The sequence below is a fragment of the Bidens hawaiensis genome, unplaced genomic scaffold, assembly GCF_021521415.1.
Source record: "Bidens hawaiensis isolate Kalapana, Puna unplaced genomic scaffold, B.hawaiensis_p1.1 tig00062735_1, whole genome shotgun sequence".
NCBI lineage: Eukaryota > Viridiplantae > Streptophyta > Magnoliopsida > Asterales > Asteraceae > Bidens > Bidens hawaiensis.
The window spans coordinates 1-64,208 of NW_027506521.1; the positions used below are offsets into that span (position 1 = coordinate 1).

At 37.4% G+C, this 64,208-nt stretch overlaps 1 protein-coding gene across 1 annotated transcript; it reads right to left on the reverse strand.

The window, feature by feature from the left end:
* Nucleotides 1-23,362: 23,362 nt before the first annotated feature.
* LOC143618064 (uncharacterized) lies at nucleotides 23,363-28,711 on the reverse strand. Its single transcript, XM_077090402.1, has 3 exons — nucleotides 28,656-28,711; nucleotides 27,146-27,338; nucleotides 23,363-23,603 (listed from the first exon to the last, which is right to left on the reverse strand). Exons 1-3 carry the CDS (start codon nucleotides 28,707-28,709, stop codon nucleotides 23,470-23,472), a joined length of 381 nt encoding a protein of 126 aa, XP_076946517.1. The 5' UTR covers nucleotides 28,710-28,711; the 3' UTR covers nucleotides 23,363-23,469.
* Between the last annotated feature and the right edge of the window lie 35,497 nt (nucleotides 28,712-64,208).

The following is a 64,208-nucleotide window of genomic DNA, read 5'->3' on the forward strand; positions in this document are numbered from 1 at the left end:
GAGCATGTTTTTTGGACAGCAGCAAACACTATATAAAGCATCATTAAACTCATACCAATCATCTTAACAAACATCCAATGATCAACAGTAGTTAATAACAAATCAATCTTTCAAGTAATTGCAAAACTGGTTAACAATTAAACAAGAAAATCAAAGTTGATGAACAATGAAAGTATTGAAAGGATATTGGGTATTCCGGCTGCTGTTTGCTGCTGTAAACTGACGGTAAACGATCACCGAGGCTTGCACTTGCTTCCTTCTTCCTTCCCTAGCCGCCACAAGCTCCAAACCCTAGCACACAAAACCTTTTTTCTTTTTCTTTTTCCTGCTGGAACTGCCGATCGGAACTTAGGCCAGCAGCTAGGGTTTTTATTTTTTTTTATATAATATAATATAATATGGTCTTGGCCTCCATGATGCATACGGGTCGGCCTTGAACTTTGTCTTGAAGTTGTATGCGTAAAAGGCTCGTAAAATGCTCGAAAAGTCCCGGTTTCTTTCTTTCTTTTACCCAAAACCTACAAGATTAATAAATGTACGTAAAACCTATCTAAAACGAGTTAAAACATATAAAATATAATATAATACGTAGATAAAACGTGCGGAAAATACGTGTGTTTTACAACAGATCAAATATCCCCACACTTAAGACTTTTTCGTCCCTGAAAAAGATTACTACACAGGATCATATCCGAGTTCAAACCGACAACTCTCGGTTTTATTTATTTATTATTATTATTAATATTTTTTCTTTTTAAAGTATTAGAACAAATGACCCTTACCCCTTCCAACTTTCACCTAATAAGCCAGATCAGGTCGATTGCCAGTATTGCTGTCCACTTTAAACCCATGCCCCTAATACTTATCGAGGGAAATAAGGCGTGACAATTCTATTAATTTGTATGACTAAGTGGAACCCACACCTAAAAGCCCTGCTAGCCACTTCACCAATTCCATCATGGTTTTACCGGGCCGAGCCACCCCAACTTGACTTAAACCTTTTGCCCCATGATTAAACATTTTGACTCATATACAAACTATAAACTCTAGCTCTCTTTCAAGTGCACGCAATTACAAATGCATCTCTTTTATTTTTATTTTTTCTGCCTTTTGGATTTTTGTAATTTTTTTTTTTGATCACTCATATTACATGGCTTTGCATGAACAGAAACAAATACAAAAGATAAAACAACTAATATATACAGACGATCATGTGACTCGAGGCTTGAGTATGACCCGGCTTTTCATTCCAGTCCTGTCACGAGCTTAGTTAAACAAGCAATGGCTCAGAATCTGCCATCCCTCCTTAAAGTCAACACACCTCCTGATCAACTGGTCAGCACCTATACGAAAAAGATACGGGTCGTCCCACATGTAAAACTTGACATCAGCAAAGAATTTCTTCTTTTGCTAGAAAGACATCTTCAGGTAGTACCCGTCAGCAAGATAGTTCGCAAAGTCGGCGAACCATGGGAAACCCTCATCCTGAGCCGAAACAAACATAAAACTCTCTGTCGAAAAGTGGTCATTAATCCTGACCCCCGGCTCTCCTAACTCAGCTCCCTCAAGACGCGAAAGATGATCGGCCCGCCACATTCTCGGCCCCCTTCTTATCACGAATTTCGATATCAAACTCTTGAAGCAAAAGGATCCATCGGATAAGACGTGGCTTAGCATCCTGTTTGCTAAAGAGATAACGAATGGCAAAATGATCTGTGTACACAATCGTCTTGGACAGAACAAGATAGGACCTGAATTTATCAAATGCAAACACCACAGCTAAAAGCTCTTTCTCGGTGGTGGTGTAACTCTCCTGTGCATCATTCAGGGTCCGGCTAGCATAGTAAATTGGATGGAAGTGTTTATCCTTCCGCTGTCCAAGAACCGCTCCGACCGCGAAGTCGCTCGCATCACACATCAACTCAAAAGGAAGCGACCAGTCGGGAGCAATCATGATCGGGGCGTTAACGAGTTTGTCTTTTAAAAGATCAAACGCCTCGACACACTGCTCAGAAAACACAAACGGGGCATCCTTCTCCAAGAGTTTGGTCATGGGTCTCGCAATCTTAGAAAAATCTTTAATGAACCGGCGATAGAACCCAGCATGACCCAGAAAGCTCCGGATGGATCTCACGGAAGTGGGCGGGGGAAGATTAGAGATGGTATCGACCTTCGCTCGGTCGACCTCTATCCCCGCATTTGAAATACGATGCCCCAAAGCGATGCCCTCGCGTACCATGAAGTGACACTTCTCCCAGTTAAGAACTAGGTTGGTGTCAACACATCGGGCCAACATCCTCTAAAGGTTGGATAGACACCGATCGAAAGAGATCCCAAATACAGAAAAATCGTCCATGAACACCTCCATGGAGTCCTCGATCATGTCATAAAATATAGCCACCATGCACCTCTGAAATGTGGCTGGAGCGTTACACAGTCCGAACGGCATACGTCGATAGGCAAACATACCGTATGGGCAGGTAAACGGGTTTTCTCCTGGTCATCGGGAGCAATAGGAATCTGAAAGTACCGGGAGAAACCATCTAAGAAGCAATAGTACTGCTGACCTGCCAAATGCTCCAACATCTGATCAATGAAAGGTAGAGGAAAGTGGTCTTTCCTCATGGCATCATTCAGTCTGCGGTAGTCGATGCAGACTCTCCAACCAGTCACAGTCCTAGTGGGAATGAGCTCGTTCCTCTCACTGGTGACGACAGTCATGCCACCCTTTTTGGGAACCACTTGGACTGGACTAACCCACGAACTGTCAGAAATGGGAAAAATGATCCCCGCATCAAGGAGTTTGATGATCTCCTTCTTCACGACCTCCTGCATCTTCGGATTAAGCCGCCGCTGTGGCTGAACGACAGTCCTATAATTATCCTCCATGAGGATTTTATGCGTGCAAAACGAAGGGTTGATACCCTTAATGTCGATAATCTTCCATGCAATGGCCTCCTTGTGCTCTCGAAGCACCCTCAACAATCTCTCTCTCTCGACCTCCGTCAAAGCAGATGCGACAATAACCGGCAACTTCCTCTCTTCATCCAAAAATGCGTACTCCAGATGGGCAGGTAACTCCTTAAGCTCTAAGGAAGGAGGGGGCTCTCGACAGAAGTTCGGTCCATCGGATCATCACGTACGATCTCAGCAGACACTTCAGACTAAGGGTGATGTGACTCGGCGTCATCTTCCGTTGACTGGTCGGTCATGGCAACCATCTCAATCTCCGGAATGTCCCTATCGAGAATCTGAGTGTTGGAGGAAGATCCTCCACAAATCTCGCTGAAAAACTCCCCAACATGCTCCATGATGGTATCAATAAAGTACAGGGACTCATCAGCAGACTTGGGGTGTTTCAGTGACTGTCGAACGTCAAAGGTGACGTTCTCATCCCCAACTCTCAAAATCAACTTACCCTCGCAGACGTCGATCAACACCTGTGCAGTGGCAAGGAATGGTTGGCCTAAAATCAGTGGTACGCTATCATCGTCGTTCATGTCCAGAATGACAAAGTCCACCGGGAAGATGAACTTGTCGACACGAACCAGCATGTTCTCGACCACCCCTCGAGGGTATTTCACAGAACGATCAGCAAGCTGGATACTCATCCTGGTAGGCCTCGGTTCGCCTAAACCCAGCTTGCGATACACGGAATACGGCATGAGATTAATACTGGCACCGAGATCGGCCAGCGCATGAATAACCGTATCATTACTCAAGATGCAGGGAATCGTGAAACTCCCTGGATCGGCCATCTTTTCTGGTAATTGTCGCTGTAAGACAGCAGAACATCTAGCACTCAATGGGATGGAAGCGACCTCAGCAAGCTTCTACTTATTCGAAAGGATATCCTTGAGGAATTTCGCGTGTTTAGGCATCTGAGTCAGTGCCTCAAGGAAAGGAATGTTAAGGTGAAGCTGCTTCAAAAGATCAAGAAATTTGGAACTCTGCTCCTCATCTCTGTCTCGGCGGAGTCTCCCGGGGTATGGTACTCTAGGCTTGTAGACTCTGGGTGGCTCGCTCGGTAGCTGCTGTCTCTCGGCCTGTGCTGAACTCCCTGGGCTGCTCCTCTGATGCACCTGGGCCGGTGGAGACTCCATCTGAATCTCCTCATCCACCTGCTCCTCTACAACTACTGCAGGCTCCTCGACAACTCCTCTCTGCCAAATCTCGGGCTCCTCTCGTGCCCCTACACTGCTCCTCGTTGTCACAGCTTTGGCGAATCCCTTTGGGTTCTGCTTAGTGTTACTTGGTAGTGAACCCTGCGGCCTCTCGTTCAACCTACTCGCTATCTCTCCCATCTGCCGCTCGAGACTCTGAATTGACGCTCCCTGATTCCTCATGAACTGCTCGTGCTCGCGAAACTTCTGCTGCGTCTCCTTGTGTCGGGAATCCTCTCGTGACATAAGCTGTGACAGCATCTGTGTTTGTTGCGCCATCATCTCCTCCAAAGTGGGCTTCTTCTCCCCACTGCTCGCTCCTTCACCGGCATCCTGAAATAAACTCTGGCGTTGCTAAAAACCGGACTGGACGCCGCTCCTCCAGTTGGAGTTCTGATTGCCTCTCCATCCCGAATTATAAGAATTGAAAGAATTTGGATTTCGGTTTGGGTTTGGGTTTCCTACGAAGTCTACGGCCTCCTGTTGGGAACTGACTGGGCACTGAACGGTATCATGCCCCCCCTCTGCAGATCTCACACAACTTGCTCTTCGTCTGCATATCCTTCACCATCTTCGCCAACGCCTCGACCTGTGCCGTCAGTGCGGTGGTGGTGTCCACCGAATGCATGCCTCGTGAGATGGAATCGACGGTCTTGCCTCCTCTGGCGGGTGGTCTCTGGTACCCACTCATAGCTAGCCCATTGAATAAAGCGATACACTCATCGGGGTCTTTGGTTGTTAACAGATTTCCTCCCGCCGCCGTGGCGAGCATACTCTGCGTCGCGTACGTCACTCCATTATAGAACTTTTCGACAGCCGCCCAATCTTGCAAGCCGTGGTTCGGGCACAATGCTAATAGATTCTTGAATTGCTCCCAGGTCTCGTAAAAAATCTCTGTGTCCTCCATCTGGAAAGAATGTATCTAGTTACGCAAAAGAGCGGCCTTTGCCGGAGGATCGTATTTTTCAAAAAATTGGGTCTCCATGGTAGCCCAAGTAGTTATTGAGCTCTGTGGGAGGGACTCGAGCCACAGACTCGCTTGATCAGCGAGTGAAAACGGAAAGACGCGGAGCTTAACGGCGTCTTCGGAAACGCCCGCAAGATGGAAAGTGTCGCAAATACGCACGATGCGAGTGAGATGAGAGTGCGGGTTCTCATGAAGCAACCCGTGAAACTGAGCAGAATGAGCAATGGTATTCAGAATGTTCGACGGGATCTGCCAGTTCGTCGCAACTCCAATGGCGGGTGGTGCGATGCTGGATCTCGCGCCAGCATTGGTCGGTCGGGCCCGGTCCGCAACAGTCCTCCTCGGTGGAATGTCGCCCATGATCCTATCCCTATCGTCGAGGTCAACGGATGAAGAAGTGGATGGGGGTGAAACGGGACGACGTCTCTCACGAAACTCTCTCTCTGGCTCGGGGAATGCTTCTGTGTCGGGTGGTCCACGAGATCGAGTCTGTCGCATAAAAACTATAATTAGGGAAAAAGATTATCTAAACTATTCTAACAAATAAGTAAAATAAAACAAAAAATAATTACAAGTAGCACAAAAGATAAGTCCTAACTCGGATTGCTCTCAAAACGCCAAAAACCGTGTCCCCGGCAACGGCGCCAAAAACATGATATGTGTGTAATAACCCTATAATAATGACCCTCACAACTAAGCTTTAATATTAAAACGAAAATCCTAAAACCACACACAACCGGCAAGTGTACCGATCGCAAGTAGTATAGACCTAGGAAGTCCGAGTATCGAACACGTTGACACGTAAGAACGCTAAAGATCACTAACCCTAGACGAGACCTACCTTAGAATAATAATTAATTGATTTTTGAATTCTTTTAACTTAACTGAACTAACTGGATTAACTAATAAAACTTACCAAAAATAGAAAACTTAACGGAAAACTAACTGAGTTGACTTCGGATGGAGAAAAACGTCTACCTAGGTCTAATCAAATTGTAGGCCTAACAAGCTAACGGATTGAATGATATCAAGACACCGGTCCCTAAAGATGACACGACTAAGGATCGCTCGGGCTCACTGGATTACTTCTCGGTCTCACACAACAAACCCTAACTACTCAAAATCGGCTAAAACGACCTAACCGGGAAACAATTGCTAACGTGTTCTAATGAAGGATCACCTCTCGGTCTCACCAACACTCGACCCTAATGGCAATGAATACTACACAACCAAGGATAGAGGAACAATTCAACTTAAACCAAAATAGATCAACTAGTCGCTCAAAACTCCTAAACCTGACAAGAAACGAACTCGCTCTCGCGCAATCCTTATTCTAGCATGCAAAGGCAATGAGACAACCCTAACTTCCTGTCACCTCTCGGTCTCAAGGAAGGTGTTTAACCGCTGTACTTAATCCAATTAATCCCGCAACAAAACCCTACGGTTGTTCCTACCGCAAACAAACCCTAAACACAAAGTCTAGAATTAAACAATGCACCGATCAATCAATACGAAACTAAACAACCAACACACGGGGTTTATGCAATGAATCACCAAAATTTCCAGCCCTTAAACACAACCTATTTCATGTCTAAATCAAACTTTACAATAACAATTCAAGTCCATCAATCAAACAATCCATAAAACCTATCAAACACTAACAATAATCATCATTCCTAGGTAGAACTAACAAGATTAGCCGAGCATGTTTTTTGGACAGCAGCAAACACTAAATAAAAGCATCATTAAACTCATACCAATCATCTTAACAAACATCCAATGATCAACAGTAGTCAATAACAAATCAATCTTTCAAGTAATTGCAAAACTGGTTAACAATTAAACAAGAAAATCAAAGTTGATGAACAATGAAAGTATTGAAAGGATATTGGGTATTCCGGCTGCTGTTTGCTGCTGTAAACTGACGGTAAACGATCACCGAGGCTTGCACTTGCTTCCTTCTTCCTTCCCTAGCCGCCACAAGCTCCAAACCCTAGCACACAAAACCTTTTTTCTTTTTCTTTTTCTTGCTGGAACTGCCGATCGGAACTTAGGCCAGCAGCTAGGGTTTTTATTTTTTTTATATAATATAATATAATATGGTCTTGGGCCTCCATGATGCATACGGGTCGGGCCTTGAACTTTGTCTTGAACTTGTATGCGTAAAAGGCTCGTAAAATGCTCGAAAAGTCCCGGTTTCTTCCTTTCTTTTACCCAAAACCTACAAGATTAATAAATGTACGTAAAACCTATCTAAAACGAGTTAAAACATATAAAATATAATATAATACGTAGATAAAACGTGCGGAAAATACGTGTGTTTTACAACACATCACGTCGCGTGACGGAAACTTAGCTAAAATTTCTCATCGTGCGAAGAAATGAAAATTCAGAATTTTTATTTTAAGTCCCTAAACTTCTGAATTTTGGCATTTTTGGCTTAAACTTATGTCGGAAATTTTCACGTTGTTACATATACATATGTGTATAATTTCGTTTAATCTCTAGTTACGTAATGTACACATATGTACATTATCATTTACCTTAAATTATATGTATATGTATAAAAAAAACATGTGTGTACATGTACATATATTGCATATATGTATAATTTAGCTAAACCGAGAATTTTTTTTTGTTTGAAACCGGGATGATAAATACGAATTTTGGTTTTTCTACTTTTCTTACTTTTGTGTGTTTTTTTGTTTTATGATTTTATTTTATTTTTCGGTTTTTTTTGGTCCAAAATGATTCTTATAGTTCTCAATTTCTAAAAAATTCTCACATGATTCTGATGTTATATATATATATATATATATATATATATATATATATATATATATATATATATATATATATATATATATATATCTGTGTGTGTGTGTGTTTTAGGTCCCAGTTTACATTCAAAAGTTGTTACTTGTGGTGGTGACGTCTTATTTTATTAAAATATTTATTTTACAAGAAAACATATTCGTAATAAAAACTTTATTATACAAGCCTTTAAACACGAAAGTATAGTTCCTTTGTCAGTCCAGTCGCGTCCATAAAGCTTCAATCTTCTAAGAGTGTTTTCCTAGAAACATTTTAAAAATATATTTTTGTTAGTTTTCGCTAAGTAAGCATACAACTTTATTTCAAAAATATATTTTAACACCTCTATTTTTTAAATTTAACACCAAAATTCCTTTGGATTTCTACACACGAAATCCTCATTACTTTTTGGGAATTCAACACCCGAATTCCTTGCGCGCTTATTTTTAACCCATAATGGTTTACTCCCATTTTATTTCAATTGGAGTTCAACAACCGAACACTTTGGGATTTCAATGCCCGAAATCCTTTTATATACAATATCAAAAGTTTGGAGTTTCAACTATCAAAACTCGCGAGACTCGTAACCTGTCTGATTTTTACTAGGGGCTTAATATCATATTTATTTCAAAATTTTATCTTCTTTTATAAGCCACTCATTTGCATACTTGGACCCGTAACCTCATAAATCATTTCTCAATTAACCATGTATTTTATACTAATAAAAAACGTATAACACGTTATAAAGAATACATGACTTATTTGAGGTGGGTATACTTACGAGTGTTGGCGACTCGAGTGTAGACGATAGCTCCATAATTATTATGATCGAAACGGTCTCCAAATATATACTACGACACCTGTGTTTTCTTTCAAGTATTAGATCCACATGTATTCATATAGCCACTTGAGTATTTTTTTTTTTTTTTTGTTTCTAAAACTTCCGTATGGGGGAGTCTATATATATTCAAAACTTTTCTTACTAGTTAAGACTAGAGATGTTCAAAACGGTTTGGGACTAGGAACCGGAACCGGTTCCTAACCGGTTCCTATATTCAAAACCCCATTTTAAACCGGTTCCAGGCTCGAACCGGTTAGGGAACCGAACCGGTTCTCCCACCCTCGGACCCCTAACCTATCTAACCGGTTCTTACCGGTTCCTAACCCGGTTCCTGTACAACCGGTTACAGTGTAAAAAATTTTTTTTTTTTTTCGTTTTTCGTTTGCGATTTGGATTCTAAACTACGATTCGTATTTGTATAACATGAAAAATAAAAAAAAAAGAATTAACATAAAATTCATTTTATTTACTTTAAGAAGTTCAAAAAAAAAGGTTACATGTTTTAAAATCTTCAAAAACAAACTAACAAAACATTAAACTTATAAATATAAAGTTGTGACATATTATTTCTAGAAAAGCCTTCTTGTTCGTCGTAATTATTGAGCGGCGACTTCTTCCTCGGAATTACTTGTAGAAATGCCTTCTTGTTCGTCGTGCACTCGAACATCAAGTGGTGTTTCATCTTCGAGAGTGGTTACGTGTTGAATACGATCGATTGAGTCCAAGTGATCCTTTAAGCAAATGCACATCTCCACCGACTCCGAATTTAGTCTTGTTCTTCTCACCGATATTACCCTGCCGCTAAGAGAAAACGCGGATTCCGAAGCTACCGTAGAAGCTTGGACGGTTAGTAAATCACGGGCCATGGTGGCAAGAATCGGAAACTCGGTTTCCTTTACCTTCCACCAAGCCAAAACATCAAAAGTGCCATATTCCTCTTCGGATAAACCGGTAGAGTAATCATTTGCACTATACCTTCCTAGTTCGCTTGAAGGGGTGTTACCCCTTTGTTTTTTAGCCGTTACGTTGCGAACGGTGTTCATAAGGCTAATCATGGGATCTCGTACTCTAGTAGCACTTGAACTTGATGAAGACCCCCCCGGCATAGGCATGTGTATGTTTGACCCATATTTATTTAAATAAAAGTCATACATAAATTTAAAATTCAAGTTAAAATAATTTTTTGCCTCTGTTGAAAAGTTTAGGTCAACTTCATGCATATCTAAGGCTGAAAAAATTTCGTCTATCACACATTCAACCCCCGTAACATTTAACATTGGGTTTAAAGCGGCGGCGCAAGTAAAAACCGGTGGCAATTCAAGAAAGTATTTTTTTAATTTAAACTTCATTGGTAATATGATGTTTGAAAACATTGGACTTTTATTTTCAAATTCTTTAAGATTGTTAACGATTAAAAATAACTCCGAAAGAACCAAGGGACTTGTCGGATAATACGTTCCCGATAGTTTCGTAGTTGATGTTTTAAAAACTTCAAGAAAAGTCGATAAGTCATTGATAATTTCCCATTTCTCATTTGAAAAGGGGATTGCCAAATCATTCTCGGCAAGACTAGAATGAAACATTTGTAAAGTTTCTCTTTGTTCCAAAGCACTTTGAAACATTATGCAAGTGGAATTCCATCGATGAGGTACATCCCAATTAGCTCCCAAAGCTTTTCTTCCCGTATCTTTACAAAATTTTCTATATTCCATTTGTCTTTTTTTACTTTTCTTAAAAACTTCATGTATCATTAGTCTAAAATCGTTTATAACCGATGTAACCTCATCCGAAGCAAGTCCGTCTTGCACGATTAAATTAATGATATGTGCAACACACCTTGAGTGAAAAAATACACCATTGCAAATCGGCGTATATTTTAAATTTAATTTATCAACCGCCGATGTATTATTCGACGCGTTATCAAATGCCATTGAAAATATTTTATTTTCTAGTTTATAAGTTTTTATAACATAATCTAAAATTTCAAACAAATTATCTCCCGTATGTGGATACTCAAAGAGTTCGAAAGCAATGGTGCGTTTCATCATTTCCCACGATGACGGGTCTACCCAATGAGCGGTGACACAAAGATAAGATTCGAGTAGACCATGTGGAGCCGACCAAACATCACTAGTTAAGTTTATTCCCGTATTTATATTTTCAAAATATGCAATTAGTACCTCTTTGGCCTTCTTCCACAATTTTAAACAATAACGTTTAAGAGTATGACGACTTACGTGAGTGTATTGTGGTTGAAGCGTATCTCGAATCATGGCGGTTAAGCGAGGGTTGTCGAAGTGGCTAAACGGCAAAGCTTTTTGAATCACAAACTTCGCCATACGATCTTGAACTCGATCTATTTGGTATGTAAATATTCCGCCTTCACTATCCATTTGCGTTTGTTGCGAATCGACGTTCTTTTTCAACGCCTTGCAATACGGTTTTTCGATGTGTTTCTTCAAATTTGAATTTGAAAGTGGGTTTAAATAAACCCCACAAAACTTGCACCGAGCCTTCAATGAATGGTCACTCAATTCAACCAAATCCCAATTGCACCAAATCTCTTGATTACGATTATGAGGTACAATACAAACGAAACTTGGTTCGGCGTTGGAACCTTGACCAACCGATGATTGTGAGGCAGCCATAACAACAAATATGAATATAGAAGAAGAGAAAACAAGAGATTAGAGAACTCAAAACGTTGTAATAGCGTTTTTTTGTATTTTTTTGCGTTCGGGTTTGCGTTTTGAGTGTTGTGATGAACCCATGACACCAAATACCTATTTATACTAGTAGTGGGGTGCTTGGGGGAGCCAAAAAACGGCTATTTTTGACCCCAGCGGTCAAAAAACGGCCAAAAAAAACGATTTCCAACGGCTATAATCGATCCAACGGCTAGAGCCGGTTCCTAACCGGTTCCGGATGGTTCGGTTCCAGAACCGGTTCCGGTTCTGTTCCGGTTCCTACCCGCCCCCACTCAGAAATGCAAGAACCGGTCACGGATCATCAGGTTGAATCAGATAGGGTCCGGTTCCTACAAAAAACGGGTAGGAACCGGTTCGGGTCCGGTTCGGTTCTAGGAACCGGTTTCGTTGATCAACCCTAGTTAAGACTTCTTCACACTTAAAATCTCCAATCTTATCAACATAAAACATGGCATCCACATATCTTTTCTTAGTTGTTAAGCCTACGTATGATCTTATCTTTCTTCGTATTTATCCTACTATTATCTATATAGATAAATATCAGATGGTCGGTGCCACAATATTCTTTTAATGATATTCTGTTTGACCATTTATATAATAAACATCGAAGTTTGAATAATCTGTTAATTTGGTCTAGTGGTTTATGGCTTCCTATTTTGTTCCTGATAGTTAATCTATGCGAGTTCGATCCCTCACGGCAACTGTTGGCTTTTTACTTACTCTCTATGTTTCTTTTAGTATTTGTTGCTTGATTTCTCTTTAGTTAATTTTTCCTTTCAATTTTTAAGCATGTTTTGTTTGTTTCAAATATAATGATTTCAAGGAATTATTTTAAATTTTAGTTTCAGTTTCCATACCCGTAATAAACCTAACTTATATTGAACGAATTTCCGTTGGCTTGTCGCCGCGAGGCACATGTTAACTTGACGGAAATTTTGTTGGCTAAGTTTTGGTACCATAATTCGCGTTGCCTTGTCACTGCGATGTAGATAAATATCAGATGGTTGGTGCCACAATGTTTTTTTAATGATATTCTGTTTGACCATTTATATAATAAAAATTGAACTTTGAATAATCTGTCAATTTGGTCTAGTGGTTTATGGCTTCTTATACTGTTCCTGATAGTTAATCTGTGCGAGTTCGATCCCTCACGGCAACTGTTGGCTTTTTACTTACTCTCTATGTTTCTTTTGTATTTGTTGCTTGATTTCTCTTTTAGTTATTTTTTCCTTTTCAGTTTTTAAGCATGTTTTGTTAGTTTCAAATATAATGATTTCAAGAAATTATTTTAAATTTTAGTTTTAGTTTCCATACCCGTAATAAACCTAACTTATACTGAACGAATTTCTGTTGGCTTGTCGCCGCGAGGCACATGTTAACTTGACGGAAATTTTGAAACTAACAGTTTTGGTACCATAATTCGCGTTGCCTTGTCGCTGCGATGTAGATAAATATCAGATGGTCGGTGCCACAATATTTTTTTAATGATATTCTGTTTGACCATTTATATAATAAACATCGAAGTTTGAATAATCTGTTAATTTGGTCTAGTGGTTTATGGCTTCCTATTTTGTTCCTGATAGTTAATCTATGCGAGTTCGATCCCTCACGGCAACTGTTGGCTTTTTACTTACTCTCTATGTTTCTTTTACTATTTGTTGCTTGATTTCTCTTTTAGTTATTTTTTCCTTTTTAGTTTTTAAGCATGTTTTGTTTGTTTCAAATATAATGATTTCAAGAAATTATTTTAAATTTTAGTTTTAGTTTCCATACCCGTAATAAACCTAACTTATACTGAACGAATTTCCGTTGGCTTGTCGCTACGAGGCACATGTTAACTTGACAGAAATTTTGTTGGCTTAGTTTTGGTTCCATAATTCGCGTTGGCTTGTCGCTGCGACGCCGATGTTTTAAACATGTCAAACTTGATGGAAATTTTGTTGGCTTAGTTCTGGTACCATAATTCGTGTTGGTTTATCACTGCGACACCCATGTTTTAAACATGTTAACTTGACGGAATTTTTGTTGGCTTAGTTCCGGTACCAAAACAAACATAGGCGGAATTTTTTGTTGAAAACATTTTGCTATTCTGTATCATTGGCTATTTGGCTATATGAGTGTTAATACTATTATGTGTGCTACTAATTTACTTTTTTGGGCTTAATGCGTTATGCATATACCGGTACAAACCTGAACGATAGCAATCACATTAATTGTGTAACTTTGATTTTAAGTTTTATCTTGTATGTATGCCGAAACTGTTTTGGATCTTTACAAAGTTATAGTTTTTGGTTTTGGTGACGTAATAAACTTAACCGACAGCAACTGAATCCGTTTCTCGCCGCCGCAACGCGACGGTTTTGGTACCTAGTTATTATTTAATATTCATTTAGTGTCTTTTAACCGATATTTGATTAGTACCGAATGCTCTCCTAAGCACCTCATATTTTAACAGGCCGTGTTACTCGTTTCTTACTCATATCTTAGTATTTGAAATACACATCTCAAATATTTTATTTTTATCCACAAAACGGGACGTTAAATCATTCACATTTATGAGTACGTAATCTCTATCATACAAGAAAGAAAATAAAGGCAACTTAAACCGATTACACATATGTCTGGATTCAAACAACTGACCAAGCAGGCAAGTTAAATGTAAGTCATAACCAGTGCTCCAACAGGCTACGTGGCTTTGAGAATCTTTGAATTGTGTGTATGGCAATGATACAATCCTAGGAATAAAAGGCGTTCCTGCTAAGCTGTTCAAGAAAACTATCTTGTCATTTAAAAGATTTATTAAATATTTTAAGAGTTAGTCAACATTTCACCAGCATATCGTTGACATATTTTTCCACATTTCAGGCAATTAAGTTAAGCAATAGTAGCAAGGAATTATAGTCACTTATGGAGTTAGACGCTCAGATTATGAAGATGGCTTGTTTTTATTAAATCCTTGTAAACATATGAAACAATGCTTTGTAAATTGAATACTTTGGAATTTAACTCCCGAGTAAAGTTTCCAATATAAAATAGTGTTTTAGTAAACCAAATACTTCCACTAAAACAAACTCGTAACTTTAATATATTTTCAAAACATGTGCCAATGGGTGTCACTAGAGGTGCACAAATTGAGTTTTTCTAATACCCGGGTTCGGGTATGAAACCAGGTTCGGGTATGACCGGGTATTGGAAAATCGGGTATTGGCAATACCCGGGTAGGGTTCAGGTCCGGGTATTCTCTCTAAAAACCATACCCTATGCATCTGTTCGGATCGGGTATCGAACCGGGTATTCTAAAACCGGGTATTTGAATGCCCTGTTTTCGAGTATTGAAAAAACCCTATTTTTGGGGCTTTTTTCGGGTATAAATTGGATTTTTTTAAGGGGTTACAATTTTTAGGGGTATTTTCGGGTATTTTTCAGGTATTTTTCGGGTAATTTCGGATATAGATCGGGTATTTGAAAAACCCGGTTTCGGTTATTGGAAAAACCCGGTTCCGAGTATGGAACCGGTTCCGGTTTTCAGGTATTACTGGGTATAAATCAGGTCCAATTCCGGGTAAGGATTTTGGTACTGAAATGCATACCCTATCCATACCCTACGAGTTCGGGTATTAAAAACCCGGGTATGATAAAAACCGGTTCCGGGTATTTTTTTTTGGTCCGGTTTCAAGTTCGGGTTTTTTGTGCACCTCTAGGTGTCACACTTCTAGGCCTGAAAGTCAGGGTGTAACAGTAGACACCAATTTTGCAAGTTGATTCAACCATAATGGAAAAACAGATGGTTTTTTTTTTTTTTTTTTTTTTGCACCGGGTTGCATACGTCTGTTGATGTTCGTTTTCGACCCGATTCAAGGTTGGCCGTAAAGGTAGATTGTGCGGGGTTTCAGGAGGCTTTTGAGTCAGGCGATGGTGTGAACGGGGTTGTTGAGGATATTTTTGTTGGTGATTCTAAAATAACAACTGTTTTGGGCCCAAATGATGATGAATATTCAGGATACATGGCCATAAAGTATAGATCAAGCTTTGGGGTAGGTACGACATCCGAACTGGGTGGAGGCGGTGTTGTCAACTATGGGTTTTCTAGGGTCGGTTTCGGTGTGTGGTTGAAGGTGCTCGTTTTGGGACAGAAGCTTGTGTAGGGGAAGAAGCGATCATGGTTCATGTGTTCGAGTTGCTGGGGGCATTGGTGGCGATAGTGTGTAAGAGAAAGAACTGAACTTTGAGAAATTATTCTCCTTGCTTTTTGTGATAGCTTCAAGCAATTTATTAGTTATATCCAATTGTTGTTTCATGGTAGCTAGAAGGGACTCAAACTAACTGGTGGCTTGGGTGACGACTGTGTTATTGGTGATCAACTGGTCGAGTCGTTTGGCCATGGCTATGATAAGGCCATCATAAGAAGGAGGCATGAGGCTCTCAATGACATCACCAAATTGATATCGACCAATTCGAGATGATCAATCTATCGATGGACCCCTATAGTGGGTTAGACTTTAAGAAAAAGAAAGAAGAAGAGAGATTTCAATCAAAACAATTCTTATGAATTATAAAAAACTAAAGACATTAAATAGGAAATAACTTATACAAGTTCTAAAAAAATTCAAAGAGCAAACAAATAGAACTAAAATAAACAAACCTAACCCCGAAGGAGTAAGATAAAGTTACACAACAATCCAAGCATTAAATTAATCAACTTCAATTTCAATTAACGTGCAGCTAGGTCTTCATACCGACCCGTTTTAGAAGCAAAGGCCCAGTATCTTGCAATGGGTTTGTGTTGCCTGGGTTGATCATATCAGTTTAGTGTATCAATACGACTAAAGATCTTTCGTATAGCTTTTTAGTGAAAGTAATATATTACACATATTAGATATGTGTAATTTGAGAATTATAGAATGTATATGTTTAGTTGTTTCTCTAGTGAAATGAAAAACTAGGTTTATAAGTTATTTTATAAAGAGAGACAAAAATGAAAAATATTAGAATGATTTGTGGCCTAAAACAACTCTAAAAAATTGTAAAAAACAAATCATAACTCAAAATATAAATCTAAAACAAAAAAAGTAAAAACAAAAAACTAAAAATTTTCTCTTGTCATCCTTGTTCTGAGAAAAAAAAAGACATAGTTTTAAGGAAAAAAAGATCATGGTGTCTTTTGTGTATCATTGTAGTTTTTGTTTATTTTCATCATTTGTTATGTCTTATTTCCTTAGTATTGTGTTATATTACTTAACATTGTGTTATATTTTGTTCGGCATTGTTCTATATTTTGAGATCTATTGTGCCTTTTTTTATTTATCATTGTGTTTTTTTTGTCTATTTTCGTCATTGTATCTTTTTTTAACTAGAAAGATAGAGAAACATTTTAGTTTTTTTTTTCGTTTTTTTCGTTTCTTATTTATATTTCAAGCTATGATTTTTTTTTATTATTTTTCTTGAATTTTTCTTTGATAAGTTTTTTTTTACACAAATTCTTCTCACACTTCTTATTTTTATCTTTCTTTATATTTTAACATTTTCCCCTATATCAAATCCCCTTGTTAGGAACTTGTTACCTTGAAACTATAGTGTTTTTGTCCTACATTGGCTTACGAGATAAACCCATTAAGCGATTAAATTACGGTTTCACGGGGAACATTATAATTACAAGGCTTTGGAAACACTCCAAAATACACCAATTCATAAGAGTGTTCGAAGTGTGTGAATTGCCCTAGGAGACTTCACATGGAATGGATGGACCCACATGGAATCCTGCATCTTACCTAGTGAATAAATCACATAATTCACATACTTTATGAAAAAAAATTTCCATATAATGTAAGCTCTGGTTAACCATACCTTTATAATAATCTACTGTCCTGTAGTCCTTGTGCCATTGAATACAGTGAAAGAGGCAGGAACATGTCCATGTTCAAGTAGTACTATTCATGTATGTGCTCGGCTCACAAACTTACGTTTGTGATTATGTAAATTTCAAGTAATTGTGGACTATGAAAACAAAGAGCATGAACAATCCTGAAAATAGTTTTTGAAAGGGAGAGTAAGTTACGAGAGTTACCTAGTCATGCCAAGTGTAAATGGTTTGGCAAAGCATAGCTCCTATTAGGATATAACAATCTTCTTATGCAATATGCATAGGGGTTTGATGACGTGTCGCAGACTTATATATTCAGGGGCGGATCTATGGTGTATCTAGGGGTAACCCGGGTTACCCCTCAACTTTCACGCGAAGTGTAAAATTAGAGCAAAATTTTTTTTTTCGTCTTCGTTTTATGTATTAGGATACCCCTGAGCAAATACTAGGATACCCCTAAAGAGAACTGAGATGAAAAAAATAGTGAAATCGACCAGCTGGATTTTTTCCTGGTCACCAACGGCTCTGCTAAAAGCAGCCACAATACCATGACTATGAGGAAGATGGCCTATAATATATTAATATATGATTGCCGAGCCTTTTTAAACGACTAAGTCATGGCCCATTTAATTATATAAAAATGATATGGGTTTTTTTAGATAGTGAGAGTTATTAACAAGGTCTAAACCACTTGCTTATTTCTTTTTATCAAACTTCGTATGCCGCTGATGTTTTTTATATACTTTTCAAGTTTGTTTACTTTAGTGTTTATTATTTCAGAATAATCATTTAGTTTTCTTTTTAATATTTGAATAATATTTTCTTATTGTTAGAAGTCTAATAGAATGTTAAACTAATATTTAGTAAGTAATATTTTTTTATTAGTATGCGATGCCTAAATTTATTTTTTTATAGTGTTTTTATATATTTTCATCCATACAACTAAATGGAATCAAGTTATTTAGTGTCAATGTGATATTAATTATTTTAAAAAAAGTTTTTCTATTAAGGTATTTATATATCAATTTAATACTAAGAGTGACACATTGATTATTAAAAGATAATAGTCATCATACGATCATGAATACAACAATAAAACTTAACCCGAACTCTCCAATTAAAATGTGTTGGTTCCGTCAGGGGCCATAAGTAGGGATAAGCAAATGGTGCTAGTACTGAAAGAAGCATTCGTTACTCCAAATTTTTAAGAAAACTAGGATCAGGAAAATAGGGATCAGTATTGGTATTTACTAAGTTTTTGCCTACGATACCAGTACAGATACCTAACCGAACTTTTTCGGTTCCGATACCTAGTTTTTTAGAAAATCAAGATCAGGAAATTCGGAATCATCCCTAGCCATAAGTTAAGAAATAATTTTTGGGTTACCCCTGAAAAGTTCTTCTAGATACGTCACTGTATATATTCATGCCCTAAGTACTAAGTCTAACTAAAGTCTTAATGCTTGGTTGCTTAAACACGAAAGTTTATATTTAAGGAAACTTTATTGTCACACAAATTGTAAACAAACCTACTTAGGCTGATGATTCACATGAACACATAAGGTATAATTATGCAAATAAGATAAAGTTAAATATGCTGAAAAACTTAGTTTGCTTGAAACTAAGCCTAGGGGCTAAAATTGTAATTGTTGGGCTATTGGGACGGGTTTACCCAATAAGTTTATCTGTTATAAAATGCCATTTTGGTCAGTATAAAACTTAGTTTAATATTAAAAAAATAGCATTTAGGAATGCAAATTTTTTTTGTTTGGCCAAAACAATTTGTAAATGGGTATTCAGTTGGTCGGAAGCACAATAAGCTTAATATGAATATATGATCTTCATAAATATGTTTGTTGGGTATGTTTGTTGGGTTTTTAGGGCTATTTGGTTTAATAGCCTCAAAATCCCAACAAACATATTTATGAAGATCATAGTGATATTGGGCCAGCTAGGTCTAGTAAGTTGTTTCAACTAACAAGGGTTAGTTTAAATGCTACGTTAAACTTGAAAATCATTTTAAATAACAAGGTATTTTGTCAAATAGAATGTTTGGGTTCTCGCTTCTTTGTATTAGACTCACTGGGCTTACCCAACCCTTTCTAAAAGCTTTGTGAAAATAGGTTTTCGGTTCCCTCCACTTTCGTAAGATATTTTGTCAAATAATTTCAAAACATATTTTGGAATAGGATTTGAAATAAAATTTAAAGGATTCTTTTGAAATCCAAAATATGTTTGGTTGGCATATTTAGAGGTGCACAAAAAACTCGAATCCGGAACCGGATTCGAAAAAAAATCCGGAACCGGATTTTTTAAACCCGGGTTTTTAATACCCGAATCCGACCCTACCCGTAGGGTACGGATAGCCGGATAGGGTATGACTTTCAATGCTGAAACCCGAACCCGTATCCGATATAAACCCGATCATACTCAAAACCCGATTCTAGTTATACCCGAAACCCGGGTTTTTTGCATACCCGAACATGATTATTTTGCATGCCTGGATATTAATGTTTGTGCACATGTGTCTGTGTGACACTTGACAGTGATTGTGTGGCTATGGCTACTCACAAATCTGTAGCTGTTCTCCAACAGATTTTTTTAAGCACATATTTGATATAAATACTTATTTAGAGCAGCGTCTTTTGATATACCAATCAACAATTTAAAACACATAAAATATATGTTTTTTATATCCTAGTTTAGTAGTTTGAATGAACTTTGAAGTTTGTATGCAAAAAAATATCGGAGTTAGAATAAAAAACGAAGCAGACCCGTTAACAAAAGAATGCTGCAGAAAAATGGTTTTTCAATACCCGGAAATTGTGTATTCAAATACCCGGAAAATGGGTTTTTTTAATACCCGAAAATAGGGTATTCAAATACCCGGGTATTGAAGACCCGGTTCAATGCCCGACCCCGGACCCGATATATAGGGTATGGTTTCTCAAGCCAATACCCGGACCAAAACCCAACCTGGGTATTACTAATACTAGATCTTTCAATACCCGATTATACCTGAACCTGATTCCATACCTGATCCCAGGCTTTTTTAATACCAAATTTGTACACCTCTAGTACATTTGTTTATAGAATTGGAATGTAAAGACAAAATAGTCCCTTTGCCCCTTCAGAAATGACAAAGTATAAAATAAAGGGAAATTTCATATAAAAAATAATTTTTAATATGAGAACATAGAAAAAAATATAAATCTATCACAAATGAGAACATAGGAAACAATATCAACTACAATTAATCTACATAAACGGCGTTTACAATAACAAAGAAAAAACATAGTAATATCAACAAAAGAATCAGAATCAACAACAAAGCAATAAAAATAAATAATTATAACAGTAAAAGAAAAAAACATAACCATAACAACAAACTATAAATCAACAAATACTTATAAAGTCTCATAATCGTAAATCAGCAAGTACGAACAAAAAATAACAACAAACACTTATAAAAACAAACTTCAGCAAATTTGTTACGCTGTTTTCATGTTAAAAAGTATTTGTTCCCAGAATTTCGTTGCTAAGGTGGTTTTTCTTCAAATTGAGTTTCAGGAGTTGTCGAGATTGGCCCCACTACTTTACAATCATAATAAATAATTTCATGATTTACTCCTGAAACCTTCAAGTGCGCTAGTATGAAAACGTTGTATCGGTTTTGCAAGGGATTAACATTTCTACTAATCGATATAATAATTCGATATTTATTATTTTATAGTTTCGAAAATTTTGTACACATTAATAAATGGTGCAACTCAAAAGTTTAGGCTCAAATGTGTAATGATTAATTAACAACAAAAAAACGAGGCCAAAGTTTCAAGCCTAAATTCTTCTTTTTGGGCTTAAAATTATTAAACCCAAATGGTAAACAAAATAACAAATCCGAACAATGCTCAATGTGAAAGCCATAAATCAAAAGAATCGAAACCACATCGTTTTGAAAAACCCAAAAACCGATAATGTAGCTAAGGTTCACCAAGATTCACGGATGCTGGTAAAGCAAGTCAATGGTTAACAATCTGCGTATACAATTTCTATAGCTCAAATTAGTCACATGAACTAAATTTCTCAACCATTAAGCAATTGCAATATCTAATTGAACAAAATCGTATAGAAATAATTGAATTATAACGTTCGAATGTTCTTCCACAACAACGAAAGAACTTTTTCACTCTTTCATATATTAGGGGATTTCACTTGGAAAAGAAAATGTTCCATACTAATGGATTCGGGTCCATAACCATGGGTTCCAATGCACGAGATCTTGTAGCACTTACCAATGAGGCCCTATCGATTAGTATTACACAGAAGAAATCAATTATAGATACTAATACAATTAGATCCGCTCTTCATAGACGAATTTGGGATTTGCAATCCCAGGTAAGATCGGTTCAGGATCATGGGATCCTTTTCTATCAGATAGGAAGGGCTGTAGCACAAAATGTACTTTTAAGTAATTGCTCCATAGATCCTATATCTATCTATATGAAAAAGAAATCATGTAACGAAGTGGACTCTTGTTTGTACAATTGATACTTCGAACTTGGAACGAGCATGAAAAAATTAAAAAACATTGACAAGGATCTGATCTATGGCGCCATTTAAAGTGAGAAATTATAACCAAACCACACATAATTCATATAAATTTGCGTAAAGTTAAAAGCATATTTACTAGTTGACTTTGAACATATGAATCTCACATTGTAAACAGATCTATCACCCTTGAAACAGTTTCTTAGTTATGATTAATATGTTATAGGGCATTGATATTTAATTAAAATTAAAATCTTTGAATTTAACTAACTTTGTAACTTCATGGTATAACTTGTTAACCTTTAAGCGTGGCACCACAGCCTAGGCATGTTCAAAACGGTTTGGGACTAGGAACCGGAACCGGTTCCTAACCGGTTCCTATATTCAAAACCCCCTTTTAAACCGGTTCCAGGCTCAAACCGGTTAGGGAACCGAACCGGTTCTCCCACCCTCGGACCCCTAACCTATCTAACCGGTTCTTACCGGTTCCTAACCCGGTTCCTGTTCGATCCAACGGCTATTTTTGACCCCAACAGTCAAAAAACGGCCAAAAAAACGATTTCCAACGGCTATATTCGATCCAACGGCTAGAACCGGTTAGGAACCGGTTCCGGTTCCTACCCGCCCCCACTCAGAAATGCAAGAACCGGTCACGGATCATCGGGTTGAATCAGATAGGGTCCGGTTCCTACAAAAAACGGGTAGGAACCGGTTCGGGTCCGGTTCGGGTCCACCGGTTCGGTTCCAGGAACCGGTTTCGTTGAACATCTCTACCACAGCCTATGCTGAATTCGGCTTCTTTAGTCTTACTAGTTAGCATTTATGAGTAAGGTATCATAAGTTTAGTAACAGATGCTACAAAATTTTAGTATATTCCTTAATGTAGTATTATTGATTGTCCCGAGCAAATCGCCAAACACCTCGTCATAGTGCAAACTCGATGCTTCTGCACCATTTGGGTTCCCCAGTTGTTCTTTATTAACAATGTAACAATATCAACAGAAGGCGAGCACTTATAAACCATCATGAGATTCCATCATATTATGTGACACAACTTGCACCAACACCTGTGCGGCATGCTTTGTTCACTACTGACTTCAAATGGTGCTACCAGACTATATGCCAAAACCCACATTTGTAAAAACACTTAAAATCACGATAACTTGAATACTCAAACCAGTAGCGTCATATCTAAACTGCGTTGCTTCTAATGGTTTATACAACGATCAGAAACCGCGACTAAAGTTATCTCAACCTAGAAAGTCGACACGCTAAGATGCCCAAAACCAAAGCAAATCCACACAAAATACAATACAATTCAAATATCCGTATTACCCTATAACAATTTTTCAACAAACTTTACACAAAAACTAAAACAAAAACAACACGTAACATACAATATAACACGGCTTTTGCCCCTACATTGAGACATCTTTGCTTGTTGAATTTCTAAACAAAACAAAACACACGGGCTGATTTTAAATAGGATGTATCCAACATCTTATGTCCTGATTAATAAAAGCATTCATCAGAATTAAAGATGTATAATACATCCTTCCACCGTTCATTCAAGGCTGCTCTAGTTTCATTGAAACAACCCGTGATTGTCTGTTACGCTTTGCCACCCTCACAAATACTATTGATAAGCAAGATGGGGCCCACCATGGTCGCCGCACCTTTTGTTCCCCCTTCAAGCAAGCAACTGTAAACACAAACAAATCGCTATAATATTAACTGAAATTGCACATTAACGTTTTAGTGCTTACTGAATTGGCTCATAAAACGAAGTGGTGTGCGTGAACCCAAAAAAAAACCCCCCAATATGTAACCTATATAATCGAGCCCAAACAAAAACCGATGGTTTGGTTTTATGCTTTCGTAAAAACAAATTTTCGGTTCGGTTTTGGATGTAACTAAAACACAACCAAATTTATGAGTTTTTTGAATAAGTCTGTAAACGAACAGACTTTCAGCGGGAAATTTGTTTATGTTCGTTTAGTTAATAATAAACGAACAAACATGAACACGTCTCTCGTTCGTTAATTTATGTTTATCAACGCTCGTTCATTTTATTTTGTTTAATTTTGTTTATGTGCGTTTCTTTACATTCCATTTATGTTTGCTAGTTTAAGTTTGTTTAAGTTCGTTAATATATTATGTAGAACTTTTTGGCCCATTGCAACTTTGTCTAGTTTCATTAACTTTTTATGCTCAACACGTTCTCTCCGTTACTTTCAACTAGCCTTAGCTCACTTATGTTCGTTCATCTATGTTCAGTTATGTTTATGCCCACTCATTTATGTTCGTGAAGCTTTTGCTATATGGTTCAAGAGTGAACACAAACGAACACGAACACGAACACGTTCACTTTCTTAACAAAAAGAAACCCTGTACTTTTAACTTTCATGTTCGTTTTGTTCGATTAAAGTTAAACGAGCAGCCATGCTCCGTTTGTGTTGTCCGGTTCGTTTACAAACCTAATTTTGAATGTTAAGTAACTTATAAGTCATCGCATGTTATCATCATCATCATCATCATCATCATCATCATCATCGTACTCAGTATATCCCACCAATAGCAATGCTATGGTAGGGTCTGAGGAGGGTAAGATGTAGACAGTCTTACCTCTATCCCATAGGGATAGAGAGGCTGCTTCCGGTGAGACCCCCGGCTCGATAGTAGTTTTGCATCAAGCCTTGGACATAAGGCACATAGCACTCAATCATCGGGACACCGGCTGATCGGTGCATGTGCCCTTGTCTTTCGGCTATCAACGCCACCACATGATGCCTGATTAACCTTCCGCCACTTTTAACGTTATTTTCACGAGATTAGTAAAATAACGTCAAAATTAGTGCAATTGCTTAGTAAAATAAGTCATCGCATGTTATGTCGAACTTAAAACCTAAAATCCCAATCTTTGTTCTATAACAATTGCAAAACAAACTACTTGTGCATGTGGATGAAGTACTTGTGTTTAGAACATTAGTTTGCTTATAAAAGAAAGAGAAATAAATAAACGCAAAAGACAAAGATTAAGTAGCTGTGTGTTTTTTCTCAAAAGCTCTTCCTGCCCTCTTTTGTCTGCGCCGCCGAGGAGCCGAGTGACGTGCCAGCGCTACTAATTGAGTGCCAGCACGTAGCTGTGCTGTCTTTTGTCTGCGCGGCGCTGACCACGCGCAGATGATGTGGTTTGCAATGTGTTTGTTTTTCGGAAGACCTTTCATTAAAAAAGGTCGCACGTCCTCTTTTCCTAGAAGACAAGGACCCGCGCCTTCAAACTTCTTCTCCTATTCTTTTTTTAATCAGACATAATGTATACGTTCTCTCCTCCTTCAACCCTAGATACAAGAAACTGCTAGGGATGGCAACGGGCCGGGTATTGCTAATCCCATACCCGTACCCGATTATAAATTCCAGTCCCATACCCAGCCCATTACCCGTGGGGTATCGGGTATACCCATTAGGTTGTTAAAAAAAAATTAATTAGGATTTTTAAGTAGATTTTTTACCATTATAGTTATCGTATATATTTTTATTTATATATAAACTTGATAACATATAAAACATAAATAATACTTTCCAATGCATATATTAAATACAAAATGTAAAGAAAAAATGGAATAAATAATAAAAAATTTCGGGTTTTCATTTCGGGTATATAGTTCAGGTAAACGGGTATGCCTTTTCGGGTAATCGGGCTGGGTATCACAAAATCCCATACCCGGCCCGTACCTGTGAAAATTTTTCAAAACTAATCCCATACCCGGCCCAATCCCGTCGGGCTTCGGGTATACCATCCCGAATGCTTCGGGTTTCGGGTATACCCGTCGGGTTCGGGTTATTTTGCCATCCCTAGAAACTGCCTTCTTCCCCTCCAACCCTACCGCCGCTACCTCTCCTCCTCCTGAAGCACCGCCGTCGCGCCAGCCTATACTCCCCCTCCAACCGCCGCCACCACGCCAGCCTCTCTACTTCCCCCACCCACCGCCGCTGCTCCGACGCCGACTGCTCCTTGCCGCTGCTGACTGCTCCGACGACTTCTCCAGATGCACTAATTGTTAATTAATTGTTCAATTGAGTTGTTAATTGATTAGTTTTTTTAGGTTTTTGTTAATTGATTTGTTCAATTAGGCTATTAGGTTTTTGTTAATTGAAGTCTTGTTAATTGATTGTTCATTGAGTTGTTAATTGATTAGTTTTTTTAGGTTTTGTTAATTGATTTGTTCAATTAGGTTATTAGGTTTTTGTTAATTGAATTATTTTTAATTGATTGTTCAATTGAGTTGTTAATTATTTAGTTTTTTTAGGTTTTTGTTACTTGATTTGTTTAATTATGTTATTAGGTTTTTGTTAATCGAATTCTTGTTAATTGATTTGTTCAGATAGATTGTTATTAGGTTTTTAGTTGAAAAAAGTTAGTAAATACTGATTTCTTGAATTCTTATTAGTTTTTAGTTCAATTATAATTTTGCATAATTGTTCAATTATTATTAGTATTTAGTTGAAAAAAGTTTGTGGAAAGTTTAGGTCTAATGAAGATCTTGTTGCTTGTTAGTTGGAATTGATTTATGTGTTTTAATAGAAATGTTGTTTAATGTTTTTGTCTAATGAAGATCTTGTAGATATTGAATATTGAATGTTTTGGGTTTGTTTTTGACTTTTTGTCATATACCATTAACGTGTTTATTGTTTGTTAGTTTTTTATATCAATGTAATATTATGTTCTATTAGGCGGTTACTAAAGTCCGGGTTGCAAGGATGAAGACGTCGATTCGGGTTGCAAAAATGAAGACGTCGGTTTGGGTTGCAAGTATGAAGACGTCGGTTCGGGTTGTAGTAGTGAAGACGTCAGTTCGGGTTGTAGTAGTGAAGATGTCGGTTCGGGTAGTTATTGTATATTCCTATTATTTTTAAAAATATATACATTTGTCGTACTTTGAAACTTCTTTTGTATACATGAAACGTGTTTTGTATATTGCTTGCATTGGAGTTTTAAGAAATTATTTGGTTCTATAACACTGGAATATTGGTTTCTTTAGTTTGGTTAAATTTCTGTTTATTTTAGCAGTTTTCAAACGTTAAAAAACAGTCTTTTTCTTGCAGACTGCAGAGATGTGGTCCACCTCTTCTACTACAGATGTCTGCCGATGTGGTCCGCAGACTGCAGACATTTTACCTCTAAAAAACAATCAGCACCTAATAATACATGCAACTAAAAAGAGAGAGTTTGGGAAATATAACCTTTGATCCTTCTAAGTTCCTTGCATAACGTTATGAAATCTCCCCATTTCATGTGACAACGTCGAATAAACCGAAGAATTTGCTCGGTTGTAAACATGGACATGCCTTCCAAATACTCCCCGTTAACTCCATTTTCTTTAAACGTCTGCCGATACCCGCCAAGATTTATTTCCTCCAACCAAAGGCCAACATCCTAGGAGACAATATTTAATCACACAGTGTCAACCACTCATTAACCACCTTCTATAAATATAATGTAGTGTAATTCAAAAAAGAACATTCCTTACTCCTTGTTATGATAATTCATCATTGTAGCTAACTAATGTTACAAGCATGCGGATGGATCGAGCAAACACAAACAACCAAATGGACAAAGTTTTCTTGTTCGTGTTCATTCGTTAAGAGAAAGTCAGAGAGTTCATGTTCGTTCGATAACAATACAATCGGTGAACGGACGTAAACGGACATACACAACTGAACAAAGAAGAATGAATATAAAGAACATGATTGGGCGAACACAAAATGAAAGTAAACATGAACAGCAACTTGTTGGGCCTAAATAAATAACAAACCTAGACAAAATTTTAACGAATGATAGTTTAATTTCATACGCCAATGGAACCACAAAACTATAATGAATACACAAACGAATGAATTTAGAAAATGTAAGTTGTAAACTAATGTATGTAAACAAACGAACATAAGCAAACTTTCACAAACATAAACGAAAGAACGAGACACCTGTTGATGTTCGTTCGTTACCTAAATGAACAAAAAATGGTGGTGTGGTTCATTTATTAAATAAACGAGCATAAACGAACTTCTTGCTAAACGGTTTACAAACAGTTCACTAAGCATTCGGTTCGTTTCAAGACTAAGCATGCCATATATCAGGTGCCAACTATTTAAAGGTTAAACTGCCTATTTGTGCTTGTACGCTTGGGTTTGTTGCCTAGTCCTCGACTTCATCAGGCACGGCCTCAACGGGATAAACGACGTGTACATGCCTAGCTTTGCTTGCACAATGAGCAAGCAAGTTGTTGCTTCTGAGTCCAAGGCAGTGGACTCAATTCATAAGCAGGATGGATTGGCGTGCCACAAAGGGCCTCCAAAGATGGTTTGGTGACACATGGTACACCAAATCAGCAAATATAACTTTGGTTTTGTGACGGACTACACTAGGGGTGGCAATTCCTGACCCGGCAAGTATGTATAGCCCATCGGTTTGATTTGTTAACACGTTTAAACATTTTCCATTCCAAAGATTAAAATAAGACATTTTTGGCTGAAACAGAAATAAAAACTTTAATGTACATTTTGGGTTTAGTAATTTACCTTGAGTTTGAATTAAAAACAAGTTGACCCAATTCGAGTTGGGGCTTAAAAAACAGAAACTAAATTTGGAAAAAGGTTGATCTATAAAATCAAGCTAACAAATAAAATCAAAATTTGATCAATTGCAATTATAATCCTTCAACTTCCGACACAAGATCTAAAGAAACTAACACACCTCAACCGTCCAAATGAAGAAATCAAGCGGCTCCGGCGGCCGTAATTTGCTCATCTCCCAAACCCTAGAATTGGAAAGAGAAAACAAAAACAAAAAGTGGGTGTTGATTCAATTGTTCTTCATATATGATAGCGATCGAACACAGGGCACTTTATTAAGTGTGTGTGAGAGAGAGCGTGTGTGAAGGCAAGTTGAATGAATGGTGAAAAGATGGGTGCTTGTAGTTTGTACTAGAGAGAGAGAGAGAGAGAGAGAGAGAGAGAGAGAGATTGTAGTGTGAGACTGTGACCCAAGTCTCTTTTGTTTCCAAATCTTGACATGTGGTGGACCTTTTGCTTTTTAGTAATTTTCATAGGGTTCTGCTAGGGACACCGCCCCACCACCACCCTACGCGTCGCATATAGGTTTATACATGGCGTTTTAGGGTACGATTTGACGTCCTAGCCGGGCCTGTCATAGAGTTGTCGGATCGTACGGGCTATACGCGGCGTATTGACTTTTGTATATTTTTGGAGCCCGGCTCCCTCCCCTCCCTCTCTACCATTTCTTTTTTCCTTTATTTTTTTTCTTAACCCTCACCCTCTTCATTCAACCAACACCAACAACCATATATGTTTCCGGAGTCGGACGAGGAGATGCCGGACGGGTAACGGTCAGTCGGAGTTAAACCATGTATGTTTCCAGAGTCGGACGAGGAGATGCCGGACGGCGCTAACGGTCAGTCGGAGTTAAACCATGTTTCGTTTTATCTTTATTTTTTACATGTTAGGACATAGTTGTAGATGTTAGGACAGAGATTTGGTGAATGGTTTACTTTAGAAATTTGTCTAGGCACCGACCGTTTGACGGTAACCCTAGTTCGCCGGGCCTTCTAAACTTAAAATAGATTTCCCGTATTACTGTTAGCGCTAAAAATTTTATTATATTATTACTATTAAAATATTAATATTATTATTAAGATATTGTTGTTATGAAAATATTATTATTAGTAAAATAAAATACTATTATTATATTTATTAAAATAGTATTATTATTATTATTAAAATAATAATATTTAAATACTATTTAAAAATAAATTATTATATTTTTATTATTATTAAGATAATTATAGTAAAATACTATTAAAATATTAATTATTATATTATTATTATTTTTATTCTAAACATATAATTATTAGTATTAAAGCATTTAGTTTTCTATTATTATTAGTACTAAAATATTATTATTATTAGGTACCTGATGTACGCCAGAGAGTCAAATGTCGGGGTTAGGCGGCGACGCAAGACTTTCGGAGGTACGTTTGTATAGCGTATTGTATAATATAATATAATAATATTATTATATTATTATATTATATTATTATATTATATTATGTTATATTGTATTATGTTATATTTATGTTAATGAGTTTTTCTAGAAAAGCCCACTAGTTTTATCTTATTATGGTTTTTTTTTCCTTTTTTTATTTCTTTTCTTTTGTTATTATTAATGTTATTTATGATTATTATTAATATTAATAATATTTAATTATCAATAACATATTATTATTGGAAATTTGATAAAGGGCGTTTAGTAGCAGGACTTATTTGGGAAAATTGACAGTGCGAAACGAACTTTTTAGTTATTGGCTGCTTTCGTTATGGGCATCTTCAATCAGTTACAGTGGCTTACTTGGGAAAACTAGCATTTCCAAACGAACTTTCAATATCTTGGCTGCTTACGTTATCGACATCTCAAATCTGGCTCTTCGATTTCTTCGAACTCCAACGGTCTTGACCGCCGGTCACCACTGACAACCGTAGTTGTGTTCACTCGAACACATATCAGTCGTTACTAAGCTTAAGCTTAGTCTTTTTATTAGTTTTATTTTTAGTTGGGGGTATTCTAAGTTGTTCATGTTGCGTGTATTAAAGAATTATCGGCTTTTATATATACGTATATATATATATAGTAGATGTGCGGTATAAGAATTCATTGCGTCGAGATAACCAACACCAGATCAAAACGCTAGTTTGATGAGTTTGAATCTCTAGGATCCGCGGTATCCGCTAACGGCAGCGAGAACAGGAGCCCCTACTTTGGACAGATAGGTGGAAATTCGGTCATTGCTCCAACATAACGAGCACCAGATTGAGATATTAGTTCGCACTTAGCTGAACCGGTTGACACGTACGCAGACGTGGGTTTAGGTTCGGTGCTGACCCCGATATTAACACGTATGTTTACAGCATTCGTTGACACGTTTGCATAATACACAATGAAAACACAAACTCAAACAACAATCCATACAATAGCAATTGTCTTCGTTATTTTTCTCTTCTTCTTGTTTGACTGGTCGTTGAAGAGAATTGCTATTGTATGGATTGTTGTTTGAGTTTGTGCTTTCATTGTGTATTATGCAAACGTGTTAATATCAGCGCCAGCACGGAGCCTAAATCCACGTCAGCATACGTGTAAACCGGTTCTGGTAGGTCCCGGCTAATATTTCAGTCTGGTGCTCGTTGAGCTGGAGCAATGACCGAATTTCCACTTATCTGTCCAAAGTATGGGCTCACGTTCTCGCTGCCGTTAACGTATACCGCGGATCCGAGAGATTGAACTCATCAAACTAGCGTCTCGATCTGGTGCTGGTTATCTAGACGCAATGAATTCTTATAACGCACATCTACTATATATATATACGTATATATAAAAGCTGATAATTTTTTAATATACGCAACATGAAAAACTTAGAATACCCCCAACTAAAAATAAAACTAATAACAAGCCTAAGCTTAAGCTTAGTGACGACTGATATGTGTTTGAGTGAACACAACTACGGTTGCCGGTGGTGGCCGGAGGTCAAGATCATTGGAGTTTGAAGATATCGAAGAGGCAGATTTGAGGTGCCGATACCGAGAGCATCCAATAAAGAGTTCGTTTGGTACTGTCAGTTTTTCCAAAGGTAATCACCGTAACTGATTCAAGATATCCATAACGATAGCAGCCAATAAATTGAAGGGTCGTTTTGCAATGTCAATTTTCCCATATAAGGCCTGCTACCGAACACGCTTTGCCGAATTGTGAATAATAATATATTATTCATAATTAAAATAATATTAATAATAATTATTATAAATAACAAAAAAAAAGAAAAGAGAAAAAAAGAAAAAAAAAACATAACAAGACAAGCGGGTGGGTTTTTCTAGAAAAGCTCCCCTATCGGCCACGTATAGACCTTTCTGCGGCGTCTTTTTATGACTAAGACGCCACGTATAGGCCTATACGTGGCGTCTTAGTTGGATTACAACCTTCCCTGCAAAGGCTGGGCTAGGTTGTCAACTCGTATCTTAGACGCCACGTATAGGTCTATACGTGGCGTCTTGATGTTGCTGAATTATTGGAGGCCGGCTCCCCTCCTTTCCCTCCTTTCCTTTATTATAAATGTTGTTGTTGGACACTATGTTTCATCGTTCAACGAAAAACAATACAACATTTGTACTATATATACCCAGAATGTCTTGGTTTAACCATTTATTTCCAGAGGAGGACCCGGGTTACGCTGCTAACGATCAGCCTGGCACGTCGTGGTTACCCGACTTAAACCAGGTTTCGTTATATATTTATTTAGTATGAATTTGGTAGTTTTTTTTACCAACACATGCTGCATTACGTTTTGTTAGGAGTATGTCGGGTATGATACCCAGCCCGAACAGTTTTATGGTAACATTGGCTCGCCGAGCTTGCCAAACTTGAACCAGGTTTTGTTATACAGTCTTTTTGTAAATATACGGTTATCTTAATATTATTTTAATATTCTTATTTATTATTAAAATATTATATTTTATATTATTATAGGTATTATTATTATTAATTATTACCACTGGCACTGTTGTTTGAATTTCTAATTTATGTATGGTAGGAGTACTTCGTGTCGGATTACGATAGACAGCTTTCGTACCCGTCATCTGTCGCCTGTTCGGATTACGGAGGTCAGGCTACATCATCGTACCAGCCACCAGTAGCAAATGATCCGTTTTATGGAACCGAGTCTTCATCGCACCACGGGCAAAATGATTATGCCGGGCCAAACCCAAATAACAAAGATGGGTACGATGACGACTACATACGCGAGGTGAAGGTTTCGTATAAAACAGATGATGTAAGACACCGTGTGTTTTGTTTAAGTTAATATTATTTGTTTGTATGTTATTTAATAAATAGCTTAAGAAACTATTTCAGATTTTTTAGAGCTGCGAGGAGCTGGAGAAATGGGTAAAAGTTAGAGGACGAGAGCATGGGTTTGTTGTTGTGGTCCAGCGGTCAAGGAAAAACGCCGTGGACCTTTCATGCAATCGTGGAGGCGAACCCAAAATAAAGGCGACGGTGAGACGTACCGGCAGCATCAAAAAATGCTGTCCGTTTAAGATCCTGGGCAGGTACGACTCGGGGGGTGCATGTTGGAGGGTTCAAGTGGTAAACGAGACTCACAACCATGATCCCGTTGAATTCGAGGAAGGGTGTGCGTCTTTTAGAAAAATGAACACTTACCAGCTGGATATGGTTGAGAGTTTACACAGGGCCGGCGTGAAGCCGCAAGAAATCGAAGCAGCCCTCCGCGAAAAGTTTCCCGGTGTGCAACCTGTATTAAAAGATATATACAACCACACCGCCAAGATTAGGAGGGATGGGCTACTGGGCGACACCCCTATGAAGGTAGTTCAAAACACTTGTAGTTCTAATATGTACTTGTCGTGCTTGTAATATTTAGCAAAGTTTTATTTCATCCAATGCAGGCGCTAGAAAACTTTCTCGCAGGCAACGGTTTCACGTTCTATACCCGGGAGAGTGATACCAACGACAAGACGAAGGAATTTTTCTTCTGTCATAGTAAGTCGCATAAGATGTGGGGTGCATTCCCCGAGGTGCTGATGGTTGACACGACGTACAACACCAACATGTACGACTGGCCGTTGGTTCAGTTTATCGGTGTGACCTCGACATCATAGTCGTTTAGTATCGCCGCCACGTTTGTGATCAGGGAACGGCAGAGGAACTTCAGCAGGGCTCTGGAGAAACTTAAACAAATGCTCTACGACTGTATGGAGCCACGCGTGATCCTGACTGATGCGGACCAAGCTCTCATGAACGTATCCGACGTGGTCTTCCCTAATGCCACCAAAAATTTATGCAGGTGGCACATATCCGAGAATATAAGGAGAAAATTTAAGGGCCTATATAGCACGGAAATGGGGACGGGCTTTGCGTACTGGTGGAAGGTCCTGTATCAGTCGCCGACGATTCAGGAGTACGACCACCGTCGCCTCAACATGGAGCGTCATTTGATACGGGACGATAGAGCCGGTGAGTCCTTCGTATCACCTGATAGTTTTTAATAGCCTAAACATACGTGTTAATAACGTTTCCTTTTATTTTTCAGAGGTCTGGCAATACATTCGCAAGAGCTGGCTGGATCCATACAAACACAAGTTTGTAGCCTGCTGGATCGAAGAACGCTGAAACTACAGCGAAACTACGACAAACCGAGTTGAGAGCCAGCACGCAAATCTGAAAAGGTACCTCAATGGAAGCGACAACTCGCTCGACGCAATTTCCAGGAAAATCCTTAAAATGGTCAACTCGCAGATGAAGAAATCGGTACATCTTTTGAAACCTCCCGCTCGAAGGTCATGGAAGGACATCGACAACACGTCTGGTTGAAGAAGCTAATAAACAAGGTGTCGATTCACGCTCTGGGTCTACTTGTGAACAAGTATGGGTTGATACACAAGATGCGTGACGGTGGCGCTTCATGCGACCACCATTTGTATTCGTCTTCGGGGCTGCCATGTGCCTGTCGGATTGAGGGATACATAGTTAACGACACGTGTATCCCAATAGAGGATGTTGACCCGTTCTGGAAGAGGTTTAATTTTGATCCAGCCTGTCCGCCGAACGAAGAGCCAGACTATGCAGCTGGTCTACGGGACATCACAGATACGCTATCGTCCATAGATGACCCTAATCAAAAGAAAAGTTTTTTCGCCAGGCTCTTGTCTGCTATTCCAGGGAGATCTAAAAAGAAGGAGCCAGAAAAAAGAGAGGATCCTCGGGGGCGTCCCAAAAAACCAGATCCCGCGAGGCACAGCGCATACACCCCCGCTCCAGATCTCCCAAGACATAGCTCCTACAACCCATCCTCGTCACAGGGGCCCAGCCAAGAAAACCCCACCCCATCCTCGCTGAATCGTTCGTTGTCCCAGTCAGCGTCGCGGTTTAAAACTCCTCGTGGACGACCTACAGAGCTCACCTTGGGTTTCCTTTGATGGTTTCGCCTGCGCAAGTACCGGTGATAGAAACGTTTAGGAGCGTCATTCCTAGCTAGGCCCAGCCGTTCGTCGCAGACATAAAAAACGTAGGCCCGGACGGTAACTGCGGTTTTCGATCAATTGCAGTGGGTTTGGGGATACATGAGAAAGTTTGGCCGGATATTAGGCGGGCAATGCAGAACGAGCTGGAAACGAACGAAGGGTGGTGGAGGGCGATGTTCAACAAAGAGGATGACAAATTGTACGGGTTCATTCCAGCATTCCGTACTACAACACGGTTCAGCTTACCCGGTCACGGGCATGTGGCTGCTCAGACATACGCTTGTGTGTTAGTCAACCTAGTTGGCAATCAGACCGAATCTTACTTCCCATTGAGAATCGGTCCTGACCTGGTTCCGGATCCACAGGTTATAGGCATCGCTAACTGGGGAGGTGATCAGTGGATATATATAAACCTGGTAGGGGATTTCCCAATGCCTAGGCCAAACCCTAATTGGGAAAGAAGCGCCGTACCGGCGGCGCTCAAATGGAAAACACGGTTCGGACAACGTTTGAAGGAGTATGAAGACATACGCCAGGGTTGGCAAAGGGAAACCTCTAACGTAGATCTAGACAGCTTATAGAAGACATAGTATCAATGGACAAAAAAGTCTATAATAATAATAATAATAATAATAATAAATATTAAATAATAAATAATAAATAACAATAATTTTAATAATAATAAATAACAATAATTAAATAACAAACTAATATTAATATTAATAACTAAATAATATAAAAAAAATAATAAAAATAATAAATAACAAATTAATATTAATATTAATATTAATAACTAATAAATAATAAATACTAATAAATAATGATAATTAAATAAAAAATATAGGGCTAAGACGCCACGTATAGTATCAATGGACAAAAAAGTCTATAATAATAATAATAAATATTAAATAATAAATAATAAATAACAATAATTTTAATAATAATAGATAACAATAATTAAATAACAAACTAATATTTACATTAATAACTAAATAATATAAAAAAATAATAAAAAAAATAATAATAATAAATAATAATAACTAAATAACAAATTAATATTAATATTAATAACTAATAACTAATAAATACTAATAAATAATGATAATTAAATAAAAATAATAGGCCTAAGACGCCACGTATAGGATTATACGTGGCGTCTAGGACCCCTTATATCAGCAGACGTCTGCTCAGCTACCAGACTTAGGCCTAAGACGCCATGTAAAGGCCTATACGTGGCGTCTAGGACCCCATATTATCAGCAGACGCCTGCTCAGACGCCCACTTTCAAATTTCAAAACTCCCGCGCGAACGACCGAGCATCCACACACGAGCCTATATCGGACGGCGACTGGAATACCAAACGAGCCGACGAGATTTCACCTGACACCAACATGATATGGAGGTAATTTTTAATATTATATTAGTGATGATGATTAGGTTAACATGATGATTAATATGTGTTGTTGATAGTGATGATGTTGATTATGTTGCTTGGATGGATAAAACTGTCGGCCGGAGTCCGGCCGTCGGTTTACCTGGACTGTCAGACGCGGTGTATAGCTCTATACGTCGCGTCTGATATAATTTTTTTTTCTGTTTATTTTTAATAATAATAATATTATTAATATTAATATTATTATAAATATTATTATAAATTTTATTATCAATATTTATTACTAGTATTTATTATTTATTAATATTTTTATTATAATTATTATTATTATAATTATAATTATTATTTGTTATAAATATTATTAATAATATTTATTATTAGTATTTATTGTTATTATTAATATTTTTATTATTATTATTTGTTATAAATATTATTAATAATATTTATTATTAGTATTTATTGTTATTATTAATATTTTTATTATAATTATTATTATTTTTATTTGTTGTAAATATAATTATAAATATTATTATTAATATTTATCATTACTATTTATTGTTATTATTGTAATTGTTATTGTTTTAAGTATTATTATTTTTTATTATTATAGTTTGTGGATGACGAGATTGAGCACGAGCTCGAGCAACTCGGGCAGGGCGAGGGGCGGGGCCGCGGACCCCCCGAGGGCAACAACGTGTTGCTCATCTACCCTCATGTGCAGTTCGCTGAGGGTTCGGACGCCCACACACGATACATTCGCCTACGCCAGATGCACCCGTTTCCCAGCACGATTATTTGCTGGTCGTTTTTGGAGTCCTGTGACGCGCACCAGCGGGCGGCTGAGTACATTGGACAGGATACGCCCTGGAGCCGATGCTTCAGTATGCCACTATCGGCTCACCGGGAGCTGACACCGGAGGTTTAATCCACGATACGCGTTACGTAAGTTTACTCCACATTGTTATGTTTTTAATATATTATATTATATTATATTATATTATATTATATTATTGCAGGCCCCGCGCGCCTGGTACGCCAGAGATTGAGATGAGGGTGCCAGGTGCCGATACGACACAGTCGGAGGTTTACTTCCGCATGTTTGGTCATGACGTCCATCTCTCGATGGAGGAGTTCGTGGTTGCTCTGGGCTTATACACTGCGCAGGAGGTACGCAACCCGATATACACGGAGAGCATCCACCAGATGCCGGAGGATGAGCTGCGGGTATGGTGGCGGGCCATCAGCAATCACGACTACGGGGATAGGACCTTGGGCACCAGTTCCAAGGTCTCGTCTATTAGGGACGCGCTGCACAGGTACGTTCTTAAAATGTATTCTATTGTTTAGTATATAATATAATATAATATAATATAATATAATATAATATAATATAATATAATATAATATAATATAATATAATATAATATAATTATTATTGTTATTGTTAATAAATTATATTATCTTATATTACACAGGTACCTTCACAGGCTGATTGCGATGCCCATTGCGGGTCGCAATTAGGGCGCGGATCATTGCAGCCTACGCGACCTATTTTTTTTGAGGTGTCTGCTGACTCATAGGCACTGCAACCTCGCTAGGGGGTTTGCAGACTATTTTGTCGCCTACCAGTTCAGGCAGGGACGAGAGTCCTTGATGGGTGGTGGGTACGTCACTCAGCTTGCGATATCTCTGGGGCCATGGAGACCTGGTGGACGGCCTGCGTATCACTCCGACCCCTCCCTGCCCGCTGGACCGCCAGCGTTGCAGCGGCATGCACATTGTGCCTTCATTCCCCGGGCCCCACGGCCCGCGGGACCGACCGGTGGCGGGGCACGTGTGCCTTACGTCCCGGTGCCTTTAGTCGAGCCTCCCCCGATCGCGGCACCGGAGGTGGAGCTTGTACATGAGCCTGTCGACGAGGGGGAGGGGGCCGGCGGGGATCCTGACGACGGTGGTGCCGGACGTGAGGATCCGGGCGCATCTCAGGTACGTTTTAATATATTATCCTTTTATCGTTTCTTTTAATTCGACTTCGTATTAAACGTATTTCTGTGGTTTTGTTGTTAGGAGTCGACGTAGCACGTTCGACGCACATATCGCGCGGTGCGTCTGGGTCCCACCGCTGACGCTAGGTTGGAGGCCCTAGAGTTGGAGATGAGGCGGATGTCGCGCCAGACGGACTGGCGGATGAGCCAGATGTCGCGCCAGATCGACTGGCTTGTTGCCAGTCGGGTAGCGGAGCTGTCTGGACAGCAGTACACCGTGCCACCGCCACCGCCACCACCCCCAGTTTTAACCACGAGGCGAGCACGTTTGGCGTGAGACGCGGTCGGGGCAACGACGTGGATGCCCTGGACGGTTCGGGGCCGAGGCGCAGGGGAGAGGACGACACCGACGTTGGTGACGCGTTCGGGGGGCTCGTGGGCCACGACGACGACATGGGCATGGACATGGGGACTTCACATAGATTTTATGTTTTAGTTGTCGTATTTTCTTTTATTTGTACAGATTTAACAATGATTTTTGGTATATATATGTGTTAACTGTTTTTCACCGAAAGGATGTTAAATAATAAATAAATAATTAATTAATATATAATGATAATAATAATAATAACAAAATAACAAAGAAAAAAAATAAAAAAAAACATAATAAGACAAAACTGGTTGGATTTTCTAGGAACACCGACCTATACGCCGCGTATAGACCTATACGCGGCGTATAGGCCGGTGTTTTAGCAATTGGGCGGTGTTCCTAGAAAATCCGTTTTCATAAGATAGATTTTTTTATTTTATATTATGCTAATACGTCAATTAAACCAGATGGTGATGGTGTGGTGCCGATTCATCATTTAAATTATGGAGAAAAATTTTTAAAATAAGTATTTTTAAAAATAAGTTTTAAGTTTTATTTGTAAATAATTTCTAAAAATAGATATTTTAAACTAGTTTTGACGACTAGTTTTTTGATGTCAACGAGTAGTTTACAAAACTAGTCGCGACAACTATTTTAGGCTAAGAAAAATTCAGGTCGAGTATTTTGACGCTCTAAACTTGTCGGGACGGCTAGTTTAGGTAAAAAATAGTTTTGATGAGTTTTTATGAAATTTTTACTTTTCTTATTATTATATTAATATATATAATTTTACTCATAATTAGCTTTTCTTTTATAACTTTTAAAATATAAAGTTTTATTAAAATTCAAATACGCCATTGAGACGTGCTTTTTTTATCTACGTGCGACATAAGATTTATTCAAAACCGAGCGGGTAAAAAAACCTCGATATAAATTTGACCGGATCGGTTTTGAATAAATCTTTTGTTTGCGCGTAGATAACGAAAAGTATATCTCAATGATGTATTTGGATTTTAGTAAAACTTTATATTTTAAAAATTATAAAAGAAAAACTATAATTATGAGTAAAATTAAATATAATAATATAATTAAGAAATGCAAAAAAACTCATAAAAACTCGTGCAGACTATTTTTACCTAAACTAGTCGTCCCAACAAGTTTATGGCGTCAAAATACTTTAAAATTTCTTAGTTTGAACTAGTTGTCGCGACTAGTTTTGTAAACTACTCGTTGACACCAAGAATCTAGTGTCACGATTAGTTTAAAATACCTATTTTTGTAATTATTTATAGATTTTTTTTGAACGGCCAACAAATATAGAATGCCTAGGTACTCCGTACGGGGTGACCCAATGGCAAAAGGCCACCGCCAGTTGGCCCAACCCAGTCGTACGGAGCCTTTAAGCGCCTCCAAGTTATCTCTAGTTCCGGGGAAACCCACCGCCCAAAGGCCCACTGATGGTAAAACCCGGATGCCCTCATGATCAAACTGAAAATCACAAAGATCTCAGTCTTACCCACATCCCCCAATATATTGTAAGTAAGAATTAAACTTCAGTCTCTATTGAAAAACCCGAACTCCCTTACCACTACATATTTTGAGAATTTTCCCCAAATTCTATGATACCAATGGCAAACACCATCCCCCGCCTCCCATTTTTGGGATTTTTCCATCGTCAAAGAAACGTCAAGAATTCCATGACAATTCCATCGCCAAACTTGAACTTTATCCTTTTTTTTTATTTCAATTAGTTAGCATTTAAACTCATTTTTGTTGGTTAAAAAAATTTATTTGCTATTTTTTAAAAAAAAATCTGAATACATAATTTTTTTTAACATCCCGGTATAAATTTTAACGAAAACAGATTATTTTGATAATAAAAAAAATTTGTTCTCGTAAACGACTTTGACACTTCAGGAGTGAACGTCTCGCAAAGGCACTAGACCTTGAAGACGAAGACTATTGTGGGTCCGGGGCGGTTTTGTTTGACTTTATTGAATTTTTAGTTATTTGATTAATATATATCCCAGACATTTAGAAACACTTAAACCCACCACCATATTTCACATTTTATACGTCCATAACATATGTTGAGGGTGTGAAAGGTGAAACTCCCGATTGCCTACGTGACGCTTTTTTCACATTTCATGTTCATTGCAAAGTGCATAGCCTAAAATGGTGTTATCATTAGAGAAAGTGAAAGGTGAGTGGTCTTTATCTAATTTATAATGCAGTTTATTAATTATTTGTAATAGTTACTTATCATTCAAAATGTCAATTCAAACACGACAGCACGATACATGTAATTCTGTTCAATGAAATCGATCAACAATGACATTCTCAAAATTGTATGTTTGTTTGATTGCATCTAGGTGTTACAAGACAAGGAAGGTTGAAGGGTCTGGAACCTTCAACTCCGTTAAATACTTACCGACAAAAGAAAAAACAGACTTCAATGCCATAAGGTAATGAAGATGACAAATTTAACAATCCATGTTTCAAATAACAAAATAAATTTTGTTATTATTTATATCTCTACTATATATAAAGAGTGAGAGAAGTACCTCTTAAAATTTAAGAGGTACAAGAATTAATGCTCATTTTACCATTCTTGTTGCATGTCTTAAATTGATTAAAGGGGTATTATAGCATTTGATTCAATCTTTCCCACGATTTATTTGATTCATTAAATTATAATTACATATTTTACCTCTCAATTATACTAAACTTTTGTAAATTTAATTAATATTTACCCTTCTACCCCTTAAGTTTACCCATGTATTTGACCAATTTATTATTTTTTTTCTTTTCTTATAAATCTTTTATTTTATTATGTATTTAAAAAAACCCGAACATGCCGTTGTGACGTGCTTATTTTTGTCGATGTTTTGATATAAAGTTTGTTAAATATCGATGTGTGTGTTGTAATGCACAAGTCCTTATTGCATCAATGTACATGTCATTAAAGAGTATAAGTTGAAACTTCTTATTTTTAACTTGTTTTGAAAGATTTTTTTTTCACTTATACATACATGTTTATTCATATTTATTAAAATGTACCCCAAATGCAAATAATAAAAACTTAGTAATGTTAACAAGCTTCAACTTAATTTAAAAAATATGTTATGCATTAAAACTCACATAATATATAAAATTTAATGACGGTAAACTATTTAAAAAATCTATAAAAGTAAAAGTCAATATTAGTTACATGTATGAGTTATAATTTAAAATGCAATAGGTAACACATCAGCGCGTTGTGCCGGTTTAAATGTATAGCCAGTAAAAAAATGTAGTCAACACTCAAATAAAAAGTATTAAAAGAACAAGAAAAAACCTTGTGCCGTGGTGACGAACATACACGAATTCAGTTAGTATAAGGTCAGCACTTAGATTTTTAATTTTTAATTATTATGTTTGTGATTGTCTGATTGATATTTTAATATTTATGTTTCAGTTTATTCCACTGAAACAAAGTTTGAAAGTAAGTGTCAATTTGAATGTTAAATTATCACTCATTTGACATGTTTAATTAATGCTTCGACTCGAAATCTTTAATAAAAATTAAACAATTAACGTAATAAACTTTTGTAAAATATTACACAAATAAGAAAACTAGCATATGTACTATAAGCTATATCACAAGAGGATTGATAAACTAACATAAACACGTATCACATACGTAACAGATTGTTGTCGCCACAGCATCGCGCGGGTTTATACTAGCAAACTATAAACTATATCACGAGACTATTGATAAACTAACATAAACAAGTATCACGTTGTAGATTGTTGCCGCCGCAGCATCACGCGGGTTTGATACTAGTTTTAGTATTATGACCTAGTTATTATGTGGACTTGATATAAAGTTTTTTTATGGACGAACAAGCCTAAGCAAGAAACTAAGAAGCTGCAATGCGTAAATATCAAAAAATGGGCTAAGACCTACAAAATATCCCATCACCGTTCTCATATCCTCATTTTCTTTGTTAATAAGAAATCTTATAGAGAGAGATGTTGAAATTATGGATCGATTCGGGTAAGTCAATATGGCCAAATGGGTTATGACCCGTGAGAGTTACACCGTAAGGTGACGAACAATAAACCCGCTTAAATTAGTTCACCAGGATAGACGCTTTAACGAGATAAAATTACATGGAGCGGGCTTTGGAGTAAAGATGGACTTATTGGCCCGTTGGGTTTATAACGAATAAGATTAGTTATACCCGATAAAAAGTTATATAAATATATGATATTTTATAACCTTAACCTAATCTTAATATAAGTCCATAAACTCTTCCTTACTCCACCCTAGCCGCTGGCCACCTGTACCATCGTAGCTGTCCAACCGCCGACGCCTGTCCAGCCACCGCCGCCTGCCAGTGCCACCGCCGCTAGCCGCTACCTACAGCCGCCGTCGATTACAGTTGACCGGCGCCTCCCGCTGCTATCCGCACTCTCACCGCTGTCGTTGCCTCCGTGCACCGCCACCGCTGGTCGTTGGTCTCGTTGTGTCACCTAGCTTAGTTCGTTATCCTTCGGTGTCTCAACCGGTTAATTATTAACCAAGGTGAACTTAATTATATTGTTAGTTATAAATATATATTTATTGTTTGACTCGTACTTGTATTATATGTAACCGGATCCTGTCGGGTTTAGTTTCGGTGATGATTACTTGTTTATATTCCGCTGCGCATATATTGATTAATTGGATTAATTAATTATTTGTCACATATTATTGAACCGTGTTTAATAATAAATTTTTGACCGATCACCACAGGAACCCAACAGTGGTATCAGAGCCTTGGTTGCAACATACAAGTCGAATCCGGTATTTTCACCGGTTCTACATCATAAGCTTCAAGGTAGTTGACGTTTTTGATCTGGATAAAATTTTAGGGCAATTTTAGTTTGGTCAAAATTTTATTTATTTTATTTGACCAAAATATTGTCCAACATAATTTTCGTTGAATATGTAAATCTGGCCCGACCTTGTTTGTTTGGTTGAATGATTTTATTTTGGCCATATGGATGGTTCAAAAGTTGTATTTAATTTTCTGTTTTATTTTATGGTTTTTGGCAACCTTGATGATTCAAAATTGTAATAGATAGGGTTTAGTTTTTCATTACTTGTATTAGTGTAATTTTGTAATGAAGAAGACCCGGAGGAAAACCTAGGATGGGCTCATGGAGTTCTTGAAGTCAGTGGGAGTTACCAAAGATGGCGGGATACACCAAGAGTCCATCATTGTGGTTGTTTTGTGTTATGACCCCTTGACCCGATTGATCTTGCTAATAGGCTCTAGCAAGATTAATCACTAATCTGGCCATTTAAGATTTACACATTCTTATTTGCTATTGTGGTTGCTTGCTTAATTATAATAGGTTATAATACCACCAACCTAATACCAAATACTTTAAAATATAATTAACCAATCATGTTATGCAAAATTAAACTAAATTTAATTTTCCATTACTAATAACTTAATAGGTAAAACTATTAACTTAAATTTGGTTAGTATTATCGCGACAAACTTAGTTTTAATAGGTTATATAAAACTAAGTGTCCTGAGAGATGAAAGGGTTTATCAAGTTGTCCCGATCAACGAAGTAAACCACAATTTACTTAGTGTCTCTCAAATTTGTGACAAGTAATACTTCACTCTCTTCATAGAACATGAGTGTCTGATTCTGAAGCAAGGTTTTCAGGTCCTAGAAGAATGGATTCTGATGCGTACTCCAAGATACAATGATGCTTACATCTTAGATATGAGAAGCTCGTATTCACAACAAGCTGCTTCTGGTCTACTGTCTAAGGCCTCGGAAAATGATTCATCAATATGGCACAGACGTCTGGGTCATGCCAAATTTAAGAATGTAAACATACTTGTGAAAGGAGTGCATGTGAGGGATTTGCCTTTTAAAACATTCTCTTGCATTGAAAAATGTATTTCCTGTTCGAAATGCAAGCAACATAAACTTCCTTACAGGCCCAAGACTGTAAATTCTATAGATTCCACTCTTCAGCTGTTACATATGGACTTATTTGGTCCAATTCATCTTTTGGTAATAGGTCGAAAAGCTTATTTCCTTGTTACTACTAATGACTTTTCCTGTTTCAGCTGGAATTTTCTTTTAGGGCATAAAGATGAAACCGCTCAATTTTTCATTAAGGTTATGACTCTTGTGGAGAACCAAACAGATTAAAAGGACAAGTGTATTTGAAGAGACAATGGAACTGAATTCTGCAACAAAGCTGTGAATGGTTCCTGTCACTCAAAGGGGATTGATCGTCAGTTCAGTGCCCCGTATACTCCACAACAAAATCAGCTTGCTGAACGACATAACGGAACTCTCATCAAAGCTGCAGGAACCAAGTTGTCATTTCCATTGTTCTTCTGGGGTGAAGCGATTAATGTTGCATGCTTCATCCAGAACCGTGTGTTGTTGAACAAAAAATCCATATGAGTTCTACTACAAGACGAAGCCGCAAGTCAACTATTTCAAGAAATTTGGATGCCCATGTACTCTGCTTTACACAAATGCCAATTCAGGTCTCAAGTTAGCTGAAAAGGCAGATGAGTGTTACTTTGTTGGATATGCTGCTAACAAAACGGCTTGTCGAGTATACAACAAGAAATCAGGGGTAATTGCGGTATCCTTCAACATTGACTGGCAAGAGCTTAATCCATAAATGCTCACACGTGTCCAAATTAGTTGTTTGATTATGATAACCCGTTCAATCAATTTCGTGGTATTTCTACCCCTCCAATTGTAGTCGCTCCTATCTCAAGTACAGTGCCTTAGTTTGTGTTTATTCAAGTTATTTCAAACAGTTTGGGTGATGTTGATTTGTTTGTTGGTCCTTCAAAAAGAAATGCATTACCTGTGGCTTTAACCAGCACTTGATCATGTTCTTCAAGCAACTGACCCAACATATGTTGTTCTCGTTGAAGATGCCTCTGATTCTGATTCAGACTCTTCATACTTGTCAGCTGACAACATTGAACAGAATTCCACTGAGCCTGTAGTTGACTCTCATCCAGAATCTAGTGTGGCGGATACTTTTCCCACACCTCCCTCAACAGATGTAAATGTACAAGTTGTTGCTGAAGAGGTTGTTACTAATGAAGTTCCTATTGTTGCTTCTCACGACACTGAACCTTCAGCAATTGTTTTTCCCTTCATGGAGTATCTATGGGATGGTCCCATATCTACAGAGCATGTGGTTGATCAACCTGATGTCATTCAACCAGCCACTGATGTTCTAATCAATGCTCCCAGTGTGTTTCATCCAGTTGAAAGTCTTACCATTGAGCTTCAAGTGGATCTGATTCCTCATATGCCCATCCACATATCACACCCAATAGAGAACATAGTTGGCTCTCCCTCTGCCGGCATTCAGATAAGAAGCTAATCAGAAACTGTTAACAAATGTCTTTTTGCTTGTTTTATTTCTCAGGTTGAACCTAAGGACTATCGTGTCACTCTCAAGGAGAACTCCTGGGTTAAAGCTATGCAAGAAGATATGTTGCAGTTCAAGAAGCTTAATGTGTGGAAGCTTGTAAAGAAGCCAGAGAACAAGAGACTGATTGGTAATAAATGGGTGTGTAGAAATAAGAAAGATGATAAAGGGGGTTATTATAAGAAATAAAGCACGGCTCGTGGTGCAAGGTTTCTCACAGCGTGAAGGACTTGATAATAATGAAGTTCATGCTCCCGTTACTAGGCTTGAAGCTATTCGTATCTTTCTAACCTATGCATCGTACATGAATTTCAAAGTATATCAAATGGACGTGAAGACCGCTTTCTTGTATGGAAAGGTGAAAGAAGAAATTTATGTATAGCAACCGCTAGGTTTTGAGTATTATGCTTACTCACTTGACAAAGCTCTCTATGGCCTTCATCAAGCACCTCGTGCTTGGTATGCTACTTTGGCAGAACATCTATTAGAGAATGGATATAGGATAGGTGTTATTGATTAAAAACTTTTTATCAAGAAGGTTGTCAACGATCTGATTCTGGTCCAAGTGTATGTTAACGACATTATCTTTGGGTCAATGAGTAATAATATATGCAAAGAGTTTTTAGAGGTAATGCAGCGTCGGTTTTAGATGAGTTCGTTGGGAGAATGACATTATTTATGTGCCTACAAGTTGAGCAGAAGACGGACGGGATTTTAATTCATCAAGAGAAATATGTCCATGAAATTGTTCAGAAGTTTGGGTTCAATGATGCTACCTCCTGCATCACTCCGATTGCTACAATACCGGTGTTATCTCCAAATCCATCGGGAAAGCCAGTCGATCAACATCTTTATAGGTCCATGATTGGGTCCTTGATGTATTAGTCCAGACATCATGTTCCCTGTTTTCCAGTGTGCCAGATATTAGTCAGATCTGAAAGAATCTCACTTAATTGCCGTCAAACGTTTCTTTAGGTATCTCAAGGAAAAGTCTCGTCTGGGTCTTTGGTATAAGACTCTCCTTTGGTACCGCATGCTTATACCGACAGTGATTATGGGAGATGCAATTTAGACAGAAAGTCAACATCGGGAGGATGTTAATTCCTGAGAGATCGGCTAATTTCTTGGAATTGCAAGAAGTAGAATGCATTGCTGCCTCCAGCTACTGCTCACAAGTCATATGGATCAAGCATCGAGATTACGGTTTGAATTTCTTTAACACCCCAATCAAGTATGAGAATGATGCAGCAGTTTGTATTGTGAAAAACCTAGTCCAACACTAAAAGACAAAACATATTGACATCCAAATGCATTTCATTCATGATTGTTTTGACCGTAAGATTTTCAATATTGAAAAGGTCCACACCGACTACAACTTTGTAGACCTTTTTACCAAAGCCTTTGGTCGTGCCCGATTTCTATTTCTTGTAGAGTAACTTGGCAAGATCTATTTTGATTAAAAAATTTAAATTTGTAAATATTTTTCAAATATGTCACAAATTTAGAGGGAGAAAATGAGGTAAGTTTAACTCACCAAAAAGATTTTATGTTTATTTTAAGGAAAAAAATTGAGCTTTCGTCTCATCAAAAGATTTTATCTTCTATTTAAGAAATTCAGAAAAATTATCCAAGAGAAGTTTTCCCTTTTAGAGGGAGTTCCCATCAAGAGGGAATCAGATATTTTAAATATTATTCCAAAAACTTAGGGATATTGATCCGACCTTTTGGAAAATGATAAATGTTCCTAACACATGAAAATAGTAGATCAAAAGCCAACAAGATCATTGATTGATGTGCAGATAGGCTTGACAAATGAGTAGGTTTTATTGTGATATAAACTAATATCCTTCTATGCTAGTGGTTATAATTCTATGAAGCGGTTACATATCTCCAACCAATGTCATATCAATGAAGGCAGAAATATAACTACCCAGTCATACATGAGCGCATTAATGATTTGTCAACTTAAAAATTAATCTATTTTGCTTTAAAATACTGAAAATCCATAAGTAAAAGTAGACAACTATAGAAGTGCTTAAAAATGTAATGTCAACAAAATCATCGATGATTGGCAAACAAAAAGGGGTAATATAAGAACCACTTAAGGTGGGCGGTAAGTCTAACAGCAGTAAGCCCTAAACACCTTAAATGAAGGCATGTAAGTCCGACTTGCGTGGCATGTAAGTCCATGGTTCAACCTTTAAATTGTTTGTAGAATTTGCAAATTATATCAAAAGTTGAGATATGCTTTAAATGTTTTGATCAATCATTAGGGGGTTGGAGTTAATTGGGGGGAACTGGTAACTCAAATTAAGCTTGAATTATGATGGAGTCAGTAACCAGTCCGATTTAGTGGGGACGACACTAGTATTATGCTTAATACGTACCTTAACGTATCATAATAGCATCAAAATACTTTTTATGCTTAAAGTGGACAAAATATATCTACAATCAACTTTGGGTTCTTGGCACAATAATATCAAAATAGAAGTGTGATGTAAGACGTTAGCGAACAATGTGATTCCATGTTGTGATCTTTCTCGCAAAATATTAGAATAATTTGTTAGAATTATTAAGTTTACAATATTAATTTCATCTTTACTCCTTAATCTATTTTTAAATTAATTTTATTTTATTTTGTTTTTATGTTTTAAATTAAAATCATATTTTTGGTTATTTTAATTTTATTTTTTTATTTTTAATTTTCTTTTATTTTTATTTTAATCCTTTTAGTTTTAAATAATTAACTTTGTTGCTTTACATTAAGGTCCCTCTTGTAAATGTTGTCAAACGCGTAGACCAACAAAATAAATCATGTATATATTTGAATGTATGGATTCGGTGTATAAATAATTTTCAGGTTTAAATGGGTGAATATTTTCATAGTTCGGTGGTTGAGAGTCTAAAATGTTTTAAAACCTGTGAGGATTTGACCCTATCGCGTAATATGCTGACCCTATATAAAGGACCAACCAAATTCTCTTACACTTTATCACCCTTCATTTTTTTCAAGACCTCTCAACTCTCTCTCTTTCTCAAACCCTCCATCGCCTCCAATCTCAAACAACAAACAAATCCGCTTTCATCCTTTGTGATTCACACTTGATAATCATCCACCATGAATCAATCATCATCGGTATTACATAATTTCATGTTCAAATTGTTGATTTCATCTTGTTCTTGTATAATGGTCATAACTGAACCAACTTAAGATCAAAGGAACCAATATTTTTTGTTGTTGTTAGATTGAACCATAGATTATCATCATCGATATCAATATGAACCTTTGGACCGAGTTGATTTGATTTTTGTATAGTTTTATTAGGTTTTTAGTGTTGTTGGATAACCGGACTTTATGAAGTCCAATTGGAGTTCTTTGAGGCTGTGTATGTATATAAAAGATGTACATAAGGTTAATTCGGGTCAAGGCGACCCTAGGTGTTTGTGAAATTAAAGTTTTGGAAAACTTAATTTGAATAAGATCATACTTGATTTGAATCAGATCGCACAGAGATTTGAATCGGATCGCACAAAGCTTTCAATCGGATCGCTTAAAAATTGTAATCGGATCGCATAAAGAATTTGAATCGGATTACAAGAACTATTGATTCGCTTCGCATATGATTTAAATCTGTCACACCCCGTTAAGCAATTTGCGGAAGCATAAAACGGAAATGTAACAGACACCTCTGATATCAACCACATTGTTTATAAAGAACAATAAAAACTAGATTACAATATTTTACATCGATCTAACTTTGATTACAACTAGGTGATGCAAACTAAATCCAGCCCGTTAAGCAGCTTTTCTTCCTATCAACACACTTACATCAATTCACCCAGTATTGATCGCAAGTCAAACACGTAGCACATTAACTTTCTAATCCAATCCAGTACCTGAAAAACATGTTAAAACGGGTCAACTATAAATATTTGGTGAGTTTCACGGGTTTCAAGAAATTAGTTGTGCGTACAACAATCACAGTTTGTAAATACGCAAGTATGTATGTATGTACGTTCATAAGTACGTTTGTTTGTATGTTTATGATGTAATTATGCTAAGCTACAGTGAAGCCTTGACTGTTCATGCTGCGTGACTCCATTTTCCACCCTCAATCAACCACTACTGTGGCCCCCTTTCCGCTCACAACATGCCCCGAGTAGCCATGTCTAACACTACATAGCGTGTTTGTATAATTATGGTTAAGTGCAAATGGTTTTATGTCTCGGAAAACAGTGCCGGCTCCGTTTGGGTTTGTCAAATCAATAGTACTATTCACAAGCCACCGGCTTGAAGTTAATCACTATGTTCGTGGGGACTTTCGTGTGTTAGCACTTAGATAATTCCCATCATCAAACAGTTCAGAATATATATAGATATGTATCAACATGTTTTTCACCCCAAAAGTTCGTAAAAGCAGTTTAAAAGTGGGGTCATGAAACACACAGTTTAGTAGGGATTCAGTACAGCATCAGCTTGTAGTTCGTTTGACTCGTATCACTAACCCCTATAATCAATATTATAATAATATTAATATTTTAATATTATTATAATCATTATACTAAACTGGGCTGTATAACTAATCTGGGTATAACTGGAATGCCCAGAAAGTGTCAATAGTGTTGGATTGTGATGTTGTTCAATGTCTAATACTCAAAACGAACTTTGCTCAGTTTCCCCGTTCTTCTAGCTGGGCCAAGTTGTTCGTTTATGCGTTTAGAAAACAATTATGGGGAAGTAAGCTTGGGTAAATGTGTTGGTCGATAAAATGATTAAGTTATAAAGAAAGATCACACATTGGGGTTCCGGATTTGCTATGTGGCCCGTTTCCGTTTATTCAGTTTGATTTGAGGAGAAATGCGCACAATCTATAGTTTCTCATAAAAAGGGTCCTTTTTACATAATTAATCCAAAAATATGATTTTTGATCACTCTTGGTGTTCTGATATTTCCGCAGGTTCGTTAATCACGAACTTGCCGATTTTTATCAGAATTGAATTTGTTTAATTTTCAAATTAGCATAATTAATTAACCGTTAATCATTAAATTATGAAAATTTAGCCACTTATCAAATAAAATATGTATATTTTTATAAAAAAATTTTTGGAATTATTTACTGGTTTATTAATTTATAAAAATTCATTTTACTCGCTATATTTAGCCTAAAAATCATCTGTTTATCCCAAACGATTTCCAAAAATTCCACAAAAATTCCTGGATGCTCAAATTATATCCCAAAACCATCTGTGTCAATTCCATAATGTAAAAACCTTGTTCAATATTCTTTTCGGGCTAAAAACGACTATAAAAGCTCATATGAACGCAAACGCATAAAACCTACTTAGGCTTTTCCAAATGCTCCCAAATTTCATGTGTGATCAAAATTTACCAAATCTAAGTTCCCCAAATATCTTCATAATTTTTCAAGCATTTTAACTATTTTTCCCAAATAAACGTCATAATTCGATAATAAATTCGCCAATATTCTCGGGTGGTCGAAAAATTACCAAATTTGAACAAGGACTCAATGATAGGGTCCCTGATGTTCCTGGAAATTTTCATGACCTAACAATATGTACATCATAATCCGATCCTAAACAGCCCGTAAACGTATGATTTGGCAATACCTTAGCAGTTTTGGTTTGTTTTCGCCCTTTTAATCAATTTTTTTAGGTTCTTGTACTTCTATGCAAGCTAGATACAGGTCCTATACCACAAACTAAGCAAGTTTCATCAACATACCAGCCCCATAACTTAGGGTTTCGGCTAGGGTATAAAACCGAACTTTTGAATCTTAAAAACGCCGTTTAAACCCTCTAATCCGTGTTTATGGCAAAAAAAAAAAAACAATCAAACCAGGTTCCTAACCATGTGTATGATCAAAACATGTTTATGGACCATTTTAGGATTTTTTCATGGTTAGGAATGATTTTTGGTAATCAAACTATGTTTATATGGTATTAATCAAGATTAAACAAATATAAAATTGATTAAAATTGATGTTAATACCTTAGTTTTGGCTAGAGATATAAAAGAGCAGCCAGTGATTCTGTAAACTTTCTGGAAGTGGGTTTTAAAATATCTTTGTTCCTTACAAATGAAGATTCATATCAAGAATATATATTTGGGTGGGTTTGGCGTATGGAAAGGGTTTTGGGCCCCCTTGGGCCCATTTTGGCCCAAACTTCTGGATTTGTAAGCCCGTACGTGAAATTTTGAGTTCAAATTTATTTCGGGTTCGGTTTTTGGCGTGAAAAATATATCGGGTGCGTCAAACAGCGCGAAAACGAGTGTATTTCGGCTATTTTTGTATAAATTTATAAAAACACACTTTAAGTTAGTAAAATTCGAAAATATTTTCACGGATCGCTTAAAAAATTTCAAGTAAGTGTTTGGTAAGTCTTTTTCGGCTTAACGGATGATACAATGCTTGGTTTGTTACTATCTTTCGCGTTTAAATCTATAGCGGGTAGTTAAACGAATATGTTTTCGTTTAACTTGTTTGCTATCGAAATAAGGCCATAATACTAATATATTAGCTTATATTAATCGTATATCACTTATAGATGGTCCCCCGAGATATATGGGTTATAACCAGACCCGTTCGGTTAATCGTTCGATCGTTACGTAATATGCGTTTAATCGTTAAATCGGTAACTGTATATTAGGGTGTACCTGGTTTGGGCTCAAATGTCACAAAATCGCATCGATGCGATTCATCTATACTTTTCCATTGGTATCCTTGTGCATGCGATGTGATTAGATTTTTATGTGATGCAATTGGTATCCTTGTGTGATGCGATTCATCAATACTTAGCAAAATTTTCAAAAATTTAAATTATTTTATGTTCTGATTTTCTATTTAAATTTAGTCTTTTTATTTTATTAGCTTGTTTCTATTTTATAATACATCAATTATAATGTTTCTATTTGATGTTTTTTTTGCAGAAACATAACATGTATTGTTCTCTTGATCTTCCCAAGAGCAGAAAACATAAAGTGTATACTTCAATGATAAAGGGACTTAGGGAGACTCCTTTAATGCATTCTATCTCTACCAATCCAGAAATTCATACCTGCTGGATTAAACAGTTCTAGACAAATGCCAAGACTTCTAAGGACAAAAATTCTATTACATATGAAGTGGCTCGGAAGAAATTGAAAATCTCTGAAGCAGATGTTAGAAGAGCTCTGAACATCAAAGACGTTGAAGATCATTTCTTCAAGAAGATTAATGTTAGAGCATAATGTCTATTGCTAGGGTCTTAGATATATTAGATATGAGTGTATAGGACTTAAAATGTAAAATGTATGTTTTGTATGTTGAAGATAGTGAATAAGTCAACAAGACCGCATAAGCTATGCGACGCATATATTATACGCCGTATAATATATACGGACTTGGTAAGCTACATGTTGTTTCCTGATGTGTGTCTAATAACCCTATAATAATGACCCTCACAACTAAGCCTTAATATTAAAACGAAAATCCTAAAACCACACACAACCAGCAAGTGTACTGATCACAAGTAGTATAGACCTAGGAAGTCCGAGTATCGAACACGTGGACACGTAAGACGCTAACGATTACTAACCCTTGACAAGACCTACCTTAGAATAATATTTAATTGATTTTTGGTTTTTACTTAACTGGACTAACTGGACTAACTAACAAAACTTACCAAAAATAGAAAACTTAACGGGGAACTAACTGAGTTGACTTCGGATGGAGAAAAACGTCTACCTAGGTTTGAATCAAATTGTAGGCCTAACAAGCTAATGGATTGAATGACTTCAAGACACCGGTCCCTAAAGATGACACGACTAAGGATCGCTCGGGCTCACTGGATCACCTCTAGGTCTCACTCAATAAACCCTAACTACTCAAAATCGGCTAAAACGACCAAACCGGGAAATAATTGCTAACGTGTTCTAATGCTAGATCACCTCTCGGTCTCACCAACACTCGACCCTAATGGCAATGAATACTACACAACCAAGGATAGAGGAACAATTCAACTTAAACCAAAATAGATCAACTAGTCACTCAAAACACTTAAACCTGAAAAGAAACGAACTCGCTCTCGCGCAATCCTTATTCTAGCATGCAAAGGCAATGAGACAACCCTAACTTCTTATCACCTATAGGTCTCAAAGAAGGTGTCTAACCGCTGTACTTAATCCAATAAATCATGCAACAAAACTCTACGGTTGTTCCTACCGCAAACAAACCCTAAACACCAAGTCTAGAATCAAACAATGCACCGATCAATCAATACAAAACTAATCAATCAACACACAGGGTTTATGCAATAAATTAACCAAAATTTCCAGCCCTTAAACACAACCTATTTCATGTCTAAATCAAACTTTACAATAATCATCATTCCTAGGTAGAACTAACAAGATTAGCCTATGATCATAATTGGACAGCCATGAACCTTTAATAAAACCATTAATAAACTCATCTTAAACATCAATTCAAACACTCAATAATCAATACTAATCAATAACAAGTCAATATCTCAAGTAATTGCAAAACTACTAATCAATTGAACAAGTAAATCAAAGTATATGAACAATGAAAAAGGTGTAAGGATATGGATGTTTATGGGCTGCTCGTGGCTGTAAAAACTGATGGTGAATGATCCCGAGGCTTGGTTCTTGTGTCTTCTTCCTTCCCTAGCCGCCACAAGCTTCAAACCCTAACCAAAAAAACTTTTTTCTCCTTCCTTCTCCCTGCTGCTGCTGCGATCGCTGCTTCTGCCCCCTCCAGGGTTTTTTTTTTCTTTTTTATTTTATGATATAATATAAGGCTTGGGATTTTTCATATCGTAGACGGGCCGGGCTTTGAGTTTTACTTGAAAACATATGCGAAAAAGGCTCGTAAACTGCTCCAAAAGTCCGGTTTTTCTTCCTTTCCACCCTTTTGCCTACAAGATAAATAAAAATATGTAAAAGCTATCTAAAATGAGTTAAAACACATAAAATGTAATACAAAAACGTAGATAAAAGGTGCAGAAAATACATGTTTTACAACACATCATTTCCTATAAATAGGGGACTTATGCGTTATTGTGTATACTTTTGGTCTGTGTTAGGGAGAGAGAGAGTAGAGAGAGAAAGTTGTTGTAAAGTCATATCTTGTAATCTTTCAAGTTATCAATGAATATGTGGTTAATGTTTATTTGTTTGTGTTCATTCTCAATGGATTCTGCACATTGAGATATAGGCTGTAACATCTAGAGATCCTGAGTGTCATCTACATCAGCAATCCAAGTCTTTTCAAGTGGTATCAGAGCATTATGGCTCATTACTAGCTTGAAAACTACAAGTTTTCAAAGTTTTTCTCTCTATCTACCAATTCAACCGTCAAAAGTTCTTCAAACTTTCACAAGTTGTTCCTTACCTATCTGTGACAAACTCTTCAGAAATTCACTCAATTTTATCATTATTTGAACCTTCAAATGATCAAAATACCAAAACCATGTTTCATACCATATATGTTTTTCCAACGTATAAGTCATTGCCGTATAACTTATACGCCATATATGTTATAAGGTGAATAATTATACGTTAGCTGCTTATCCGTTAACCATCAAACTTATCCGTTGACCATTATACTTATACGTTGCCTTGACCTTCATACATGTACGCTGACCATCAAACATATCCGCTGACCATCAAACATATCTGTTGACCTTCTTTGACCAAAATGGAAAATTTAAGTGCGTTTGTGTCACAACCTTCAGCATTGTTTCAAAACATCAATCTTGAAAATGAAATGGGAACATCCAACTAGCCTCCCAAGCTTCTTAGAATGGAAGATTATCCTTCGTGGGCTGACAAGTTTGAAACGTACGTACAAGCTTTGAACTACGAGACATGGACGACTGTTGAGGAGGAATACATTATTCCAAAGAATGAGAATGGAAGCAATTATAGGTTATCACAAATTGCTAATGGTGACAAAAACTATTTTTTAAGGGAGAAGAAGATGTTGAATTTGTTTCAACAAGCCATTAAAGCAGAAATCTTCCAATTGTTACAACACAATGGGTCTTGCTACTCCATTTGGCAAGCTCTATTGAACAAAGATAGAGGAAACCCTGATATGAGGAAAAGCAAGATGGCTTTACTGAGGAAAGAATTTGATATCTTTACTCTAGTCAAAGGGGAAACGTTTGCACAGTTGGTGGAGAGATATTCTCATTTGGTTAATGAAATGAAAAGATTAGGCATTGACAAGCCTGATTATGAATACGTTGATAAACTGGCAGATGCATTACCGGAAGAGTGGAACACATTCATAATGATTCAACAATCAAATCCTGTTGCATATACCCGATTGAACTTTGCCAGATTTATTGGGAAACTTGAAGCACACGAATTGGGGCTTAGGAAAAAGTAAAATATGAAATCAACAGCAGTTTCACAGGATGTTAGGTTGTATTTCAAAGGATCACAATCTGCTACTTCTTCAAATCCTAAGATTCCCACAGCTTTTTATGCTGAGCAAACTGGACAAGCATGTGTAACAAGTGTTCCTACCACTCCACAGTTCAGCAGGGTCAGGACCGGGAATCGGGTGAAACCTTAAAAAGGTTGACAAGAACACACCGAGTCTGTAACCCAAAGGCCTATTGAATATCCCGGCGGAATCAGGATATCCAACAAGTGGGAATGAAGGTGTGATATAGCAAACACGAAACGATAATGAATAATCAATAAGAACACAATCAAAGACAAAGATTCACTGCATTTAATATATCATTGAATACAACAGTGAAAGGAATGTCTAGGGTTTCGTGTATGACGGCAGCGGCTGTACGAGGAAACAAATAGAATATTCTTTTGGAATGTTTCTCTTATTGTGTGCGTCGTTATCCGTGCCCTAAAATGGAAACCTAGGACCCTATTTATAGACCTTGACATTCCTTCTAGAAGTTCCTAATCATTACATAATAAAAAACAAAATAAATACAAGTGTTGAGTCCTCGAGCAAGGTAACAATCTAGCTCAAGCAGACTCACTCTGCTGGGTATGCTCGATGAATGTCCTCGAGCATATTTTACTTAGAATATCTTCAGTGAAGATATTCTCCTCCAGCAAGCTTCATTCCTCTTGACCAATCCTTGCTTTGCTTGAACTAGTCCATCGAGCAAACTCATTTTTCTTGATGTCTTCAGTCTTGTCCTTAGACTTATTGAACAATCTTTAGCATGCTCGGATGTAAATCTTGCTCGGGGAACTGAACTGTGCTCGAAGTCCTTGCTTTGATCACATGACATCTTCTTATTGCATCAATGCTTGTCTCCATGTGCTCGACCATCCTGTGCTCGTAACACTTGGTTGAAACTTGTATGATCAATCTGTTTGCTCGATTGGCAATCCATGCTCGATAGAAGAATACTCTCGCTCGTTGAAGTGTAGCTTGCTCGAAGCCTTAACACTTAGAAGAATCAACCACTAAAGGTTCTTAAGACCTTGCTCGAGGTAGTAAAACCATGCTCGATAGTCTAAGCTTGCTCGAAGTCCATACTTAGCCATTTCTTGAGGAGGTTGAGAAGATTCCAATCTTCCTTATCAAAAATCCGACCCAACAATCTCCCCCTAGATTGGAACAAGCTCAGATGCACCAAAACACACCTGCATAGAGTTACACATGTATCAGACATCAAAGATATATCATTCAAGAACATGTCATTTCATTACATAAATAGGAATTCTGCCTCTTGGGAGTTACACATTAAAATTTTTACATCAGAATACAAACAGAGAAAAACATAATTATAAAAAGATCTTCTGTGAGCTCCATTCCGTTATCTCTTGCGTTGGCTCCCTTTCAATGCTTCCTTTTTCTGTAATCTTACTAGAGCAGCCCTTTGTTTGAACATATCTAGTTCAACTCCATCATTTGAGCCTTTGTGATATCTTTTAGATCTTGGACATGTATGAGTGGCAGATAATCATCATACATTACCACGGCTATAGTTCCTCCAGAATTATTTCTCAATGTTACTGACCCATTCTCTCTGTTGTAAGTGATATGAGCAATTCTTCCATTTTGTTGAACTATTGAGTTTGGCTCCATCATCTCTTGTCTCATAGCTAAAGACTCTCTTAAAGTTTTTCTTTTTCTTTGTGAGCTGCCAGCTTGAGTTTTTCTTTATTCTCAAAAAGAGAGAGTTCCAATGTATGTACTTCATTGATTTTCTTGTTTCTTTCATCCCTCTCTACTTAACTCCGTATATTTCTCCTCCTTTGGTTTAGAAATGGGAAGCCCTTTTCTGCTTGTTCTTTAATAAATTTGGCGAGATCGTTTCGTTGTTGCCCTGCCATTTCACTTCTATTTTGATTGTCATAAAGATCCAAGGTAGCCATCTTCTTTAATTGTTCTTTTGAAAAGTTTATTAGATCATCTCTAAAAATGATAAGGGTTTCTTCTTTATCTTCAGTAACAACCCTAAAAGGTCTTTGATCTTTTATCGTAGTAGAGATGTGTGGGCAGATTCAGATTTCGTGTTGGTTCAGGCCTCACAATCTCAGAACTTGGGGTTTGGCTCGAGCTTCCTTGAGTATTTGTCTTTATCTGATGTAGCCCAGCCTCTTCATACCATTGTCTGATTGTATCATCGGTTTGTACAATCAATCTTGACATTTTGGCTCCCCTTTTGTGTAAGGCACTCATCATCTTAGCCCTTACCAGCTTTTCCATTCTTCTCTTGTCCTCCTGTAGTTTTCTCTCAGTCTCCATGTATAGTCTTTGTTCGCTGTGGTATATTTCCAGGAGTTGGGCATGAGGCATTTTGTTAAATTCTTCCTCAGACATGCCCTTGTTCATTACTATACCCTTTAGTGTTTCTACCCTCTTTGGGTCTTCAAACCACTTCTTCACCTCTTCTTCTTTCTTTCTTGCTTCTTCTCTTTCTCTTTCCAATCTCATCCTTAGCTCTTGTTCTCTCACATATTCTTTCTGGCTCTTCTTATCTTTTTGGGAATCTTTTACCAATTGAATTTTTCTTTTCAGTTCTTCAAGAGAAAGATTTATCAAGGACTCATAGCTGTAGCCACACAATTGAAGAAACTTTATGTCTTTATGTTTTGCCTTTAGTGTTTCATATTCTGTTTCCTCACTGGCTTTCTTTTCAATTCTCCTTTTGCTACTGTCAGATTCTTTCAACACCTTTTCTACCTTTTCCTTCTTCTTAGCACCTTTTCCACATAATCTAAAATGTCATCCACAAGAGCATTCTTGTAAATTCTGTCAGTTGTGTCAAAGGATTGCAAGTTTAGGAATGCAGGTTTGTTTCCGGATTTTATCAACAAATCTCTTTTTGATTTCCTTTTTCTCCACCCTTCAGCCTCTTTGGCTATTTCTTCTTTTGATAGTCTTTGTAGATATTTCAAATCATAGTCAAGACTTATCAAATAAGCTCTATTTTCATCTTCTTTCTCAACATCCTTTGATCCCTCTTCATCCTCATTCTCATCAAATTGTTCATCCAAATTATGAAGTACCCCAATCATTGGTTCTTCTGTTTTAGATTCAGGGGATTTGAATACAAACTTGGATTTCTTCGGTCTTCTCTTATAAACTGATTTTTGTCTCTTAGCTTTAGGAGGTTCAACCTCAGATGTTTCTTTCCTCTTCACTCCCCCTTCAGCCTCAGTCTCGGGTTCTCTTGGCTCAGTGACTATTGGATCTTCATTTATTGTTTTCTTCACTTCATCACCAATAGTCTCTGCACTTACAGGTTCTTCATCAACAATTTCTTCAACTATTGGTTCTGCAACAGGACTATCTTCATCAGGAACTTCATTCATTGTTGGCTCTGGTTTGTCTTTTTACAGCAATTGGCTTCTCTTCCAATGCTCTTGCCTCTGTTCTTCATGTGCCCTCCTGGCATTAGCCACAGTCTCTGGGTCTATACTCCTCAGGATGTAAGAGAATGTAGTAATTTGTCCTGATCATAACCAATTGAGAGATGAAGTTTACATACACATTCCATGGCATTTTTGGTTCCTCATTCCTCTTAGATTCTCTTCTTACTCCTAGACCAAGTTCTGTTTCATCTTCTCTTACACTCTCAGGCAGTGTCACTTCAGTTTTTGTATTAGTATGCTCAGATTCAACAGGCTCCTCAGTTTGTGTAGGCTCTTATTTAGTTTGTACAAGCTCATTTACCACTGGCTCAGTTTGTATAGGCTCTTGTGTATCATCATTTTGTTTTGCATTCAGAGCCTCCGATGTAGCCTTAATCGCCTCATCTGCCTCCTTCCTCATTCTTTCATTCTTCAATTATCTTCAGGCCCTCTGCATCTTCATAATTCTCCCCCTGTTTTGGTGCATTTGAGGTTTTCTCAATCTCAGAGTGCCCCTCTAGGGTTCGAATTTTCAATAAAGCCCCATTCAGTGCAGCCTCCAACGCCCGGTTTCTTGTTTCTAACACCGCATTCCTTTTTTTCAACATGATGTTTTCAAACTCAAGCTCAGTATTTTCAACAACAATGTCATAGAAATTTGGGCACGAAGGTGGGGTTTCTTGAGTTGGCTTTGGGGCAGGTTTAGAAAAGGGTTCAGACTCAGCTGTTTCTGGAGATGGTAATTTATATGGCTCAGGATCCATGGGAATGGATTGAGTTGGTTGAGCAATGGTAGTAGCGGGTTGGTCTTATACTGGGGAGGATGGTGGTGTTGGAATATGTGTCTTGAACGGGTTGGGTTGGTTGGGAAACAGGTGGTGAGGTAGTAATAGGTACAGTCAATGGAGATGTTGGTGGTGAAAGGATATGGTGTCATGAAGTGATTCATTGTCAGATAAGGCTGGTTCAGTGGTAGCAGGTGAGGAAAAGATGTTGTCATTATCATCATCAACGTCAACAGAATCAGTGTCATTATTATACACCTCAGGAGGTGGTGAATCTGGTGGAGTGCTCTTATGAATGGTTCAGCAACATCTGATATTACATTTGCTACAAATACATCATCATCTATAGTGTCAGTAGCTTTGCTGCTCGGACCCTCAACCGGCTCATCAGTTTCTTCATTAAATTCCAACCTGCATTATCTCCTTCATGAGTAGACTGGTCAATCACAGGCACATCACCAACAACAACATCTTGAGTATGATCATTATTACCCACAACCATAGCATTATCATCATCTGGACCATTGTCCCCTTCATCATTCTGATCACTATCATCATCTGCACCATTGTCATCCTCATCAACATCATCTTCATCATCACTGTTTCCAGGGGTTCTAGGCACATCAATAGCCCCTAGAGCTGGCACAAGCAACCATGGGAGAACATCCCAATCATTATTTTCTTCAAATTTACTCTTAGCATCTTTCATTCATTTACAGATACTGGGATGTTGTATTCTCAAAATCTCTCCTGTTCTTTGAAGATCCGGTAATGATCTGTTTATTAAAATCTACAGAAATCGCGGATACATTAGAAACCTCTGATTTACTTCCTTCTCAGTATTTGACACCAATCCTTGAAAAGTGAATCTTGATATATTGAAAGGCTGTTGGTATAGGATCGCCACAGTGAGAGCCCCAAGCTCTCTGCTCAGTAGTGTCCAAGTCCCTCTCCTCGAAGATAAGGACTGGATGACATGATGGATTAAGAAACGGTATATCAGTGGAAAACTTCCCTTTTGGAACTGTCCCTCCTTCACACAGCCTTGGTAACCCGTAGTCTCTTGAAAGACTCTTAATAATCTTGGGGTTGAATAAGAAGATTGAGCATCAAAATTGTCGTTCAGGTCCAATGCAGCTCTTATTGAAGCTTTCGTGATCTCAATGTCATGATTTTGGATAGATGCTTCAATCCTTTTCCCGTTAATATCATTCACATAAGTGGCTGAGCCCCAAAGTCCGAAATATGGTTCCTGTAAAATGTAGGGCTTTCGGTAAGAGCTACTCTTAGGTTGGAGTTCCTTAGAAAAGTGATCTTAGCTCCAACTCTTGGTTATCATCGCCTAGCACCAACTGAGCGCACATATTGTGCCTCTTCTCGAATTTTAAGGCCATCAGTTCTGCAAAATAAGAAAACATGTCAGTACACAAAGTTGCAGAACTAATATTCGAGGATAGTTAGATGATAATAGATTCTTCAATAACCTGTTCTGTAGTAATATGCGTACCGAATTCGAAACAGAGCTAATGGCTGTATTCGAAGTATAATTGAGCAAGTAAAGGCATATTCGAGTAAGAAGGAAAAGCACGAGCAAAAGGGGTTTGCATCTAGGTTTAAGAGAAAGAAGAAGAAATTTGTGAAAAAGTTTCTAAGTCCCCCTTTTATACCTAACGTTTGGGTAGTAAAGTAACTCCTTTTGTCGTCTAGTGCACGACAGTTGTCATTTAATTCAAATTTAATGTACCTCCCTTACTCGAGCATACAGCCAAATGAACATCTGTCTCCCACTGTACTCGAGTACATAGTACAATCCTTGCTCGATGTACCCTTATGCTCAAAAGCCTTAGCAGATTTTATCCTTCCTATGCTTGTACTCGAACACACAACCTAAGGGTCTAGCATAGAAGTTTGCTCGAACTACATAACAAATTGATCCATTAAGTTCTTAAGGTTTAACCCTCATACCTAAGTGTGTAGCACACTTCTATGCTCGAAACACTTAAATGTTTCCTATTAGTCATTTCTTTGTGCTCGAAGACTTAGGTCTGATAATTATCATGCAATCATGCGCGAAATACATAACATCAATTTTCATACCATTGCAAGTGCTCGAAAGTAAGATGCATGCTCAAAATACATAGATGAATCATACAAGTCATATAGCATACTCAAAACAATGTTATCACACAAGCAAGCAAAGTTTCTTTGCTTGAACAACTTAAATGATTTTCAGTTTAGATTTCGAAATCACAAATCTTATGCCCCAAAGTCTGGACATGATCACTCATGTCCGCTGCTCAAATTGCAATTTTGCATAAAATATAATCATTTCAGAACAGTGAGCTGACCTAAGCAATTTGTTTAAGGTGAAATAAGAGATCAAATTTCAGTTGAATATTCTTTTGAAAACATTTTCATAGAAAGATCTCAACAAGGGATCAGATTTTTTAAAAACTTTCACACTGTAACGCCCATCACTTTCGGTTTATCGAATTAAATCTTGTTAAGTATGTACAATTTTCGGGAGTTATCCGGCTTTCCTCGATGACCTTCTCATCCTGCCGGTACGTTGATTTATTTAACTTTTCAATCAAGATGTCACTTTTTATAATTGGAGGGACTAGAGTGTAACTTGTTTATGTTATAACAAAACCCTAGCCCCCCCTTTTCAATGCCCGATCGGCAGCAAGAAAGGCCCCCAAACCCCTCGTTTTTCTTTTGTGCAGCCAAGATTAGGGTGTAAAACTTCAATTGAAGGTTAGTTCCATGTTTCCCCAAGTCTTTTACACCTTAATTGGTCATTTTATCTCGCGTATTGATCGATAAACGACTTATTCTCGTTAACCGGGTGGCTGTCCAATTGAGCAATTTCGGGACTGTTTTGGTGGAGGTTTTGCACCAACATCTTCTTAGGTATGTCTAGTATAACATACTTCAAAATTATGCGCATTGGTGTTCGTTTGATTGGTCAACTAGTTGTAGTTTGAAAGATAGTTTTCGGTTGGCTAGAATGGTAGATTGTTGCGTTTAACGCGAGGGTTGAAGTAATTAATGACCAATTCAGTTCGGGTGACCTCGGTTTGAGGTACGCGCTGTTGAAAAGTTATTTTTATAAGTAATGGGGCTGAATTGGTTGTCGGTTACTCAAATGGGTCGGTACAAACGCGTATTCGCGTTTATTGAATAGTTAATACGTTGTGCTTGCGAGTTACCGACCCATTCAACTCGTGTAGCGTCGTGTGGACTTCTTGGCTGTGAATTTATCTAATTGGGTCCACATAGGGCTGAGTTGGGTGTTATGTGCCTAAACAACTCTTAAACGCGCACATTAGTCTCAC

Excerpts from the sequence above, each read along its gene's own strand:
- LOC143618064 (XM_077090402.1), bottom strand. The coding sequence starts at position 28,709 with ATGAGCAAATTACGGCCGCCGGAGCCGCTTGATTTCTTCATTTGGACG. Across the intron at positions 27,339-28,655 it reads TCTTCATTTGGACGGTTGAG|GATGTTGGCCTTTGGTTGGA; the intron begins GTGTGTTAGTTT and ends ATTGTCTCCTAG. Across the intron at positions 23,604-27,145 it reads GGAACTTAGAAGGATCAAAG|TTGCTTGCTTGAAGGGGGAA; the intron begins GTTATATTTCCC and ends TTGTGTTTACAG.